The sequence below is a fragment of the Oncorhynchus mykiss genome, chromosome 8, assembly GCF_013265735.2.
Source record: "Oncorhynchus mykiss isolate Arlee chromosome 8, USDA_OmykA_1.1, whole genome shotgun sequence".
Taxonomy (NCBI): domain Eukaryota; kingdom Metazoa; phylum Chordata; class Actinopteri; order Salmoniformes; family Salmonidae; genus Oncorhynchus; species Oncorhynchus mykiss.
In genome coordinates, this window is record NC_048572.1 from 61634688 (window position 1) to 61706776 (window position 72089).

At 42.3% G+C, this 72089-nt stretch overlaps 3 gene segments (V, D, J or C); all 3 read left to right on the plus strand.

The window, feature by feature from the left end:
- Nucleotides 1–9165: 9165 nt before the first annotated feature.
- On the plus strand, nt 9166–38250 carry LOC118965629. The segment is given in 5 exon segments: nt 9166–9301; nt 9506–9948; nt 33164–33183; nt 33595–33622; nt 38107–38250. Coding segments are annotated over 5 exon segments (675 nt in total).
- A 669-nt stretch (nt 38251–38919) lies between these two features.
- Nucleotides 38920–39781, plus strand: LOC110530290. The segment is given in 2 exon segments: nt 38920–39000; nt 39128–39781. Coding segments are annotated over 2 exon segments (423 nt in total).
- A 20747-nt stretch (nt 39782–60528) lies between these two features.
- Nucleotides 60529–62307, plus strand: LOC110530291. The segment is given in 2 exon segments: nt 60529–61553; nt 61660–62307. Coding segments are annotated over 2 exon segments (411 nt in total).
- The last annotated feature ends 9782 nt before the right edge of the window (nt 62308–72089 follow it).

Sequence of the window (72089 nt, forward strand, 5' to 3'; positions counted from 1 at the left end):
GTATTTAGAGCTGAACCTGAAGACCCTCGACTGTCTGTTAATCTGAATAAAGAGAGACCCATGTGGACCTGGATATCTCCTCTGCTGAAGTGACAGACGCCCTGCAGCCCAGAGTGACAGGAATCTGAGAAACACTGTATACAAACCTTTGATATGTGATTCATACAACATGCAAGAGATGCAGTATCACAAAAGAGAGGACAAATGAGAGGAGAGGAGAGATTGAGAAGCTTCATTGCAACTGTACTTTGGGGCGGAGCTTGTAAGTAAACTAAGCAGAAATGATCAACTGAAAACCTTGCAGATGAAGTCAAATGAAGACATGTTGTGCTATCAGTCAGTTTGACTTCCAACCCCAGCCATGTTGTTTATCTGGTCACTTATTATGTTCTCAGTAATAGGTAAGTTATGGCTTTCAAAGCAGTGTCATGTAATAAACAATTTTTATTTCAATAATAAATTACTCAATGTTCATCACATTTGCAGATGACACTTATGAGCAGACTATAGAGCCAAACCAACATGAAGGGTATGCAGAAGTGGGTAGTAATGTTCTTCTTTCCTGCAACTACTCCTCAGCAGACACTCTACTATGGTATAAACAGTCTCCAGGATCAGCTCCCCGATACATTCTGCTCATCCTGGACTCCACTGGGACTGAAAATAGAGCTGATTCTCTTGACTCTCGCTTCTCTGGTAAACTGAACAAAGAGAGGACCCGTGTGGATCTGGAGAACTCCTCTGCTGAAGTGACAGACTCTGCTCTGTACTACTGTGCTCTGAGGCCAACAGTGACAGGAAACCCAGAAACACTTTACAACAACCTAAAATCATCTGAGAGTGTATTTCTACTCTGTAGCCCCTAGTTTCATTTGACAACAGTTCCATCAAGTGGAGTCAACATGCACCCATTCTATTGTGTCAAGAGGAGGAGCTTAGTGTTACATATAACATGTAATGAGTGGAACTGATTCACCCAGAGAGTGAGTGTTCCAGGAGAAGATCATTAGAGAAGTCTCTGTTTAACTTCTTTGGGACTGGGGGGCAGTATTGAGTATATTGGATAAAAAGGTGCCCAGAGTAAACTGCCTCCTACTCTGTCCCAGATGCTGATATATGCATATTATTATGAGTATTGGATAGAAAACACTCGGAAGCTTCTAAAACTGTTTGAATGATGTCTGTGAGTATAACAGAACTCATATGTCAGACAAAAACCTGAGGAGAGATCGATTTTCAAAACAGTGCCTATTCAAATTCCTGATAGTTATGGATGTGCTTGCACTTCCTATGGCTTCCACTAGATGTCACAGTCATTAGATCCTAGTTTTAGGATTCTACTATAAAGGAGGGGCTCCTGAGACCTCTTTTAGTGAGTGGTCTGGCAGAGAGCCTTGGTCTCATGACTCGCGGTCACGAGAGCCTACGCTCTCGTTCCAATGCTTTTCTTCCTACAATGAAATTCCCCTGTTGGAACCTTATTGATGATTTAAGTTTAAAACATCCTTTAAGACTGCTTGCATTCATCATTTGACTTGTTTCTACGACCTGTACCGGAACTTTTTGAGTTTTTGTCTGGAGGAAGTGCTCGCTCTTCATGAAGATGGCTTACTGGGCTGAACAAGCTAACAACAAGTGGCAAAATTATGGGCTTTATGGAACTTTATGGAACAAATCAGTCCTTTATTGTCGAACTGGGATTCCTGGGAGTGCCTTCTGATGAAGAACATCAAAGGTAAGTGAATATTTATATTGTTTTTTCTAACTAATGTTAACCTGTTGCGACGACCAAACCCGGATCCGGGATTCTATTTCTAGACCTAAGCTCATTACCATAACGCAACGTTAACTATTCATGAAAATCGCAAATGAAATGAAATAAATATGCTATCTCTCAAGCTTAGCATTTTGTTAACAACACTGTCATCTCAGATTTTCAAAATATGCTTTTCAACCATAGGAAAACAATCATTTGTGTAACAGTAGCTAGCTAGCGTAGCATTTAGCGTTAGCATTAGCGTTAGCATTTAGCAGGCAACTATCACAAAAACAAGTAAAGCCTTCAAATAAAATAACTTACCTTTGAAGAACTTCTGATGTTTTCAATGAGGAGACTCTCAGTTAGATAGCAGATGCTCAGTTTTTCCAAAAAGATTCTTTGTGTATTAGAAATAGCTCCGTTTTGTACATCACATTTGGCTACCAAAAAAAAAAAAAGAAAAAAAGAAAATTCAGCCCTCAAAACGCGAACTTTTTTCCAAATTAACTCCATAATATCGGCTGAAACATGGCAAAGGATCAATCCTCAAGGTGTTTTTCCACATATCTCTTCGATGATATATCCTTCGTGGAAGCCTGGTTTCTCCTTGCTCTCAAATGGAAAAATAATTGCACCTGGCTTTGCGCTCCAATTTTGATGCAGGGACACCAGGCGGACACTTGGAAAATGTAGTCTCTTATGGTCAATCTTCCAATGATATGCCTACAAATACGTCACAATGCTGCAAACACCTTGGGGAAACGACAGAAAGTGTAGGCTCATTCCTTGCGCAATCACAGCCATATAAGGAGACAATGGAAAACAGAGCTTCAGAGATTCTGCTCATTTCCTGGTTGACGTATCATCTTGGTTTCGCCTGTAGAATGAGTTCTGGGGCACTTACAGACAATATCTTTGCAGATTCTGAAACTTCAGAGTGTTTTCATTCCAAAATGGTCAATAATATACATAGTCGAGCATCTTTTCGTGTCAAAATATTGCGCTTAAAACGGGAACGTTTTTTATCCAAAAATTAAATAGCGCCCCTAGAGATCCAAGAGGTTAACTCCAAGATAGCGGATATTCCTCTGGCTGTTTAGGGTTCTGAGCGAAGTTCTCAGATTATGCTTTTACGTAAAGTTTTTTTTTTAATCTGACACAGCGGTTGCATAGAGGATAAGTCTATCTTTCTGTGAATAACACTTGCATCTTTTATCAATGTTTATTATGAGTATTTCTGGGAAAATCAACAGATGTTTTGGGATCAAAACAATCCTGCACGTAACGCGCCAATGTAAACTGAGGTTTTTGGAAATAACATTAACATTATCGAACAAAACATACTTGTATTGTGTAACATGATGTCCTATGAGTGTCATCTGATGAAGATCATCAAAGGTTAGTGATTCATTTGATCTATATTTCTGCTTTTTGTGACTGCTATCTTTGGCTGGAAAAATGGCTGTGTTTTTTTGACTTGGCAATGAGCTAACATAATCATATGTTGTGCTTTCGCTGTAAATCATTTTTGAAATCGGACACCATGGGTAGATTAACAAGATGTTTATATTTCATTTGCTGTATTGGACTTGTTAATGTCCTGCCTTTTCAGCGGAATGTTGTCGTGGGGTTCCGCTAGCGGGACATCTTTTCCTTTCACCGCGCAACTTAGAGGTACCCAGAGTCATGGCTTCATTGCTCCAGACCACCACAAGGGGGAGTTAGAGCACTCATTATGCATTTGGGTCCCAAGGTTTTTATATGACCAATCATATCGAGTGGTTCCAATGACAAATTTTGACGCGAGCCACCCGTGTTCTGGTGACGCTCTTTCACAAAGATGGCTCACAAAACATTACGGCGGAACCAAATGTAAGCTGTTATCACGTCATAAAGAGTCAAGCAAAACATCTACAATTGAGAGGAATACGTTAGACCCTCTGTGGGATCGTGTCCCGCTAGGGTGCCACTATGACAACATCCGGTGAAATTGCAGAGCACAAAATTCAGAATACAAAAATTGTAACATTAAACATTCATGAAAATACAAGTGATTTACATAGTTTAAAAGCGTAACTTCTTGATAATTCAAACGCGTTGTCAAATTTCAAAAAGGCTTCACGGCAAAAGCATACCATGCAATTATCTGAGGACATCGCATCACATCAAAATACTTTTTCAAACAAGCACAGGTGTCACAAAATCCCAAATAGCAATAAAATAAATCACTTGCCTTTGAAGATCTTCCTCTGTTTGCAATCCCAAGGGGCCCTGCTACACAATGAATGGTTGTTTTTTTCGATAAAGTCCTTCTTTTATATCCCAAAAAAGTCAGTTTAATTGGCGCACTTGATTCAGTAATCCACCCGTTTCCCTCGTTCAAAATGCATACAAAAGAATCCCAAAAGTTACCAATAAACTCCGTCCAAACAAGTCAAACAACGTTTCTAATCAATCCTCAGGTACTCTAATATCTAAATAAACTATACAATTGAAGACGGAGAATAGTATGTTCAATAAGGAAGATAAATAACGAAGAGCGCGTACCTCAGTCACGCATGCAACAAGACTACTTTTCTGATGAGGGACACCTTGGAAAAACTACTACTTGTTAATTTTTCAAAAAACAAGCCTGAAACCCTTTCTAAACACTAGTGGAAACCATAGGAACTGCAATCTGGGTCCTATCTATTTGTTTTTCCCATAGGCTTGCATTGAAATGGCCTGTAACCCCCCCCCCCCCCCCCCCCCAAAAAAAAAAAAAAATCTCTATGGATTTTCCTTTGGTTTTCGCCTGCCATATCAGTTCTGTTATACTCACAGACATTATTTTTACAGTTTTAGAAACGTCAGTGTGTGTTTTCTATCCAATGCTCCCAATTATATGCATATCCTAGCTTCTTGGCCTGAGTAACAGGCAGTTTACTTTGGGCACGTCATTCATCCGAACTACCGAACACAGCCCCCGAGCTTTTTAATAAGAACCACATAGCATATCATTACAGCAGTATGTACCTATTTGTTAGCTAGTTACCTAACGTTAGTAGTTATGCATCAAACTCGCCAGCATTTTAACTATAGCCTATGTAACTAACCAACGTCTATTGACTTGATTATTCTCGTCATTCTTAGCTCAGCTAAATGGTATTGTTGTTGTGCTTTCACAATGGACATTCAGGTGCTTTTGTAAATTCGCTATGGCTATTTTTAGGCTGGACAATAGAATGAATCAAAATTCACTCAAGGCTGAACACTCAAGGCTGAAAAACAGCTTAAGAACTTTGACTAAACTAGAACAATAGCGTGAGCCCATATCAAATTTATGGAATCAAACGTTTGCAGAGCCTGTTTGACTGGAGTGATTCCATTAAAATGTATCCCTTTTCATTTTACCACTACAATCTGTTCGTCGGACAAAACTGGAAAAAAACAACTTGTGTAGAAAGTAAATATCCGCACTTCGATGGTGTCAACTGTGTTTATGTCACCGTACTAAAAAAGTAGGGAAAAAATAAAGACTTTTTCTGGTCTAGCGATCGATGACAAACGAGCTCACTGCCCAGACTTACAAAATTACAAAGAGGAGATTATCCTGATTAAAATGGTGCCTATGTAACAGTTTTGCTTCCATCCCTCTCTTCGCCCCTACCTGGGCTCGAGCCAGGGACCCTCTGCACACATAGACAACAGCCACACTCGAAGCATCTTCACCCATTGCTCCACAAAATCCACGGCCCTTGCAGAGAAAGGGAACAACTACTTCAAGGTCTCAGAGCGAGTGACGTCACCGATTGAAATGCTATTAGTGCACACCCCGCTAACTAGCTAGCCATTTTACGGTTACACCCGAATTGAAAAAAACTAAATATACACAGTGAGATATTTGGCGAAATAGACCCGCATGCCTCTCCATATGAAAACAATGGGGGGAGCTCAGCGTTCCAAGGGCAATTTTTTGGGGGGGGCTAGCATTTGATGACAACTGAGCTAGCTGCAGAGGCTTACATAATTAGAAAGAGAAGATTCTCATGAAAAAAAAATCACATTGCAAGATATTTGGCGAAATAGACATACATGCCGACATTTCCCCTATAGGAAACAATGGGAAGAATACAGAGTTCCAATATTATTTGTGTTGTTTACATGTTAACTATGAAACAACGTGAGCAGGTCTCATTGCCAACAATAGCGAAGCAGGCATTGTGACGTTGACCAATAAGCTGGTATTAGAACGTTTGGAAGGCAGGTTGGTGCCACGGTGCTCAATAGAATTAATAGAAGCTGGCAGAGTGAAAATGCACTAAAATAAGGCTGTTTTTTCACGATTACTTCAAAACGATGGCAAGCAGCTGGGAAATATGGTCATATTATGAAACTGGGCTCCACAGCGGATGCAATTAACTCATTTTTATCAGAAAAGAACATTGTTAAAAATGTCATTTTTTCCAGCATACTATCTACGCAGATTTCAGAACACTCTTGTCTGAGTGTACCAGAGGGCAGAATAATTACTTTATGAGCGCTCCACACCCATTTAATATGGCCGGTGTCAATTAAAATGCACTGCGACTGGATTATCCCTGTCGTTTCTCCCAATGGAACTTTTATGTTCACTGATCCTCTGTTTGAGAGAACGAGAGGTTTTATCTACATAGCACAGCCCACATGGACATTTAATAATGTAGATAACATGGGTGGTGGAGCACGTAATACGTTCATTTATTTGGAAATGTTTTCCTGAATGTGGGTGGCAGAAATATTCAAACATATTTGGAAGCTACCATTTGGATGAGGGCATAAAATAGCCTGGCTGATTTTCAATTGCGGCTCGCAATTGGCATGGACCAATGTATTGCGTCGATTGCGACCTCTCCTATATACAATAAGTGGTGGATTCCTAAATTCAGCAGGCAAAGCTGGGTCAGATGACAAAACATGCCAGTGTTTCTTGATGTAGTTGTGAACATTACTGAGTGTTCTTTAGCTTTAGCGGGTCTTTTTTGTAGCGGTTCATCTTGTGTTTTCCTCAAAGCAAAATTAAGAGCTTCATCCGCACGTTGTGGAAAATAGACTCCAATTAGAAACCTATTGCGCATACCCGCTGATTTTTTTCCAGACAGTACTCTGGAGCAGGTCTCCAATACCTTTATATATTAACATCAAACAATAATCCATATAAAGTGAGAGGTGATCCACAAGACTTTAGACTGTCTGTTAATCTGAATGAAGAGAGAACCTGTGTGGATCTGGAGATCTCCTCTACTGAAGTGACAGACTCTGCTCTGTACTACATTCTCTCCACCACCCAGGGGAGGGAATGAGAGATGCAGTATCACTGAAAAGAGGACAAATGAGAGGAGAGGGGAGGGAAGGAGAGGCCAGGAGAGGTGAGGAGAGGAGAGATTGAGAATCTTTATAGCAACTGTACTTTGGGGTGGAGTTTGTAGGTGAACTAAACAGAAATGATCAACTGAAAACCTTGCAGATGAAGTTAGTTTGGAGTATTCAGCTTCTGTTGTACTATTAGTCAGTTTGACTTCCAACCCCAGCCATGTTGTTCATCTGTTCAATTATTATGTTCTCAGTAATAGGTAAGTTATGGCTTTCAAAGTAGTGTCATGTTTTCTGCTTAGAAAAATTACAACAATAAATGTTTATTTAAATAAAACAATTACTCAATCTTAATTTCTTCCCATTTACAGGTGGCAGTTATGAGCAGACTATAGAGCCAAACCAACATGAAGTGTATGCAGAAGTGGGTATTAATGTTCTTCTTTCCTGCAACTACTCCTCAGCAGACAGTCTACTATGGTATAAACAGTCTCCAGGAGCAGCTCCCCAATACCTTCTGCTCATCCAGCACTACACTGGGACTGAACATAGAGCTGATTCTCTTGACTCTCGCGTCTCTGGTAAACTGAACAAAGAGAGGACCCGTGTGGATCTGGAGATCTCCTCTGCTGAAGAGACAGACTCTGCTCTGTACTACTGTGCTCTGAGGTCCACAGTGACAGGAAACCCTGAAACACTGTACAAAAACCTAACATCGTCTGAGAGAGCATTTCTGCTCTGGAGTTAAAGGTTTTATTTGACAATACTGACATCAAGTGGAGTCAAGACATGCATTGTGTCAAGAGGAGGAGCTTAGTGTTGCACATAACATGTAATGAGGGAAACTTATTTTTTATTTAACTAGGTAAGTCAGTTAAGAACAAATTCTTATTTTCAATGACGGCCTAGGAACAGTGGGTTAACTGCCTGTTCAGGGGCAGAATGACAGATTTGTACCTTGTCAGGTCAGGGATTTGAACTTGCAACCTTCCGATTACTAGTCCAACCATTAGGCTACCCTGCCGCAACCAGAGAGTGAATGTTCCAAGAGAAGATCATTAGAGAAGTCTCTGTCTAACGCCCAGTTATGATGCTGCTCTATTCAGTCTTGTTTTTGTGTACTTATAGGTAAGAATTCCTTCTCCAGTAACTGAATATGTACTAACAGAATGTTCAATATCAATATCAATATCATACTTTGAAACACCAAATGTGGATATGCTGTACACTGTCCACATTGACTCAGTAATACATGTTGTTATTTTTTAAAGGTACAAGTGTTGAAGACGTAATTGCACTAGACAGAGATGTAGTGGATGTTACGGAGGTTAGTAGTGTTAAACTCTCCTGTAGATACATCAGCTCATTAACCAACAGTCTGTTATGGTACCTCCAGCACCCTGGATCCTCTCCACAGTTCCTCATACTGGACTACTCTGGGGTCATGACCGACACTGATAGTACAAAATGGACCCTCATACATGAAGAAGAGGACAACCGTGTGGATCTGGAGATCTCATCTACTGAAGTGACAGTCTCTGCTCTGTACTACTAAGTAGCAATTCTGAAGATGACAATTCCAGTAGGCCTGTGGTGGGTGGTGTGGAGGGTGATACCATCACATCATCCTGCAGCTACACTGGCTCTATAAACAATTTACATTGGTATCATCAGTATCCCAGGTCTAAACTAGAGTTCCTGATTCTTGACTTCCAGCTCAGGTTCATATAGAACGCATGGATCTGGAGATCTCCTCTATTGAAGTGACAGACTCTGCTCTGTACTACTGTCCCATAGAGCCCACAGTGACAGGAAACACTTCCTCACACAAAATGCTGCCAGTCTGACACAAATTTGCAGATGGTGTATGTAGTATAGCGTGGTTTAGTATTGTTGATCTATTGAAAGAACAAAGACTACAGCAAAAACTAGACATTTTCAAATATAAATTAAGTCTAAAATAATCTGAGGAGGAGGCCAATAGGAACTGAAAACCCTTAATCACAAACCACAGAAGAAGAGTTACATATCCAGTTATCAGAGGAGGGGCCTCATAGTCAAACACTGATATAGGCTGGTTATACCTGCAACCATGAGGATGTCTCTGTAGAGGATTTACTCAGCTCTCTCACTGTCTTATCTCTCAGTTAGTTAATCTAGTCTGTGTCAGGATGTCACTCATATTACTATTGCTCCTCTCAGCGTTTGTAGGTGAGTGCTGAATTCTCAAACCAAATAACATTTTGAATACAGTGACATTGCTTTTTTCAGTGAATGATTGCATTTAAAACTAAGTGGTATTTTACTGGAAAGTTTCAATTCTTTCTCTTGTCATACTTTATGGGCACCTAATCCATGTATTTTTTATCTTTAGGAATAAACATTAACACAATGACAATACTTATGTTGTTGCAGCTGATAGTATGGAGCAGGAAACAATAACTCCAGTGAAGCCTGAAGTCAATGCTCTCCAAGGAACAGACATCACTCTCTCCTGCAACTACAAGGGCGACGTTAATAATCTACAATGGTACCGTCAATACCCCGGATCCAGACCAGAGTGTCTTCTTTTGATCCTACCAACCAACAAGTATGTACAGAATACATCCATTACGACTCCACGGCACACTGGTAGACTGAATGAAGAGAAGACCCGTGTTGACTTGATGATCTCCTCTGTTGAATTGGAAGACTCTGCTCTGTACCACTGTGCCTTGCAGCCCACAGTGACAGGAAACCCAGACACACTGTACAAAAACCTGTCAAGACCCTTGGGGGTGAACAGTGCATTGTATTCTGATCAATCAGATATAAAGGAGAGTACATTAATACATATATTTTTTTCCTGCATCTCCACAATAAAACACATTTAATATAAATATGATTCAGGAACTACTAAATAATATTGTCTGCATCTTCCTGTTCTGATATAACATGATCAAAGATACCAGTCTGAATAAATACAGAATGAAGAACATTTGAGGTGTTGTTTCGCTTCCTTTTAGCAAAGGTTCCCAAACTTTTTCACCCCATTCCAGCATTGTGGAACATCCTGCCATGTTTATTCAAGTCATATTTGAGTGATACATTTTTTTACAATATCAATCGAGGGCAGTCATGATCTGAAATGTTTCTATTCAGAACTACAGCAAAATCATGAAGATGACATTTAGCAGCAATCCAACCCAGAAATACTGTTGAACTCAAATACCAGACTACCTTGAGTGTTGAGAGGTAGAGCAACAAAGTCAATGAGTGATTTGACATTACAGTATATAGTCTACAAGATGTTTGAAGAGAGGATAGTGACAGCACAAAAAGTCAGTCATTCAGACCCCATGAAGATGTTTTAGTGCAATTCTGCTTTTTTCAATGTTCTTAGGTAAGTGCATAGGTTTTGCACTGCAGTTTTGGATTGCATACAAATGTCTATATAGCATTTATGGTGCATGAATCACGATATGATTAATTACTCCAATCTCCACTGTGGAGCTTTGCAGCTCCTTCAGTGGTATCTTTGGTCTCTTTGTTGCCTCTCTGATTAATGCCCTCCTTGCCTGGTCCTTGAGTTTTGGTGGGTGGCCCTCTCTTGGCAGGTTTGTTGTGGTGCCATATTCTTTCCATTTTTTAATAATGGATTTAAATTGTGCTCTGTGGGATTTTCAAAGTTTCGGATATTTTTTTATAACCCAACCCTGATCTGTACAACTCCTCAACTTTGTCCATAACTTGTTTGGAGAGCTCCTTCGTCTTCATGGTGGCGCTTGCTTGGTGGTGCCCCTTGCTTAGTGATGTTGCAGACTCTGGGGCCTTTCAGAACAGGTGTATATATACTGAGATCATGTGACACTTAGATTACATACAGGTGGATTTTATTTAACTAATTGTGTGACTTCTGAAGGTAATTGGTTGCTTCCAGATAATATTTAGGGGCTTCATAGCAAAGGGGGTAAGCATGCACATATGCACGCACCACTTTTCTGTTTTACATTTTTTAGAATTTATTGAAACAAATTATTTTTTTCACTTCACCAATTTGGATTATTTTGTGTATGTCCATTACATTAAATCCAAATAAAAATTCATTTAAATTACAGGTTGTAATGAAACAAAATAGGAAAAACTTTTGCAAGACACTATAGGTTCGGTATAGGTATAAGGTTTAGGTATAGGGTTTAGGGTTAGGTTTAAGTTTAGGAGTTTTTTTTATTTTATTTTTTATTTTACCTTTATTTAACCAGGTAGGCAAGTTGAGAACAAGTTCTCATTTACAATTGCGACCTGGCCAAGATAAAGCAAAGCAGTTCGACAGATACAACAACACAGAGTTACACATGGAGTAAAACAAACATACAGTCAATAATAAAGTATAAACAAGTCTATATACAATGTGAGCAAATGAGGTGAGAAGGGAGGTAAAGGCAAAAAAGGGCTTGGTGGCAAGGTAAATACAATATAGCAAGTAAAACACTGGAATGGTAGTTTTGCAATGGAAGAATGTGCAAAGTAGAAATAAAAATAATGGGGTGCAAAGGAGCAAAATAAATAAATAAATTAAATACAGTTGGGAAAGAGGTAGTTGATAGGGCTAAATTATAGGTGGGCTATGTACAGGTGCAGTAATCTGTGAGCTGCTCTGACAGTTGGTGCTTAAAGCTAGTGAGGGAGATAAGTGTTTCCAGTTTCAGAGATTTTTGTAGTTCGTTCCAGTCATTGGCAGCAGAGAACTGGAAAGAGAGGCGGCCAAAGAAAGAATTGGTTTTGGGGGTGACTAGAGAGATATACCTGCTGGAGCGTGTGCTACAGGTGGGAGATGCTATGGTGACCAGCGAGCTGAGATAAGGGGGGACTTTACCTAGCAGGGTCTTGTAGATGACATGGAGCCAGTGGGTTTGGCGACGAGTATGAAGCGAGGGCCAGCCAACGAGAGCGTACAGGTCGCAATGGTGGGTAGTATATGGGGCTTTGGTGACAAAACGGATTGCACTGTGATAGACTGCATCCAATTTGTTGAGTAGGGTATTGGAGGCTATTTTGTAAATTACATCGCCAAAGTCGAGGATTGGTAGGATGGTCAGTTTTACAAGGGTATGTTTGGCAGCATGAGTGAAGGATGCTTTGTTGCGAAATAGGAAGCCAATTCTAGATTTAACTTTGGATTGGAGATGTTTGATATGGGTCTGGAAGGAGAGTTTACAGTCTAACCAGACACCTAAGTATTTGTAGTTGTCCACGTATTCTAAGTCAGAGCCGTCCAGAGTAGTGATGTTGGACAGGCGGGTAGGTGCAGGTAGCGATCGGTTGAAGAGCATGCATTTAGTTTTACTTGTATTTAAGAGCAATTGGAGGCCACGGAAGGAGAGTTGTATGGCATTGAAGCTTGCCTGGAGGGTTGTTAACACAGTGTCCAAAGAAGGGCCGGAAGTATACAGAATGGTGTCGTCTGCGTAGAGGTGGATCAGAGACTCACCAGCAGCAAGAGCGACCTCATTGATGTATACAGAGAAGAGAGTCGGTCCAAGAATTGAACCCTGTGGCACCCCCATAGAGACTGCCAGAGGTCCGGACAACAGACCCTCCGATTTGACACACTGAACTCTATCAGAGAAGTAGTTGGTGAACCAGGCGAGGCAATCATTTGAGAAACCAAGGCTGTTGAGTCTGCCGATGAGGATGTGGTGATTGACAGAGTCGAAAGCCTTGGCCAGATCAATGAATACGGCTGCACAGTAATGTTTCTTATCGATGGCGGTTAAGATATCGTTTAGGACCTTGAGCGTGGCTGAGGTGCACCCATGACCAGCTCTGAAACCAGATTGCATAGCAGAGAAGGTATGGTGAGATTCAAAATGGTCGGTAATCTGTTTGTTGACTTGGCTTTCGAAGACCTTAGAAAGGCATGGTAGGATAGATATAGGTCTGTAGCAGTTTGGGTCAAGAGTGTCCCCCCCTTTGAAGAGGGGGATGACCGCAGCTGCTTTCCAATCTTTGGGAATCTCAGATGACACGAAAGAGAGGTTGAACAGGCTAGTAATAGGGGTGGCAACAATTTCGGCAGATAATTTTAGAAAGAAAGGGTCCAGATTGTCTAGCCCAGCTGATTTGTAGGGGTCCAGATTTTGCAGCTCTTTCAGAACATCAGCTGAATGGATTTGGGAGAAGGAGAAATGGGGAAGGCTTGGGCGAGTTGCTGTTGGGGGTGCAGTGCTGTTGACAGGGGTAGGAGTAGCCAGGTGGAAAGCATGGCCAGCAGTAGAAAAATACTTATTGAAATTTTCAATTATGGTGGATTTATCAGTGGTGACAGTGTTTCCTATCTTCAGTGCAGTGGGCAGCTGGGAGGAGGTGTTCTTATTCTCCATGGACTTTACAGTGTCCCAAAACTTTTTTGAGTTAGTGTTGCAAGAAGCAAATTTCTGCTTGAAAAAGCTAGCCTTGGCTTTTCTAACTGCCTGTGTATAATGGTTTCTAGCTTCCCTGAACAGCTGCATATCACGGGGGCTGTTCGATGCTAATGCAAACGCCATAGGATGTTTTTGTGTTGGTTAAGGGCAGTCAGGTCTGGGGAGAACCAAGGGCTATATCTGTTCCTGGTTCTAAATTTCTTGAATGGGGCATGTTTATTTAAGATGGTTAGGAAGGCATTTAAAAAAAATATCCAGGCATCCTCTACTGACGGGATGAGGTCAATATCCTTCCAGGATACCCCGGCCAGGTCGATTAGAAAGGCCTGCTCGCTGAAGTGTTTCAGGGAGCGTTTTACAGTGATGAGAGGAGGTCGTTTGACCGCTGACCCATTACGGATGCAGGCAATGAGGCAGTGGTCGCTGAGATCTTGGTTGAAGACAGCAGAGGTGTATTTAGAGGGGAAGTTGGTTAGGATGATATCTATGAGGGTGCCCATGTTTAAGGCTTTGGGGAGGTACCTGGTAGGTTCATTGATAATTTGTGTGAGATTGAGGGCATCAAGTTTAGATTGTAGGATGGCTGGGGTGTTAAGCATGTTCCAGTTTAGGTCGCCTAGCAGCACGAGCTCTGAAGATAGATGGGGGGCAATCAGTTCACATATGGTGTCCAGAGCACAGCTGGGGGCAGAGGGTGGTCTATAGCAGGCGGCAACGGTGAGAGACTTGTTTTTAGAGAGGTGGATTTTTAAAAGTAGAAGTTCAAATTGTTTGGGTACAGACCTGGATAGTAGGACAGAACTCTGCAGGCTATCTTTGCAGTAGATTGCAACACCGCCCCCTTTGGCAGTTCTATCTTGTCTGAAAATGTTGTAGTTTGGAATTAAAATGTCTGAATTTTTGGTGGTCTTCCTAAGCCAGGATTCAGACACAGCTAGAACATCCGGGTTGGCAGAGTGTGCTAAAGCAGTGAATGGAACAAACTTAGGGAGGAGGCTTCTAATGTTAACATGCATGAAACCAAGGCTATTACGGTTACAGAAGTCGTCAAAAGAGAGCGCCTGGGGAATAGGAGTGGAGCTAGGCACTGCAGGGCCTGGATTCACCTCTACATCGCCAGAGGAACATAGGAGAAGTAGAATAAGGGTGCGACTAAAAGCAATAAGAATTGGTCGTCTAGAACGTCTGGAACAGAGAGTAAAAGGAGGTTTCTGGGGGCGATAAAATAGCATCAAGGTATAATGTACAGACAAAGAAAGGTAAGGTAGGATGTGAATACAGTGGAGGTAAACCTAGGTATTGAGTGATGAAGAGAGAGATATTGTCTCTAGAAACATCATTGAAACCAGGAGGTGTCATTGCATGTGTGGGTGGTGGAACTAATAGGTTGGATAAGGTATAGTGAGCAGGACTAGAGGCTCTACAGTGAAATAAGCCAATAAACACTAACCAGAACAGCAATGGACAAGACATATTGACATTAAGGAGAGGCATGCTTAGTCGAGTGATCAAAAGGGTCCAGTGAGTGGAGAGGTTGGTTGAAGGTCACGGCGATTTAGACAGCTAGCCAAGCCAACCGGTAGCAAGCTAGCATAGGATGGAGTCTGTTGTTAGCCACCTCTTGCGTTCGGTCAGTAGATTAGTGGGGCTCCGTGAGGTAGAGGGGATTAATCCAAATCACACAACAACAACAAAAATAAGAACAATAGATATAGTTATAGAGGCCCGAGAAGAAAACATAATAATAATAAAAATAAATAAATTGTCCGATTGTCTATTCAGATAGCAGCCGGTAAGACAGCTAACGGTTAGCGGGCCGCAGATGGGCGTTCAGGTAACGTCGCGACAGAGGAGCCAGCCGGATCTCCTTGAGGTAGATAACGTCGGCAGTCCAGTTGTGAAGGCCCGGTGGGGCTCCGCGTAGGCAGTGAAACGGGTCCGGATAGGTGACTGCAGCCCAAGAGTGAATGATGGAACTCAGGAGTGATTGACGGAGCTGGCTAGCACTGGAACAATCGATGTTTGCTCCGGAATCGACGAAAGCCGACTGTCACACGGATAGCAGCTAGCTAGCTGTGAGATCCGGGTATGAATGTCCAGAGAGCAGTTGAAATCCAGGGACATGGAGAGAAAAATTGGTCCGGTATGTTCCGTTCCGAGCCGCGCTGCGCTGCGCCGTACAAAACTGGCGATAGATTTTCGAGCTAAAGGATAGCTGATGACCACAAACCGTGGTTAGCTGAATACTAACGATTTGCCAGTAAAGAAGCTAACTAGCTTCTGATTAGCTTCTGGATTAGCTTCTGGGCTAGCTCCTGGCTAGCTTCTGGCTAGTTTCTGGCTAGCTTCTTGGAGTTTCTGGCTAGCTTCTTGGAGGATTACAGATCTGAGGTAAATAAGAATTTTTTATAAATATAAATTGGTGAGGCTGGTTGCAGGAGAGTGTTTAGAAGATGAGTTGATGGAAAATAAAAATAAAATGTATGTGAAAAAAGTTGTAAATATATATATATACAGGACACGACAAGACGAGGACAAAAGACGTCTGAACTGCTATGCGATCTTGGAGAAAGTTTACTTTGAGGTCTTAACACATGTTAATAGGTTAATAGAGTTAGTTTATAGGGTTAAGGTAAGTGTTAGGGGAAGGGTTAGCTAACATGCGAAGTCATTGCAAAGTACCTCAAAAGTAGTAAGTAGTTGAACAGACTCATCTCTCTATTACTGTGCTCTCAGAGATTGTTATAACCAGTATTGTTATACCAAGTGATATATATATAAGACCCTGTACAAAAACCTGAAGAACAAAATGCTTTGTTGCTGTGTGGATCATCATTAAACATCAAACCACAATTTGATATCATAATAGCAGAGTTGAGATCAGAGAATTGTGGTCACACCTGTGCTATTAAGAATTTGTTCTTAATTAGGGATCCCTCCGTGCGACAATCCCTTTAGCTGGATCGATTTGACAACACCAAGTGAAATTGCAGCTCGCCAAATTCAAAAATAGAAATACTCATAATAAGAATTCATAAAACATACTAGTGTTATACATCGGTTTAAAGGTTCATTTCTTGCTAATCCAGCCGCAGTGTCAGATTTCAATAAGCCTTTACGGCGAAAGCAGAACATGCGTTTATCTGAGGACAGCACCCAGCATACCAACACATGAAAATCAGATTTCAACCAGACAGGTGATACACAAAGGTCAGAAATAACGATATAATTCATGCCTTACCTTTGAAGATCTTCATCTGTTGGCACTCCAAAATGTCCCATAAACATCACAAATGGTCCTTTTGTTCGATAAGTTGCTTCTATATATCCCCAAAATGTCAATTTATTTGGCGCGTTTGATTCAGAAAAACACTGGTTCCAACTCGCCCAACATGCCTACAAAGTATCTAATACGTTACTGTTAAGGGATTTTTTTTATCAATAATGATTAATTATGTATACATTTCAATCAGGACTGACTAATCAGAATACTATTATGTTACTGTATAGATGTATGAATTTTCTTTTAATCCTTGTACTGAATATAATGTGTGTAATTATAATCAAGAGTTAGAAAAAAGACTGTCTGTTCCTTGGTAGAAACGAATGAATTTATCGCCAGACTGGCTAGAATGCTTATCTACACAGAGAGGCCTTGGCCTAGTCATAAATAATCTAAACTGGTGTGGGAAGATGTAGGAAGGCTTGAGAACTATACTGCCAATGTACCGGAGTGGAGGAGGGACGGGACAGTTTGAAACCTAATGACGTCATTTTCAGTTTATAACCTGTTGTAAATTGTATCATGTTCTGTACTCTTGAGAATATACACTATTGCTTGATTTTGAGACTGGTCTCCGCCCATTTTATGCAAATAAGTTTCTTATAAATCCTTAGAAATGGGCTGAGTGTATTAATTGAATTGGGTAATAAAGATATAGGAATTTAATTCCTATAACAGTTACCTGTAACTTTATCCAAACATTTCAAACAACTTTCCTAATCCAACTTGACGCATCACCGGGGGCAAACGCATCACCGGGGCAAACTACCTGCCCTCCAGGACACCTACACCACCCGATGTCACAGGAAGGCCATAAAGATCATCAAGGACATCAACCACCCGAGCCACTGCCTGTTCACCCCGCTATCATCCAGAAGGCGAGGTCAGTACAGGTGCATCAAAGCTGGGACCGAGAGACTGAAAAACAGCTTCTATCTCAAGGCCATCAGACTGTTAAACAGCCGCCACTAACACTGAGTGGCTGCTGCCAACACACTGACACTGACTCAACTCCAGCCACTTTAATAATGGGAATTGATGGGAAATGATGTAAATATATCACTAGCCACTTTAAACAATGCTACCTTATATAATGTTACTTACCCTACATTATTCATCTCATATGCATACGTATATACTGTACTCTATATCATCGACTGTATCCTTATGTAATACATGTATCACTAGCCACTTTAAACCATGCCACTTTGTTTACATACTCATCTCATTTGTACATACTGTACTCGATACCATCTACTGTATCTTGCCTATGCTGCTCTGTACCATCACTCATTCATATATCCTTATGTACATATTCTTTATCCCCTTACACTGTGTACAAGACAGTAGTTTTGGAATTGTTAGTTAGATTACTTGTTATTACTGCATTGTCGGAACTAGAAGCACAAGCATTTCGCATTTATACTGTGTTCAATAGCAGATAAAATGAAAGTGGAGAGAGTTCCAGGTCGCGCACACCAAACAAAAAAGTACACTTGGCTTGACACTCAGAAAGGAAAGGGCTACTTCTTCATTTCTCAAAGGAAAAACATCAACCAATTTCTAAAGACTGTTGACATCTAGTGGACGCCATAGGAACTGCAATCATATTTATATTAAAAAGGGATTGCCATAGAAACCTAATGGAAAACAGATTGAGCTCAAAAATAAATTTCCCTGGATGGATTGTGCTCGGGGTTTCGACTGCCAAATAATTTCTGTTATACTCACAGACATTATTCAAACAGTTTTAGAAACTTCAGTGTTTTCTATCCAAATCTAGTAATAATATGCATATCCTAGCTTCTGGGCCTGAGTAGCAGGTAGTTTACTTTGGGCACGCTTTTCATCCGGGCGTGAAAATACTGCCCCCTAGCCCAAAGAGGTTGTTAACTGACTTGCCTAGTTAAATAAAGGTTAAATAAAAAATATATATTCAATGCACTGTGAGAAAGATGTGCTCTTAACTCTTCAATTAGTAGTCTTCAATTTCACTTACCGTACGCAGTTTTTTGATATTGGCTGGATAGTCACTTGGGAAAATGACAAAGTGCAACAAAATTATTGTTTGTACTGTAGTTACTCCTCCTTACAATTTACACTGCTTGGTGGTGTAATGTGAAAGTCAACCTGAACTGGGCAACCTAACAAAGCACACACACCCCTGAATCAGAGGATGCCATTCACCCCATGATCTACTATTGCATGTAATACAGGACAACATGAAGCATCAACAGTAGGACAGAGGGTGTCAAATTTCTGTGATAGAGAGATCAGCAATGTTCTGCTCCTTGCCTTTTCTACTTCAAACTGACTGACTAGTCATGAGAAATTGTCTGATCCTTCATGTTCTGGCTGCATGCTGCTTTGGTACAACATCACTCTGTTCATCTGTCTCTTTCAGTGCATTTGTTCATTCTAATGATATAAATTATTATTATACGTTGTGAAGATATATGTATCCTTCTTTTCAGGTTGCTGAGCAACCAACAGTATATGTAATGGTCGTAGAAGTACAACCAGTAATACATATCTTGCCGTGCTGTGTGTTATCATTTTAACTTCCAGTTTTAGCCACAATGTCAATCGCCAAAAATGTTTACCTTTCAGTACTCACATGAAAGTAATCTACTTAATTGTTTTATGTTGAATCAAAACTACGTTTGGACGCATTGAAAATAGATTGACAACAAGTAATAATAGGAGAATACCATATTTTGCATTTCTTTGCAGACCATTGAGCCAATCAGAGAGGAGGTGTATGCTCTAGCAGGTAGCAATATTACACTTTCATGCACCTACTCATCTGCAGTCTCTCTTCAATGGTATCTCATGCACCGAAATGCTTACTTACAAGCCCTTAAAGTAGATTGCAGTTTGAGTTTGAGTTTATTTACATTTTTTTACAGGGAAAATGTGCACATTAATCACAGTTGTGTGTGTCTGATGGCAGGCTTTTCCAGACATGCAAAGCTATCACAGAGAAAGCAGGTTGACTAAAGGTGATTTTCCTTTAACCTTTCTAAGATATTGGTTCCCATTTGGGACTCTACCCTCCCACGTTCAGATGGAACGGTGGCGCATGGAACGCAAAAATATTATTCGAAATATTTAACCTTCACACATTAACAAGTCCAATAGCTCAAATGAAAGATAAACACCTTGTTCATCTAGCCAGCAAGTCAGATTTCTAAAATGTTTTACGGCGAAAACATAGCACATATATATGTAAAACCACCACCAGACACAGCTCATTTGAATAGCCAAAACATGCAATCAACAAACGCAGGATTAAAAAATAAATCATTCACTAACCTTTTGAAAATCTTAATCAGATGACAGTAATAGGACATGTTACACAGTACATTTTTTTTTTCAATAATATGCCATTTATATCCATAAATGTCCATTTACAGTGAGTTCATGTTCAGAAATTACTCAAAAATGTCCGCAGGAAATCTAGGTAGCGCGGCAAGATAACGTAAATAGACATCATAAACTTTGACTAAATACACATGTTCTACATATAGTTAGAAAGATACACTGCTTCTTTATGCAATCGCTTTGTTACAATTCTTTATAACGTTACAGAAATCGCACACTATTCAATATTCTGAGACGGCGCTCAGATACAAGCTACATTTCTCCGTAATGTTGGAGTCAACAGAAACACAGATTTCAGCATAAATATTCCCTTACCTTCGATGGTCTTCGTTCAGAATGTTCTGGAAGGCTTCATACTTACCCAATACATCGTTTGGTTTCAAGTCTTGCGTCTTTGTATTAGCTACTGCTAATAACATCAGCTGAAATGCACCCAAAATGTCCTCTGGTCCGGAAAAGTTGCGCATCAAAACTTCAAAATTACATATTATATGTCGACTAAACAGGTCAAACTAAGTGCAGAAGCAAGCTTTATGATGTTTTAAACACACAAAACAAATTTCAATTCAATCGGTCATCGTCTGTCCTTCTCTTGAGTGCTGGAACAAAGGAATGGCTGGGACCAATTCGCGCCACAACGCACAACATATTTTCTCATGGCACGCACTAATTTCACTCCCATAGGGTCAATTCTCGCGGGATTTGAACGATTAAAAGCTCTACTGAATGAGGACATCTAGTGGAAGACATAGAAAGTCTCCCCAGAATCATAACTGGTTGGGAAGGGTGGGGGCGATGACGTCAAAGTTGCTCCAACTTTCATGACCACAAAAACTAGTTTGGAAGAATGCCTGCCCTGTGAGTTCTGCTATACTTACAGACATAATTCCAACGGTTTTAGAAGCTTTAGAGTGTTTTCTATCCAATAATAATTATATAATATATGCGTATATTAGCAATTTTTGACAGATTTTTTTTTCAGTTTACTAGGGGTACCCAATTCCTCCAAAGGGGGCATAAGTCTGCCATATCCTTCACCTCTCATGGCACACTTTGTGGATCTGCTGCCATATGTTTGGGTTTTCTGTTTAACAACAGTACTGAGTGGAGGGGGTGCCAGACCATTTAGGATCTTGAATACAAGACATGCATCAGTGTATTGCACATGATTTTTCCAACTCAGGAGCTCATGCTTTCTGAGAATGTAACAGTGGTGATGGCTATTGGGCTTCCTATCAATCACTTTGAGAGCCTGTTTGCAGACAGACTGAATGGGTTTTAAAGTTGTACCGCAAGCTTGGGCCCAATTAGTCAAGCATTGTGTTAAGTGGGGGAGTATCATAGATTTGAAGTACAGTTTTGCTACCTCTGTATTCAAACAATTTTGTATGTATTGGAAATGAGCTAGGTTGAATTTGGTAATTTGAGTTACCTTTTTCATTTGCTTTTTAAAAGAGAGGTTGGAATCAAGAATTACGCCATGGTACTTAAAATCGGATACCCCCTGGAGATTTTCCCCTGAGACAGAGACATCTGGCTCAGTGGCATCAGTTTTCCTCTTTTACATTGAGATGCATCATGAGTCCCTGAGCCACTTTGTAACCTGGACCATTACAGTAGTGAGTTCTTATGTTGCTTATTGTTTGCTCATTTTATGCACATATATCACTGTATCATCAGCATACATTTGAACTTCAGACCCAGTACAGACAGAAGGCAGATCATTAATGTACAGGATGAACAGTATTTACCTTTGGGGCACGCCCACATCGTCGCTAAGAGTGGCAACAGTTAGTTTTGACTATTACGCTGATGAGATAGCACCAACTTTTTAAAGGTTCTAGATTTGTTAACTTCTTGGTGACGGGGCAGTATTTTCACATCCGGATGGAATGCATGCCCAAATTCAACTGTGTGCTACTCATCCCCAGAAGATATGCATATTATTGGTAGATTTGGATAGAAAACACTCTGGAGTTTCTAAAACTGTTTGAATCATGTCTGTGAGTATAACAGAACTTATGTAGCAGGCGAAACCCAGAGGACAAACCATTCAGATTTATTTTTTTGAGGTCACTCTCTTTTCAATGAGGTTTCATTGGGAATCCAGATTTCTAAGGGACCTTCTTGCAGTTCCTATCGCTTCCACTGGATGTCAACAGTCTTTAGAAATTGGTTGAGGTTATTCCTTTGTGTAATGAAGAAGTACGGCCATCTTGAACGAGGGTCACTTGAAGTGTACTGTTAGATAGAGGCACGTGACCAGAAAGCATGCTTCAGTTTGTTTTCTTCCTGTATTGAACACAGATCATCCCGTCTTCAATTTTATTGATTATTTACATTAAAAAAACTAAAGTTGTATTACAAAAGGCATGAATTATATTTTTATTTCTGTGTTTTGTGTCGCGCCTGCAGGGTTAAAATATGGTTTCTCTCTTTGTTTCAGTGGTGCTATCCTCAGATAATAGCATCGTTTGCTTTTGCCGAAAAGTATTTCTGAAATCTGACATGTTGGCTGGATTCACAACAAGTGTAGCTTTAATTTGCTATCTTGCATGAGTGATTTAATGAAAGTTTGATTTATATAGTAATTTATTTGAATTTGGCGCTCTGCGTTTTCCCTGGCTTTTGGTCAGGTGGGACGCGTCCCACATATCCCAGGGAGGTTAACCTTTCTAGCTCAGGGCTTCCGCTATAGCAGAACACCTCGTCCACATTCCGCTGAAAAGGCAGTGAGCGAAATTCAAGAATTCCAAAATATTTTTTAGAAATATGTAACTTTCAAACATTAACAAGTCCAATACAATCATAATCTGAGAACGGCGCTTAGAACCCAAAACAGCCAGAGGAATAGCCGCCATTTTGGAATCAACGAAGTTAGAAACAACACCATAAATATTCACTTACCTTTGATGATCTTCATCAGAAGGCACTCCCAGGAATCCCAGTTCGACAATAAATGACTGATTTGTTCCATAAAGTTCCATCATTTATGTCCAAATAGCCACTTGTTGTCAGCATGTTCAGCCCAGTAATCCATCTTCGTGAGGCGCAAGCATTTCATCCAGACAAAAACTTGAAAAGTTACGTTACATGTCAAACGATGTATGGAATCAATTGTTAGGTTGTTTTTAACATAAAACATCAATAATGTTCCGACAGGAGAATTCCTTTGTCTTCAGAAAAGGCACTGGAACGAGAGGTAACTCTGTCGGGAGCGCGCGTCATGAGACCGAGGCACTATGCCAGACCACTGACTCAAATAGGTCTCATGAGCCCCTCCTTTATAGTAGAATCCTCATTCAAGTCTCAAAAGACAGTTCACATCTAGTGGAAGCATCTAAGCATCTAACATCTAAGGAATTGCTACCTCATTCATATCTTAATGTGTACTCGGTAGGCAAAGCTTTGAAAAACTACAAACCTCAGATGTCCCACTTCCTGGTTAGATTTTTCTCAGGTTTTCGCCTGCCATATGAGTTCTGTTATACTCACAGACATAATTCAAACAGTTTTAGAATCTTCAGTGTGTTTTGTATCCAATACTAATATTAATATGCATGTATTAGCATCTGGGACAGAGTAGGAGGCAGTTCACTCTGGGAATGCTATTCATCCAAAAGTGAAAATGCTGCCCCCTATCCCAAAAAGGTTGTACAACAGGTTTACGGGTTACGGGTTTGTTAATTGTTTATTTGAGGTGTTGGTTTCACTTAATATACAGAATGTGAATTGATTTATACTTTTACGTTTGATACTTAAGTATATTTAAGAATTTTACTCAAGTAGGATTTTACTGGGTGACTTTCACTTTTACTTGGTCATTTTTTATTAAGGTATCTTTACTTTTACTCTTGTACTGTATGACAATGGGGTACTTTCTCCACCACTGGTACTGAATAGAGGGAACCCCTGTTACCCTGTCATCCAACTATTCAAGAACAGTTAATGCTGGAGATGAATGCAATTGTTATCAACAAGACACAGCACATCTTAGGTACTGGGTTTATAAACAGGCAGATCCTCTGAACACTTGAATATCTACAAAACTGAATGAAGAGAAAAAATGTGTAGATCTGGAGATCTCCTCTGATGTAGTGACATACTCTGTTGTCAGGTGCGTGAATGAGGACCCAAAAGCGAATTAACAAACAGAGTTTCTTTAATGATGAACACACGTGGGCTCAGATGGACAGGTAGATTCCGACAGGACAGGACAAGGTTGCAGCAAACACGATGATAGTCTGGTTCAGGCATGAGACACACAAACAAGAATCCGACAAAGACAGGAGCAGAAACAGAGAGAGATATAGGGACCTAATCAGAGGGAAAAAGGGAACAGGTGGGAAAAGGGGTGAATGAGGTAGTCAGAGAAGACAAGGAACAGCTGGGGGAAAGAGGGACAGAAACGGTAACCTAGTACGACCAGCAGAGGGAGACAGGGTGAAAGGAAAGGACAGAAAGACACAACATGACAATACATGACAGTACCCCCCCACTCACCGAGCGCCTCCTGGCGCACTCGAGGAGGAAACCTGGCGGCAACGGAGGAAATCCTCGATCAGCGCACGGTCCAGCACGTCCCGAGAGGGAACCCAACTCCTCTCCTCAGGACCGTACCCCTCCCAATCTACGAGGTACTGGTGACCACGGCCCCGAGGACGCATGTCCAAAATCCTACGGACCCTGTAGATGGGTGCGCCCTCGACAAGGATGGGGGGGGGGGGGGAAGACGAGCGGGGGCGCGAAGAACGGGCTTGATACAGGAGACATGGAAGACCGGGTGGACGCGACGAAGGTATCGCGGAAGAAGAAGTCGAACTGCGACAGGATTAATGACCCGAGAAATACGGAACGGACCAATGAACCGCGGGGTCAACTTGCGAGAAGCCGTCTTAAGGGGAAGGTTCTGAGTGGAGAGCCAAACTCTCTGACCGCGACAATATCTAGGACTCTTAGTTCTACGCTTATTAGCAGCCCTCACAGTCTGCGTCCTATAACGGCAAAGTGCAGACCTGACCCTCTTCCAGGTGCGCTCGCAACGTTGGACAAAAGCCTGAGCGGAGGGGACGCTGGACTCGGCGAACTGAGATGAGAACAGCGGAGGCTGGTACCCGAGGCTACTCTGAAAAGGAGATAGCCCGGTCGCAGACGAAGGAAGCGAGTTGTGGGCGTATTCTGCCCAGGGGAGCTGTTCTGACCAAGACGCAGGGTTGCGAAAAGAAAGACTGCGTAAGATGCGACCAATAGTCTGATTGGCCCGTTCTGCTTGACCGTTAGACTGGGGGTGAAAGCCGGAAGAGAGACTGACGGAAGCCCCAATCAAACGGCAAAACTCCCTCCAAAATTGAGACGTGAATTGCGGACCTCTGTCCGAAACGACGTCTGACGGAAGGCCATGAATTCTGAAAACATTCTCGATGATGATTTGTGCCGTCTCTTTAGCAGAAGGAAGCTTAGCAAGGGGAAGGAAATGAGCCGCCTTAGAGAACCTATCGACAACCGTAAGAATAACAGTCTTCCCCGCTGACGAAGGCAGTCCGGTGACAAAATCTAAGGCGATGTGAGACCACGGTCGAGAGGGAATGGGAAGCGGCCTGAGACGGCCGGCAGGAGGGGAGTTACCGGACTTAGTCTGCGCGCAGACCGAACAAGCAGCCACGAAACGACGCGTGTCATGCTCCCGGGTGGGCCACCAAAAACGCTGGCGAATGGAAGCAAGCGTACCCCGAACGCCAGGGTGGCCGGCTAACTTGGCAGAGTGAGCCCACTGAAGAACGGCCAGACGAGTAGGAACGGGAACGAAAAGAAGGTTCCTAGGACAAGCGCGCGGCGACGGAGTGTGAGTGAGCGCTTGCTTTACCTGCCTCTCAATTCCCCAGACAGTCAACCCGACAACACGCCCCTCAGGGAGAATCCCCTCGGGGTCAGTGGAGGCTACTGAAGAACTGAAGAGACGAGATAAAGCATCAGGCTTGGTGTTCTTAGAGCCCGGACGATAAGAAATCACGAACTCGAAACGAGCGAAAAACAGCGCCCAACGCGCCTGACGCGCATTAAGTCGTTTGGCAGAACGGATGTACTCAAGGTTCCTATGGTCAGTCCAAACGACAAAAGGAACGGTCGCCCCCTCCAACCACTGTCGCCATTCGCCTAGGGCTAACCGGATGGCGAGCAGTTCGCGGTTTCCCACATCATAGTTACGTTCCGACGGCGACAGGCGATGAGAAAAATACGCGCATGGGTGGACCTTGTCGTCAGAGGGGGAGCGCTGAGAAAGAATGGCTCCCACGCCCACCTCTGACGCGTCAACCTCGACAACGAACTGTCTAGAGACGTCAGGTGTAACAAGGATAGGAGCGGATGTAAAACGATTCTTGAGGAGATCAAAAGCTCCCTGGGCGGAAACGGACCACTTAAAGCACGTCTTGACAGAAGTAAGGGCTGTGAGAGGAGCTGCCACCTGACCGAAATTACGGATGAAACGACGATAGAAGTTCGCGAAGCCGAGAAAGCGCTGCAGCTCGACGCGTGACTTAGGGACGGGCCAATCAATGACAGCTTGGACCTTAGCGGGATCCATCTTAATGCCTTCAGCGGAAATAACAGAACCGAGAAATGTGACGGAGGAGGCATGAAAAGTGCACTTCTCAGCCTTCACAAAAAGACAATTCTCTAAAAGGCGCTGGAGGACACGTCGAACGTGCTGAACATGAATCTGGAGTGACGGTGAAAAAATCAGGATATCGTCAAGGTAAACGAAAACAAAGATGTTCAGCATGTCTCTCAGGACATCATTGACTAATGCCTGAAAGACAGCTGGAGCGTTAGCGAGGCCGAAAGGAAGAACCCGGTATTCAAAGTGCCCTAACGGAGTGTTAAACGCCGTCTTCCACTCGTCCCCCTCCCTGATGCGCACGAGATGGTAAGCGTTACGAAGGTCCAACTTAGTGAAAAACCTGGCTCCCTGCAGGATCTCGAAGGCTGAAGACATAAGAGGAAGCGGATAACGATTCTTCACTGTTATGTCATTCAGCCCTCGATAATCTATGCAGGGGCGCAGAGACCCGTCCTTCTTCTTGACAAAAAAAAAACCCCGCTCCGGCGGGAGAGGAGGAGGGGACTATGGTACCGGCGTCAAGAGCTACAGACAAATAATCCTCGAGAGCCTTACGTTCGGGAGCCGACAGAGAGTATAGTCTACCCCGGGGGGGAGTGGTTCCCGGAAGGAGATCAATACTCCAATCATACGACCGGTGTGGAGGAAGAGAGGTGGCCCTGGACCGACTGAACACCGTGCGCAGATCGTGATATTCCTCCGGCACCCCTGTCAAATCACCAGGCTCCTCCTGTGAAGAAGAGACAGAGGAAACAGGAGGGATAGCAGACATTAAACATTTCACATGACAAGAGACGTTCCAGGAGAGGATAGAATTACTAGACCAATTAATGGAAGGATTATGACAAACTAGCCAGGGATGGCCCAAAACAACAGGTGTAAAAGGTGAACGAAAAATTAAAAAAGAAATGGTTTCGCTATGATTACCAGAAACAGTGAGGGTTAAAGGTAGCGTCTCACGCTGAATCCTGGGGAGAGGACTACCATCCAGGGCGAACAAGGCCGTGGACTCCCTTAACTGTCTGAGAGGAATGTCATGTTCCCGAGCCCAGGTCTCGTCCATAAAACAGCCCTCCGCCCCAGAGTCTATTAAGGCACTGCAGGAAGCTGACGAACCGGTCCAGCGTAGATGGACCGACAAGGTAGTGCAGGATCTTGAAGGAGAGACAGGAGTAGTAGCGCTCACCAGTAGCCCTCCGCTTACTGATGAGCTCTGGCTTTTACTGGACATGAAGTGACAAAATGACCAGCAGAACCGCAATAGAGACAGAGGCGGTTGGTGATTCTCCGTTCCCTCTCCTTAGTCGAGATGCGGATACCTCCCAGCTGCATAGGCTCAGCTCCCGAGCCGGCAGAGGAAGATGGTAGTGATGCGGAGAGGGGGGCAACGGAGAACGCGAGCTCCTTTCCACGAGCTCGGTGACGAAGATCAACCCGTCGCTCAATGCGAATAGCGAGTTCAATCAAGGAATCCACGCTGGAAGGAACCTCCCGGGAGAGAATCTCATCCTTTACCTCTGCGCGGAGACCCTCCAGTTCCAGCCACTGGAGGCAGCAAGAGTGCGAAACTCAATAGAGTAGTCTGTTATGGATCGATTGCCTTGACATAGGGAAGACAGGGCCCTGGAAGCCTCCTCCCCAAAAACAGATCGATCAAAAACCCGTATCATCTCCTCCTTAAAGTCCTGATACTGGTTAGTACACTCAGCCCTTGCCTCCCAGATTGCCGTGCCCCACTCACGAGCCCGTCCAGTAAGGAGAGATATGACGTAGGCGACACGAGCAGTGCTCCTGGCGTAAGTGTTGGGCTGGAGAGAAAACACAATATCACACTGGGTGAGGAACGAGCGGCATTCAGTGGGCTCCCCAGAGTAACACGGCGGGTTATTGATTCTGGGCTCCGGAGATTCGAAAGCCCTGGAAGTGGCCGGTGGATCGAGGCGGAGATGGTGAACCTGTTCTGTGAGGTTGGAGACTTGGGTGGCCAGGGTCTCAACGGCATGTCGAGCAGCAGACAATTCCTGCTCGTGTCTGCCTAGCATCGCTCCCTGGATCTCGACGGCTGAGTGGAGAGGATCCGAAGTCGCTGGGTCCATTCTTGGTCGGATTCTTCTGTCAGGTGCGTGAATGAGGACCCAAAAGCGAATTAACAAACAGAGTTTCTTTAATGATGAACACACGTGGGCTCAGATGGACAGGTAGATTCCGACAGGACAGGACAAGGTTGCAGCAAACACGATGATAGTCTGGTTCAGGCATGAGACACACAAACAAGAATCCGACAAAGACAGGAGCAGAAACAGAGAGAGATATAGGGACCTAATCAGAGGGAAAAAGGGAACAGGTGGGAAAAGGGGTGAATGAGGTAGTCAGAGAAGACAAGGAACAGCTGGGGGAAAGAGGGACAGAAACGGTAACCTAGTACGACCAGCAGAGGGAGACAGGGTGAAAGGAAAGGACAGAAAGACACAACATGACAATACATGACACTCTGTAGTGTACTACTGTGCTGTGACCCCCACAATGACAGGAAACTCACACCCACTGCACAAAAACCTCAGCAGGGACAACATCAACAGTAATTTATCCAGTTTATTTATGAACTTGTGTCTAACCCTTACTTTTTCGAAAAACACTAATGAATGATGTTAATGTCTCCTGTAAATAAAGCTTATGACTTGAACGTTTCACCTGTCCTTAATTTGATTGGAGCATTGACAGATTCTGTCAATTTGATGCATATTCCTATTCTGCTACAATCAGGTCTATTAACCACATCAAATACATACAGTATGCTTAGATTATATGACATCATTGCTCTCAACATGGACCTGCTCAGTGGTTTGGTCCTCTGGTGGTAAATCCATGTACTGCACTCTTAAGAAGAGCATAGCTGAAGCCAACTGACTAGTAATTGGTCCGAAAAACATAAAAAGGATATCATGTATTTTGTTTGACCACATCTCTATCTAGCAGGGCATTTACTGCATAAATATTTGGTAAAATGCTATTAAATGAACATATAGAAATATTTGTTTCAACATAGTCAGTAGGAGGAGCTAGAGTATAAAACTAGAAGATAAAACATGATTCTACCATGAAGATCATAGCCAGTTGATGCTGTGCTTTTCATCATCAGTTGGTGCTTATTCTACACATCCTGCCATCTACAATGTTGTTCTGTTCACTATTACTCTTCTTTGACTTGAAAGGTAAGAGATTACATTTTTATTGAACCTGAGTGTTATGTTGAGGTGTATTTATTTTTCTAAACAAACAGTATAAACACAGTGCACAGCATGAGGATGCATATTTTTTTTTACATTTGAAAACATTTCCATTTTAAACTGCATTTGGAATTAATTTAATCTTCCAAGTGGGTTTAAAGTAATATATTATAATATTATGTTTTACAGGTGTCAGTTCTGAACAGGTTTTAACACCCTACACTGATGTAGAAGTGGCTTCAGAAAGGGAAAGAGTTCAACTCTCTTGTAACTACACCTCTGGTGTCACTGTTCAATGGTATCAACAACATCCCAAATCAGCACCAAAATTACTGGTAATGGAACATATGACTGCAAAAACACCAGGGTTCTCACTAAATCATGACAAAAAAGCCAAACGTGTGGATCTGGAGATCTCCTCTGCTGAAGTGACAGACTCTGCTCTGTACTACTGCGCCTTGCAGTCCACAGTGACAGGAAACCCAGAAACACTGTACAAAAACCTGACAGCTCATGATAAACGCCTCGTATGCATATTTTAGGGCAGGGGTGGGGCTTACTTAAGATAACATATTCTCCTTTAAAAAAAACTGTGTTGGAATTCACCCTAGCATTTCACCTCAGATACAGTGTGTCATTTATCCACACAAGTAGTTACTTTCTGCACACACACCTTACTGTAAAACTGTAAAGAGAAAACTATAGGGTAGATCTGGAAATCACCTTTGCTGAAGGGAAAGTCTCTGCTCTGTACTACTGCTGTGGTGTGATGTCCACAGTGACACTAAACTCACTGACTCAGCACTCAGCAGAATACAGATCCGTCACTTTGTGGTTTTTCAAACATCTGCTATCTTTTGTTTGAGCACAGCGCCATCAAATGGAATTTCATGCATAAACCATTTGTAAACTGATATCAAATGTACATAAAACATATTTGTTCCTAAATTGTCAGTAGGAGAAGCTAGAATATAAAACTCAGGATTAGATCATAAAGGTAAAGGACAACAACGTACCATCGTCAAGGAGATCCACAGCCTGAGGGATTTAATAGATTGTTGTTGAACGCGCTTGGAACACTGGATCCAAAGAGAAAGGGCAAGGGAGTTAGCATATCAGACATCTTGTACATTCGTACAACTGCACTCAGAACAAAGCAATCTGGATATTCTCAGTACTTTCTTATGTTTGGTCATGAAGCAAGGTTACCTGTAGATCTATTTTTAAGAGTCTCAAATGTACTTCACTTTACTATTTATATTTTGACAACTTTTCCTTTTAAGCCACTACATTCCGAAAGAGAATAATGTACTTTTTACAAAATACATTTTCCCTGATACCCAAACAATACATTTAGAATGCTAAGCAGGACAGTCAAATTGTAAAATTCACACACTTATCAAGGAAAATCCCCTGGTCATCCCTATTGTTGTCACACCCTGACCATAGTTTGCTTTGTATGTTTCTATGTTTTGGTTGTTCAGGGTGTGAGCTGGGTGGGCATTCTATGTTACATGTCTAGTTTGTCTAGTTCTATGTTTGGCCTGATATGGTTCTCAATCAGAGGCAGGTGTTCGTCATTGTCTCTGATTGGGAACCATATTTAGGTAGCCTGTTTGGTGTTGGGTTATGTGGGTCCTTAGGTCCTTTTTCTGTCGTGTGTATGTGCACCAGTATTAGGCTGTGTCGGGTTTTGTTATGTTTATTGTTTTGTAGTTTTTGTATTGGTTTCATGTTGCTTCAGTTTCATTAAACATGGATCGCAATAGCCACGCCGCATTTTGGTCCGACTCTCTTTCCCATACAGAAAATCGTGACAGAATCACCCACCACAACAGGACCAAGCGGCGTGGTAAAGGGCAACAGAGGCAGCAGCAGCAGCAGTGGGAGAGGCTGCACTATTTGGAGGAATTGGAAGGAAGAGGACCCTAGGCTCAGCCAGGAGAATATCGCCGCCCCAAAGAAGAACTGGAGGTGGCAAAAGCGGAGAGGCGCTGGTATGAGGAGGCAGCGCGGCGTCGTGGATGGAAGCCAAAGAGTCAGCCCCCAAAATGTATTGGGGGGGGCTCATGAAGTATGGCGAAGCCAGGTAGGCGACCTGCGTCAACTTCCTATGGTTACCGAGGGGCTAGAGAGACCAGGCAGGCACCGTGTTATGCTGTGGAGCGCACAGTGTCCCCAGTGCGGGTGCACAGCCCGGTGCGGTACATTCCAGCTCCGCGTATCGGCCGGGCTAGAGTGGGCATCAAGCCAAGTGCCATGAAGCCGGCTCTACGCATCTGGTCTCCAGTGCGTCATCTTGGGCCGGCTTACATGGCACCAGCCTTGCGCACGGTGTCCCCGGTTCGCCTGCATAGCCCAGTGCGGGCTATTCCACCTCGCCGCACTGGCAGGGCGACCGGGACCATTCAAAGGGGTAAGGTTGGGCAGGCTCAGTGCTCAAGAGCTCCAGTGCGCCTGCACGGCCCGGTCTATCCGTCACCACCTCCACGCACCAGCCCTCCGGTGGCAGCCCCCCGCACCAGGCTGTCTCTCCGGCCCATCCTTACGGGGGCTCCCTCTCCGGCGCTGCCGGAGCCTTCCTCCTCTCCAGCGCAGCCGGAGTCTCCCGCCTATTCGGCGCTGCCAGTGCCACCCATCTGCCCAGCGCAGCCTGTGCCACCCATCTGCCCAGTGCCGCCCGTCTGCCCAGCGCCGCCAGTGCCGCCCGTCTGCCCGGGGCCGCCAGTCAGCCAGGGGCCGCCAGTCAGCCAGGGGCCGCCAGTGCCGCCAGTCAGCCAGACTCTTCCAGATCTGCCAGTCAACCAGACTCTTCCAGATCTGCCAGTCAGCCAGGGGCCGTCAGTCAGCCAGGGGCCGCCAGTCAGCCAGGGGCCGCCACCCCTCTGTCCCGAGCTGCCGCCCCTCTGTCCCGAGCTGCCGCCCCTCTGTCCATTGAGAAGAGTTGCCATGGTGAGGAGGCCACGGAAGCGGACTAGGTGGGGGACTAGGACTACGATGAAGTGGGGGCCACGTCCAGCACCAGAGCCGCCACCGCGGACAAATGCCCACCCAGACCCTCCCCTATAGGTTCAGGTTTTGCGGCCGGAGTCCGCACCTTGGGGGGGGGGGAGGGGGACTGTCACACCCTGACCATAGTTTGCTTTGTATGTTTCTATGTTTTGGTTGGTCAGGGTGTGAGCTGGGTGGGCATTCTATGTTACATGTCTAGTTTGTCTAGTTCTATGTTTGGCCTGATATGGTTCTCAATCAGAGGCAGGTGTTCGTCATTGTCTCTGATTGGGAACCATATTTAGGTAGCCTGTTTGGTGTTGGGTTTTGTGGGTGATTGTCCTTAGGTCCTTTTTCTGTCGTGTGTATGTGCACCAGTATTAGGCTGTTTCGGTTTTTGTTACGTTTATTGTTTTGTAGTTTTTGTGTTGGTTTCATGTTGCTTCAGTTTTATTAAACATGGATCGCAATAGCCACGCCGCATTTTGGTCCGACTCTTTCCCATACAGAAAATCGTGACAATTGTCTTTGATCTGGCGAACTCACTAAACACAAATGCTTTGTAACTTATATCTGAGTGTCTTAGTGTGCCACAGGCTATCTGTAAAAACAATTATAATAAATGTGCCGTCTGGTTTGCTTAATATAAGGATTGTGAAATTATTTATACTTTTAGTTTTGATACCTAAGTATATTGAAACCAAACATGTTTAGACTCAAAATTCTAGTATTTTACTGGGTGACTTTCACTTTTACTTGAGTCATTTTTCTATTAAGTTATCATTAATCTGTAATTCATGAAGTCATTAGAACAGAGGGAGAATCTGTGACTCTGAGCAGCAAATATGATAATATTTGGCTTTACTGGTACTGCATTATTATAACCAAGTACCCATAAGTTCCCAGACAATGTATTAAATTCTTCACTCTTTAATCAGTAGTTTTCTATTCCACATGTTTATATCAGTTGGAAAAGCATTTGGGAAAATAATGTGCAACAATGTTATTGTTTGTAGTTGGTCCTATTCACAATTCACACCTTTCTGTGGTGTAGTATGAAAGTCAACCTGAAGGGGAAAACCTAACAAAGCACACACATCCCTGAATGAAAGGATACCATACAGACAGACACCTCCCCATGGTCTACTACTGCATGTAATACAGAACCACATGAAGCATCTACAGTAGGACAGAGGGTGTCAAAGCTCTGTGATAGATCAGCATTGTTCTGCTCCTTACCTTTTCCACTTCAAACTGATTGACTAGTCATGAGAAATTGGCTGATCCTGCATGTTCTGGCTGCATGCTGCTTTGGTATAACATCACTCAGTTTCTCTTTCTGTGTCTTTGTTTATTTTATTTATGTACACTGTTATTACAGGATGTAGCTCCTATCATTTGTTAAATTAGTTTGACTCTTTATTTTTCCTCACAGAACTGATAGCTGGGGATCACATTACTTCTTTAAGCCATGAAGTCATCAAGTCAGAGGGAGAATCTGTGACTCTGAGCAGTTCATATGATACAAGCCAAAATGGACCTTGGCTTTGCTAGTACAGGCATTATCTTAACCAAGCTCCTCCGTTTCTACTCTATAAAGGTGCCAGATTAAGTACAAGTGAACGTATCCCTGATAAGAGATATACATCCAAAGAGTCCCAGAAATCAACTGAATTGATTATAACAGGCTTAACCCTGGCAGATACAACTGTGATACAAAATGTATAAGACACTGTACCAAAACTTGCAGACGACAATGTTTTGTTGTGCGGAGCATAATTATACATCATCCACAATTTGATATATGGCAGAGGTTTAGATCAGAGCAGTGTGGTCACACCTATGCTGTGTGCAAATACCAATACTTATTCTTCACTCTAGTTAGTAGAGATTGGTGTGAGGGTTTTGACATGTATGGTAGTCAGGGAGGCCAACCCCCAGTCGTGGACCGCTAGATAGCTGGACTACCAGCAGGATAAGCACCCTGTCGTTGACCGGGGTTCAGTTGGCATCCAGGCAGGATCAGTGCCCATTCGCAGAGCGAAGTTGATAGCTGGCGTCCCAGCAGGATCAGCCCTCAGACCTGGACCGGAGTTCAGCTGGCCCTTAATGTTGTGTTTGATATTGGAGCGCCAAGGAATTCGCTGAAGTTGCTAAGCACTGTACTTCATTATCATTTTATCAGAAGGACATTATCTTTTATGTCCAAAGCTTTGTTTCATCGAACAACCACCTAATTGTTTTGGAATTGATTTCAGTAGAATACAAAAAGGTTACTCTGCACACGTGTAAATTTGGATGTTCTAAATTATTTTTGACCAGCAGATGCCACTAATGTACACTTTTCAACAAGGCCTCGCGTAATGAACATATTTGACACAATTGGCTTGACCGTCTCAACACTTCAGGAACGTAAAAAAAAAACACAGCTACCAGAAGTGCAAAGGAGTGAAGAAGAATGCTGTTTAAATACAATAATGGTGGTTGATGAAGCAATTGAATTCAAGTGAGTGAGGCAGGCTAGCTAATGAATATTGGATGCCAGTGCGCAAGTTGGCATGTTCACAACTCTGTGTAAATATATGGAGTTCCTGGCCATTCAGCTACATTCCAATATGGGTGTCAAAGCCCTTGTAGGGAGTTTCTGCTCCAGGGCCGTATTCCAAAATAAATGTTGGTGCTCATATATGGAGTTCCTGCTCCGGCCGCATTCCAATATGGAAGTCTGAGTCCATGTATGGAGTTCCTGCTCTAAGGCTTCATTCCAATAAAGAAGAAGATGGAAGTTGTTCCTGTTGTGGATTAGGTGTGTCGAATGAAGCTGAAAGTATTCCCAAAACTGCATTGTAAACTACACTTGGTTCAAAAACTAATTGGGAATATGATAGTGTAACAATATTATTGTTTGTAGTTGGCCCTCCTCACAATTCACACTGGCTTGGTGGTATAGTATGAAAGTCAACCTGAAGGGGGCAACACAACAAAGCACACACACCCCTGATTCAGAGGATGCCATACAGACAGACATCTCCCCATGGTCTACTACTGCATGTAATACAGAACAACATGAAGCATCAACAGTAGGACAGAGGGTGTCAAAGCTCTGTGATAGATAGATCAACATTGTTCTGCTCCTTACCTTTTCCACTTCAAACTGACTGACTAGTCATGAGAAATTGGCTGATCCTTCATGTTCTGGCTGCATGCTGCTTTGGTATAACATCACTCTGTTCATCTGTCTCTTTCTGTGCACTTGTTCATTTGATTTATATACATTATTAATATATGTTGAAGATATATTTATCTTTTTTTTCAGGGTCCAGAGCAGAAGAGAATGTAAGACAGTCAACAGAAGATGTAATGGTCGTAGAAGGACAACCAACAACACTCACTTGTCAATTTGATACAGCTGATCTGTCACCAAATCTCTTCTGGTACAAACAACAAACAAATAGCAACCCCATCTTTATGCTGAGAAGGGATATTTTTTCACCTGGGGAAACTACTACTGAGTTCAAGGAGCGATTTGATGCCCGTCTGAATTTCACAGCAAAGTCAGTCCCCTTGATGATCCAGAGGGTGCAGCTGTCTGACTCTGCTGAGTACTACTGTGCTCTGAAGCCCACTGTGACAACAGGATATACAGCCCCCTTACAAAAACTACAGGTTTTACGTGTCCATTGAAACATACAGTACCCCTGAAAAGCACAAAATGTATTTCAATATACTTTATGTACAGTAGTAGATCTGAATTAGATACTCTGTAGGCTACATGAGTGTTTGTAGATTAATTAAAATATAATATCTGTAGTTTTTAACAACAATAAAATGTATGTTTATTATCCTCACTACAAGGAACATTCATTTAATTGACAATTGCTTTACACTACTTTTCATTTCATTTGTTGCTACCTGTAAGCTTTTCATTTTGACTAATGTACTGCAAAGAGAGCTAATAACTAATATCGACGAGGTAATATTTACCCATAAATTTCCATAGAGTCTTTCCACTCTTTGAACAGGCCCCTCCTTCATGTCTGTCAGTTGATGGTGATATACAGGCTGAGATGGACATGGACGAGCGAGAGAGGATCTCTACCTCTTACTTTAACTCACAGTCACTCTCAGTGTGTTCTGTATAACCATGGTACTCTGTCTGATCATCTGGCTGGTTCTTGCTGTATTCTGCTTTGGTATGATGGAACCTTTTCTCTCATTGGTTCTATGTAATTGTTAATTAAAAAATGTATAATCACTGACTTTATGTTTTGTTTTTTATCTTCCAGAGTGTATAGGTGACAATGTCCAACAGCAACCAGGAAGTGTGATTGCTACAGAAGGAGGATTGGTAACACTGAGTTGTCAATACAACACCAGTGCTACTAATTTTGCCTATCTCTATTGGTACAAACAAGAAGCAAATGACTTCCCTAAACAAATGCTGAGCCGTTTTTCTACTGGATCTGGAGACAATGCTGCAGGGTTCAAGGAGAGATTCAATGCAAGTCTAAATGCCAAGACACAATCAGTCCCCTTGACGATCCAGAGGTTGCAGCTGTCTGACTCTGCTGTGTACTACTGTGCTCTGAGGCCCACTGTGACAACAGGATATACAGCCCCCTTACAAAAACACTGTGTGTACAGTACTTTGTGTTGTGTGCCATTTTTTAAGGGAACGTGTTACATAATTGAGGCAGAGGAAAGGAAATGCCTTTTATAGGTGACAATGAGAAACCAGGGGAGTCATTCTGTCATAACTCTACTTGTATTCACTCTTTTTACTATGTCAAATAACACTTACCAGCATACATTTAAGTATATGCACTAGTGGGTGAGATTGATGCTATTCTTCATATCCAATAACATAGCCAATGTAATTACTGGAGACTTGAGAAATATTACTGTGAAGGATATTTTGTCCATTTTTAATAAACTGAATAATGATTTTAATTGTATGATAATTTTCTGATAATAATTCCTGTTTTCATAAATGTTTTTGATGTGGCAGTCATGGGAATGACATTACTCCAACATCAGATAAGGTGTTTGGGTTGGAGGGTGATGTCATAAATCTGTCCTGTAACTACTCCTCTGTGAGTACTCTCCAGTGGTATCAACAGTACCCTGGATCGCCTCCCATCTTCCTCCTCCTCACTGGAGTGTCCTCAAACCCCTCTGTAGTGAAAGATAAACCTGCAGATCCTCGACTGTCTGTTAAACTGAACAATGAGAGAACCTGCATAGATCTGTAGATCTCCTCTGCTGAACTGTTAGACTCTACTCTGTACTACTGTGCCCTGGAGCCCACAATGAAACAAAACCCAGACAGACTGTACAAAAATGTGAACTAAAAACACCGACATCCCCTAAGAGAAACATGTCAATTATTAGGTTACCTTCAATAGACAAAAAATATACATGTAGGTTGGAAATGAACAGTGAATTATTTGTTGAAACAAATGAACAAATGAAAAAGTGACAGAAACTCATTCAGTTATACGAATATGTTGCAGGTTTAAACTGTAAATAAAGCTATAAAGATGAAAACAAAAATTCCTGTCTATTAATTCCTGTCTACATATCTTACAGATATGCCCTTCAAGCAATGTTTCCCGTATGACATCACAGTAGACAGGACAGGTCCTTCTGCCAACTCTGTTGACCTAAAATGAAGAAAAGAAATATAGATAAATAACAGTTTTATCCAATAACAGAAAGAGGGAGACTAAGGTAATAATATTTCAGTGCTGCCCTGCATTTTGAGGATGTGACAGTGGAATCAAGTAGCAACAAGAAGTCTGTTGTTTCTTCAGCTCATCTGACAACTCTCTGTATTTTGGGGTGGGGCTTCAAAGGTTTGAGAAGAGATGGTATATTCAAAACTAGACAGAGGAGGATGTTTTTTTTAGTATACACAAATATTGCTGTGCTGTGTGTTATCAAACTTCCAGTTTCAGCCACAATGTCAATCCCAACATTTATTTTGCTTTTAGTAGTTGCATGTAAGTGATCTATAATCTGTCATTTTCTATTGGTGTTATGTTGAATCTAAACTATGTGTTGATGTGTTGAAAATAGATCTATAACAGAGTAATAATAGAAGAATAACATGTTTTGCATCTCTTGCAGGTGACAGTAATGGTCAGACCATTGAACCAATCAGAGAGGAGGTGTATGCACCAGCAGGTAGTAATATTACACTTTCATGCACCTACTCATCTGCAGTCTCTCTTCAATGGTATCTCCAGAACCCTGGATCAGCTCCTCAGTATATCCTGCTTATCCTGCATGGTGTCGGGTCTCCATCACGGGCTCCAGGTCTGGATCCTCGACTGTCAGTCAAACTAAATAATGAGAAGAACCGTGTGGATCTAGAGATCTCCTCTGCTAAAGAGGAAGACTCTGCTATGTACTACTGTGCACTGAAGCCCACAGTGAAAGGAAACCTACAAGCGCTGTACAAAAACCTAACCCGACACATTCTATACGTACATGACATGACCTACAGGTAATGATGCATCTCAAGGTTTTTCTTTTTGACAGGAAACCTGGTGGGTGTGTTTAAAAACCTACAACATGTGAAGAGGAGGAGCAACATTGTAAATGCCTACTTATTATTTCAGAGTCATAGCAGTGTTTTGGCTTTGCTGTTTTCTAAAATATACATTAATGTCTGATCTGTAACATAGATAAGATATCAGACAGAGTAGGAGATATTAATAATAATCTGAGTAAAAGATAATGTTTTGGGATTTTCACCCTCCAGACATTATTTCCTAAACTACTTAATGATGAAATGCCTATGTATGTTATGTTGTGAATTTGAACATGAAATATGTGTCTCTTGTAGATTATTCAGACGTTTATCGTATGATGTACCCTATGACTAATGAAAACTTGCTATGTCCTCATTGAGATTTTACAGATTTTAATACGCCTTATTTATACACTTTTGTAATAATTATGAAATGCATATTGTTATATTTGGAAGCATTTATTTATTTTTCCTTTGCCTCCAACCCCCTTCGATGTGTAGAACGGATGTGGGTGGGGCCAGGTCCACATAATGGTGCAACTTTCAAAAAATCCCAAAAGCTCTGCCGAAGGCCGTGTGGCCGATACGTAAGCTTATTAAAGATAGGTGATACTATCAAGAGCAGTCCGCTGTTTCCTTTTTCCTTCATCTTGTTCAATTGCTGCCATGCACCTGCAAATTAGATTGCTCAGATGTGCGAGTGCCTTTTGAATTTTGATCTGTAACATAGACCATGATGCTACTCTGTTATATTCTACTGATTTCAGCCCTTGTAGGTGATACTTTAGAGGATGATATTACTCCAACCAGTCCTGAGGAGTATTATTTAGAGGGTAGCAGAGTTAAGATCCCCTGTAACTATAAAGTAATAGCAGATATTCTGCTGTGCTATGGACATTATTCTGGATCAGGTCTCCAATTCCTTTACCTCGTAACAACTCTCAATAATCCATATGAATTGAGAGTTGATCCACAAGACATTCTACTGTCTGTTATACTGAACAGGGAGAGAACCTCTGTGTATCTGGAGATCTCCTCTGCTGAAGTGGCTGACTCTGCTTTGTAGTACTGTGTACTGAGGCTCACAGTGACAGGAAACCCAGACCCACTTCACAAAAACCTGACAGCTCATGATGAACTCCGGGTATGCATCTTTTAGAGCATGGGGGCATCCTACTGTAGGTTCATGAAAATAAGTTATTAATGTGATCTCAGCATGATTCCTTGGGCCGTATTGAATCAGGTCGCCGGCCACAAACGGCCCCCGGGCCGTCTATTGCCCAGGCCTGACGTAGATCATAGCCAGTTGATGCTGTGCTTTTCATCTGCGCTGGTGCTTATTCTACACATCCTGTCATCTACAATGTTGTTCTGTTCACTATTACTCTTCTTTGACTTGATAGGTAAGTAATTATATTTTAGTTTAAGACACATAATGAATCGACCCACCCTCGCCTGTCTGTTAAACTGAATTTAGATAAGACCCATGTGGATCTGGAGATCACGTCTGCTGAAGTGATAGACTCTGCTCTGTACTAATGTGTACTGAAGCCCACAGTGACAGGAAACCCATAAACACAGTGCAAAAACCTGACAACATATACTGTAGAAATAATTCCATAACAGAAAACATTTCATGTTGGTGTCAAGAGGAGGGGCTGTATAATCAAAGATCCACATGTAGCTTATGGGATGTTATTGTTCAGGAAGTAGCTAGTTAGTCAGGTCTCTCAGTGCTGTCTATCGGTTTCTCAAAGGTCTACAAGATGTTTCCCTTCTCATTTGTTCTCTTTTCAGCTTTTTTAGGTGAGTTATTATATGAATTGAAATCTTTAAATTTAATCTTTCAGTGAACGAACTGCACAAAAACATGGTAATTCCACATTCATAATTTGTAAATGCCAGTTACAACTGCACAGTTGTACAGTTACAGATGTTATTTGACCAAAGATTTTTGAGGAAAACAGTTTTGGGGATTCAATAAACCCTTAGACTCCAGAAGAGCTTGTTCAGGAGGGAAGGAATGTCCATCTCTCCTGCAAATATGATGGCATTGTCTACAATCTACAGTGGTACCGCCAATATCCCAGATCCCAACCAGATTTCCTCTTGTACATCACACCAAAGTGGTCTCGTCTGACAGTTTCCATTGACAAAGTGGACAAATGTGCGGATCTCTTCTGATGATGTGACAGACTCTGCTCTGTACTACTGTGCCATGAAAACCACAGTGACAGGAAACAGTGACACTGTACAAAAACCTGTCAAGAACCATGGGAGGAAACAGACATCCTGTATGACATACTTAAGTATGGTGGAAGGTGGCCGAGCTACAGCGGTGTTTGTCAGACCATGAGACGTCCTGAAAATCGATCTTCTCACAAATATGTCTGTAGCGTCAGTCGATGTGCCTACTTCTTTTTGTGGCGTGCCACTAATGTGACCCCACTGTGGAAAGGGTAGATTCTAACGAAAACAATGGAGAATTTAAGAGATGTGGGGGGGAAAAACGTATATATATATTTTCTGAGCTTTCTTATATTTCATAGCAAAACCATTGTCTAACACTTGTATGTGTCATGAATTTTTATAGTTAATATTTCTTTTTTTGAATTTGGCGCTCTAGAATTTCACTGGATGTTGGCCAGGCTAGCGTCCCACACCCCCTAGTGAGGTTAAAGGACTGACACTTCATTTTTTGCCATTTATGAATGTGTTATTAAATCCGTGTCTATGGGATTTTGGTAGTATAGGGCAAATTCTATATTTTATCAAATCATCTTGTTATATACTTTATACCTAAAGGTGTTCTAAAATTCCAAATCAAGTAGCTGAATGATCCATTCAGTATGTCCTGAGAAGAGATAGTTATGAAGAAGGGAGAAATATTGATGAGCTTAAGAAGAGTTTTGATTCCAGGCTGAATTTCACTTCTAGCTCTGTCCCCTTGACTATCCAGAGGTTGCAGTTTTCTGACTCTGCTGTGTACAACTCTGCTCTGAGGCCCACTGTGACAACAGGATATACAGCCCCCCTACAGAAACGAGTGTATCCTTGGCACCAGTGTAGAAAAAAATGCAAGCCTTACATCTGTGGTGGCAGGGCTGTACACCTCACACAGTGACACACAGAAGGACATTTCAGAGGAGAGTGAATGCATGCAAACATCAGTCTGAAGATGGAGAAATCAATCAGTATAGTGATCATTCTGATTATGACTATAGGTAAACAATACCTAAACATTTTAACTCCTTGCATGCTTATAATCAGATTATTACATTATGGTATTGTTAGTAAAACATATTTTGTTGGAGTAAAGTCATTTAAATGTCAATAACTTAGTTGATTTCTAAAAAGTCTTAAAAATAAGCATGTGTTTCAATCACTTTAATTATTTTATTTCCTCTGCAGGAATGGTATATGCAGATAGTGTGACTCCTGACAAGAAGGAGTACACCCCCACTGAGAGATCATCAGTATCTCTGAGCTGTACATATGAAACAAGCAGTGAATTCATTTACCTTTACTGGTACAGGCATTATCCTAACCAGGCTCCTCAGTTTCTACTGTATAAAGGTGCCAGATCATGGAGCTCTGATGAACACATCCCTGATAAGAGATATACATCCACAACATCCCGGACATCAACTGAACTGGTGATAACAAACCTAACCCTGGCAGACACAGCTCTCTATTACTGTGCTCTCAGGGAATATACACAGTGATACAAAGTGTATAATACAAAATACAAAAACCTGCAGACCAAAATGCTTTGTTGAAGTGGAACCACATTTGATGTCATGATGGCAGAAGTTAAGATCAGAGAACTGTGGTCACACCTGTGCTGTGTGAAATCACCAGGTGATCTAGTAGGTATGTACTCACTTAGTGGTGTACTCACTTGTTGCCAGCGGTTTAGACATTAATGGCTGTATGTTGAGTTATTTTGAGAGGACAGAAAATGTACGCTGTTATACAAGTTGTACACTCACTACTTTACATTGTAGCAAAGTGTCATTTCTTCAGTGTTGTCACATGAAAAGATATACTCAAATATTTACAAAAATGTGAGGGTGTACACACTTTTGTGATATACTGTACATAAGTAACATACCAACTGTTTTTTCAATTTTCGCCTAAAATAGCACACCCAAATCTAACTGCCTGTAGGTCAGGACCTGAAGGAAGGATATGCATATTAGTGATACCATTTGAAAGGAAACACTTCGAAATAGTGGAAATGCAAAATTAATGTAGGACAACATAACAAATTAGATCTGGTAAAAGCTAATACAAACTGAAAAACTTTATTTTTTGTTCCATCACCTTTGAAATTAAAGAGAAAGAAACTCAGCAAAAAAAGAAATGTCCACTCACTGTCAGCTGAGTTTATTTTCAGCAAAATTAACATGTGTAAATATTTGTATGAACATAACAAGATTCATTAACTGAGACATAAACTAAACAAGTTCCACAGACATGTGACTAACAAAAATGTAATATTGTGTCCCTGAACAAGGGTGTGGGTGGTCAAAATCAAAAGTAATAGTCAGTATCTGGTGTGGCCACCAGCTGCATAAAGTACTGCAGTGCATCTCCTCCTCATGGACTGCACCAGATTTGCCAGTTCTTGCTGTGAGATGTTACCCCACTCTTCCACCAATGCACCTGCAAGTTCCGGGTCATTTCTGGGGGGAATGGCCGTAGCCCTCACCCTACGATCCAACAGGTCCCAGACGTGCTCAATGGGATTGATATCTGGGCTCTTCGCTGGCCATTGCAGAACACTGACATTCCTGTCTTGCATGAAATCACGCACAGAACGAGCAGTATGGCGGAGGATGGATGTCTTCCCTGTAAAGCACAGCGTTGAGATTGTTAGCAATGACAACAAGCTCAGTCCGATGATGCTGTGACACACCACCCCAGACCATGACCAACCCTCCACCTCGATCCCGCTCCAGAGTACAGGCCTCAGTGTAACGTTCATTCCTTCGACGATAAATTTGAATCCGACCGAAACCCCTGATGAGACAAAATCGCAACTCGTCAGTGAAGATCACTTTTTGCCAGTCCTGTCTGATCCAGCGATGTTGGGTTTGGCCCATAGGCAACGTTGTTGTCGGTGAGGTCTGGCCTTACAATAGGCCTACAAGCCCTCAGTCCAGCCTCTCTCAGCCTATTGCAGATAGTCTGAGCACTGATGCAGGGATTGTGCGTTCCTGGTGTAACTCGGGCAGTTGATGTTGCCACCCTGTACCTGTACCGCCGGTGTGATGTTCGGATGTACCGATCAAGTGCAGGTGTTGTTACACGTGGTCTGCCACTGTGAGGACGATCAGCTGTCCATCCTGTCTCCCTGTAGCGCTGACTTAGGCATCTCACAGTTACGGAAAATGTATTGCCCTGGCCACATCTGCAGTCCTCATGCCTCCTTGCAGCATGCCTAAGGCACGTTTACGCAGATGAGCAGGGACCCTGGGCATCTTTCTTTTGGTGTTTTTCAGATTCAGTAGAAAGTTGTCATAACTGTGATCTTAATTGCCTACCATCTGTAAGCTGTTAGTATCTTAACGACTGTTCCACAGGTGCATGTTCATTCATTGTTTATGGTTAATTGAACATGCATGGGAAACAGTGTTCAAACCCTTTACAATGAAGATCTGTGAAGTTATTTGGATTTTTACGAATTATCTTTGAAAGACAGTGCCCTGAAAAGGGACGTTTCTTTTTTGCTGAGTTTAGAATATACAGTAGGTGTCCAGGTACAATTTTGATTTTGGCCACTAGATGGCAGAAGTGAGTATAAATAGTTTCAGATTGATCCAGTGAAGCATTGCAATTCTGCACAATATTTTAAAAAGAAAAAGTATAAGTCTGCCCAAATGTGCTGAATTGGTCAATTGATACATTTTCAAGTACATAACTATAGACAACATACAAAGATGATATGGTAATACAAAATGTAAGTTTATTACACTCCCAGGAATGTCATACATGATGGATTATTAGCTTTTTCACTAACTTTCACACATTTAGCCGGGCGGGGTGGGCGTGGAGTCAGAGACAGCAGGGGTTCAAACTGTTCCTACATTTAATGTAAACATCGATTTACCAAGACACAGAACAAAGGCCAGGTTTCCTCCTGTACATCTCAGGTACAGTGTTTATAAAGAAAACAGATCCTCTGAACACTCAAATATCTGTCAAACTCAATGAAGAGAAAAAACATTTGGATCTGGAGATCTCCTCTGATGAAGTGACAGACTCTGCTCTGTACTACTGCACTGTGAGGCCCACATTGAAACCTACAAACACTGTACAAAAACCTCAGTAGAGACCAAGTCAGCAGGGATTTATCAAGTTTCTGCTTGAAATGGTGTCTAACCTTTTAGACATCAAAACACTAATAAATGGTCTCCTGTATGTTAATTTCTCCTGTAAATTAAGCTTATGACTCAAATCCTTCACCTGTCTTTAAAATGATCTGAGCATTTACAGATTGTGTTAATTTGATGTGTATTCCTATTCTGCTCGTCAAACCTTTTAATCCCCTCATATACATCAGTGGAGGCTGTTGAGGGGAGGACGGCTCATAATAATGGCTGGAATGGAGTGAATAGAATGACATCAAACATGGATTCCATGTGGTTGATACCTTTTCATTGTCTCCATTCCAGCCATTACTATGAGCCGTCCTCCCCTCATCAGCCTCCACTGATATACATACAATATGCATTGTTTATGTGACATCATCATGTGACATCATTGCTCTCAGCATGCTCCGTGGTTTGGACCTCTGGTTGTAAATCCATGTGCTGCACTCTTTAGAGGAGCATACCTGAAGCCAACTGACTGATAACGGACAAGACAAACATAAAAGGATCTTACACTGTTTTGGTCTGGGTCACGAGATACGAAAAATAATTCAATTTCACATATCGTCATGTTGTAATATTTCATTGTTCATGTGATGGATTAGTGTCCTTTAAATTGAAATGTGCACAGCATACAATACAAAAAAATAGACAATATAATGATTATAGACCTTGTCATTCTCCGAACTTCCTCAACATTTAAATATGGTAAGCAAGTGTAAGTAGCAAGTTTAAAATAATAATAAATTACCAACAAACAGCCGTTTCTGCAGCTCCTGGCTGATCTTCAGGTGAGGTACCTTCTTATCCTACATGTGCCTCCCATTACACCTTCTCAAGGACAGATTCATCTGGCCCAAGTGAGCTAGGTAGCTCGTCCACTGAGATGTTCTCTCTGCCTCCTGATCAGTTATATGACACATGTTCTTTGTCTGTGCTCCTCCTGTAGACTGCCCTCCACAGTTATGAAGTCCAGTGACAAGGATTTGATACACTGCCGATTTTGCAGGTTTTCCTACTTACAAAGCATGTAGAGGTCTGTATTTTTTTTAAATCATAGGTACACTTCAACTGTGAGAGACAGAATCTAAAAACAAAAATCCAGAAAATCACATTGTATGATTTTTAAGTAATTAATTAGCATTTTATTGCATGACATAAGTATTTGATCAACTACCAACCAGTAAGAATTCCGGCTCTCACAGACCTGTTAGTTTTTCTTTAAGAAGCCCTCCTTGTTCTCCACTCATTACCTGTATTAGCTGCATTTGTTTGAACTCGATACCTGTATAAAAGACACCTGTCCACACACCCAATCAAACAGACTCCAACAACTCCACAATGGCCAAGACTAGGGAGATGTGTAAGGACATCAGAGATAAAATTGTAGTCCTGCACAAGGCTGGGATGGGCTACAGGACAATAGGCAAGCAGCTTGGTGAGAAGGCAACAACTGTTGGCGCAATTATTAGAAAATGGAAGAAGTTCAAGATGACGGTCAATCAGCCTCGGTCTGGGGCTCCATGCAAGTTTTCACCTCATGGGGCATCAATGATCATGAGGAAGGTGAGGGATCAGCCCAGAAATACAATACAGGACCTGGTCAATGACCTGAAGAGAGTTGGGACCACAGTCTCAAAGAAAACCATTAGTAACACACTACGCCGTCATGGATTAAAATCCTGCAGCGCACACAAGATCCCCCCTGCTCAAGCCAGCGCATGTCCAGGCCCGTCTGAAGTTTGCCAATGACCATCTGGATGATCCAGAGGAGGAATGGGAGAAGGTCATGTGGTCTGATGAGACAAAAATAGAGCTTTTTGGTCTAAACTCCACTCGCCGTGTTTGGAGGAAGAAGAAGGATGAGTGCAACCCCAAGAACACGATCCCAACGATGAAGCATGGAGGTGGAAACATCATTCTTTGGGGATGCTTTTCTGCAAAGGGGACAGGACGACTGCACCGTATTGAGGGGATGATGGATGGGGCCATGTTTCACGAGATCTTGGCCAACAACCCCATTCCCTCAGTAAGAGCATTGAAGATTGGTCGTGGCTGGGTCTTCCAGCATGACAACGACCTGAAACACACAGCCAGGGCAACTAAGGAGTGGCTCTGTAAGAAGCATCTCAAGGTCCTAGAGTGGCCTAGCCAGTCTCCAGACCTGAACCCAATAGAAAATCTTTGGAGGGAGCTGAAAGTCCATATTGCCTAGCGACAGCCCCGAAACCTGAAGGATCTGGAGAAGGTCTGTATGGAGGAGTGGGCCAAAATCCTTGCTGCAGTGTGTGCAAACCTGGTCAAGAACTACAGGAAATGTATGATCTCTGTAATTGCAAACAAAGGTTTCTGTACCAAATATTAGGTTCTGCTTTTCTGATGTATCAAATACTTATGTCATGCAAAAAAATGCTAATTAATTACTTAAAAATCATACAACGTGATTTCTGGATTTTTGTTTTAGATTCCGTCTCTTACAGTTGAAGTGTACCTATGATAGAAATTACAGACCTCTACATGCTTTGTAAGTTGGAAAACCTGCAAAATCGGCAGTGTATCAAATGCTTGCTCCTCCCACTATGTCATGCAATAAAATGTATATTAATTACTTAAAAATCATACAATGTGATTTTCTGGATTTTTATTTTAAATTCCGTCTCTCACAGTTGAAGTGTACCTATGATAAAACAAATTACAGACCAATACATGCTTTGTAAGTAGGAAAACCTGCAAAATCGGCAGTGTATCAAATACTTGTTCTCCCAACTGTATATATTTCCTGAGCTTTCTTATTTCTCATAGATACAGGACAGACACATCCTTTTTTTGCCATTGATGAATATATTATTCGTTGTGTTTGGTAGTAAAGTCCAAATTCTATATTTTATCAAGTCATCTTGTATTTGTTTTATACCTATATTCCAAAGTCGATCCACTGTATGACCCCCCCAACCTTTTAGACTAGAAATTCAAATGAAGACCCAGCTATTGTTATTTACTGCTGCTCTTTAAATACTTGTTTTTCTTATCTAACACTTATCTATTTTCTTATATCTTACTTTTTGGGGGGTATTTTCTTAAAACTGCATTGTTGCATTTTTGGTTAACTTCTTGACGCACCCATCCCGTTAGCGGGATCATTTTGGTATCGCATATCACATATCACTCAATATCACATATCACAGTACAGTGGTTCCTCCTTTAAAAGTTATGTCATACGGCGGCACACCTTGCCTGATGCCGCAGCATTCTGTGGCATGTCATTTAATTCCATTTTTTTATGTTACTGCAAGTTATTGCTAGTTGGGCCACCAGAGGGCATCTTTGAGAAGTATTTGATCGTATTCCGTCCGTATTGGCATTACCAGAGAATTTTAAATCCTTTTTTGTAATCACTTAGTATATGAGATTGATTTTAAGAAACTTGTCTTAATTCATTTGATTAATATTATGGGGTTTCTATTCAGAGAAAAACAAAAAACGAAACCCTAAGGGTTTCCATTAGGATGGAATGGAAAATATGGCGATGTACAACATGATGGTCGGGAGTAGGCTACAGGATTGAAGGATTCTAAATTGGTTGCCTTCATCAGACAACTTTGTTCTAATATTTCTGTAAATCAGTGATAATTATTCCCATAGTAATTCATTACGATCCTTAACTAAAACAACATCTACATTTTGAAAGAGTATTTTTTATCATTATTCTATTAACAAAATTTTTTTATTTGTTTATTAGGCTACTGTGCAGTCTACAATGCATACTAGAGGTCAACCGATTAATTAGGGCAGATTTCAAGTTTTCATAACAATCGGAAATCGGTATTTTTGGACACCGATTTGGCCGATTTAAATTATTTATTTATTAATTATTCTTTATTTATCTTTATTTAACTAGGCAAGTCAGTTAACCTCTCTGATCTCCCCATCCCGGATCCGGTATCAGGAATACGGACAAATGGAATGAAATAAATATGCCATCTCTCAAGCTTAGCCTTTTGTAAACAACACTGTCATCTCAGATTTTCAAAATATGCTTCTCAACCATAGGAAAACAATAATTTGTGTAAAAGTAGCTAGCTAGCGTAGCATTTAGCGTTAGCATTAGCGTTAGCATCCAGCATGCAACATTTCAACAAAAACATAAAAGCCTTCAAATAAAATCATTTACCTTTGAAGAACTTCTGATGTTTTCAATGAGGATACTCTCAGTTAGATAGCAGATGCTCAGTTTTTCCAAAAATATTATTTGTGTATTAGAAATAGCTCCGTTTTATACATCACATTTGGCTACCAAAAAAACCCGAAAATTCAGTCCTCAAAACGCAAACTTTTTTCCAAATTAACTCCATAATATTGACTGAAAACATGGCAAACGTTGTTTAGAATCAATCCTCAAGGTGTTTTTCACATATCTCTTCATTGATATATCGTTCTTGGACGCATGGTTTCTCCCCTCAATCAAATGGAAAAGTACAAGCAGCTGGCAATTGCGCACCGAATTCCACGCAGGACACCAGGCGGACACTTGGAAAATGTAGTCTCTTATGGTCAATCTTCCAATGATATGCCTACAAATACGTCACAATGCTGCTAAGACCTTGGGGGAACGACAGAAAGTGTAGGCTCATTCCTTACGCAATCACAGCCTTATAAGGAGACAATGGAAATGGAGCTTCAGAAATCTGCTAATTTCCTGGTTGACGCATCATCTTGGTTTCGCCTGTAGAATGAGTTCTGGGGCACTTACAGACAATATCTTTGCAGATTCTGAAACTTCAGAGTGTTTTCTTTCAAAAACTGTCAAGAATATGCATAGTCGAGCATCTTTTCGTGACAAAATATCGCGCTTAAAACGGGAACGTTTTTTATCAAAAAATGAAATAGCGCCCCTAGAGATCCAACAGGTTAAGAACACATTCTTATTTTCAATGATGGCCTAGGAACGGTGGGTTAACTGCTTCGTTCAGGGGCAGAACGACAGATTTTCACCTTGTCAGCTCGGGGATCCAATCTTGCAACCTTACAGTTAACTAGTCCAATGCTCTAACCACCACCTCTCGTTGCACTCCACAAGGATAATTACGCGAATGCAGTAAGCCAAGGTAAGTTGCTAGCTAGCATTACATTTATCTTACAAAAAACAATCAGTCAATCATAATCACTAGTTAACCTTTGACTATTGGATGTTCTTATAGGCACTTTAGCCAGTGTAACAGTATAGCTTTCATCCCTTTCCTCACTCCTCCCTGAGCTCGAACCAGGAACACAACAGTAACAGCCACCCTCAAAGCAGCGTTACCCATGCAGAGCAAGGGGAACAACCACTCCAAGTCTCAGAGCAAGTGACGTTTGAAATGCTATTAGCACGCACCCCATTTCACATCTGTTACACCAGCCTCATCTCGGGAGTTGATAGACTTGAAGTCATAAACAGTGCAATGCTTGACACACAACGAAGAGCTGCTGGCAAAACGCATGGAAGTGCTGTTTGAATGAATGCTTACTGTAATGGTTTTTCTCCTCTTCGTCTGAAGAGGAGGTGTAGTATGGATCGGACCAAGATGCGGCGTGGTAAGTGTTCATGATGTTTATTTTAAAGACAAACTGAACAATAAAATACAAAAACAATAAACGTAACGTGAATAACCGAAACCGAAAACAAACACAGACACGGAAACAACCACCCACAAATCCCAACACAAAACAAGCTACCTAAATATGGTTCCCAATCAGAGACCAGAGACAATGACTAACACCTGCCTCTGATTGAGAACCATATCAGGCCATGCATAGAAACGGACAAATTAGACACACAACATAGAATGCCCACCCAGCTCACGTCCTGACCAACACTAAAACAAGGAAAAACACAAAAGAACTATGGTCAGAACGTGACAGTAGCCCCCCCCCCAAAGGTGCGGACTCTGACCGCACAACCTAAACCTATAGGGGAGGGTCTGGGTGGGCATCTGTCCGTGTTGGCGGATCTGGCGCTGGACGTGGACCCCACTCCATCATTGTCTTTGTCCACCTCCTCAGCGTCCTTTGAGTGGCGACCCTCGCCGCCGACCTTGGCCTAGGAACCCTAACAAAATGCCCCACTGGACTGAGGGGCAGCTCCGGACTGAGGGGCAGCTCGGGACTGAGGTAGCTCAGGACTGAGGGGTAGCTCAGGACTGAGGGGTAGCTCAGGACTAAGGGGTAGCTCAGGACTGAGGGTTAGCTCAGGACTGAGAGATAGCTCAGGCTGGTTGACGGCTCTGGCAGCTCCTGGCTGACTGGCGGCTCTGGCAGATCCTGGCTGAATGGCGGCTGTGGCAGATCCTGGCTGAATTGCGGCTCTGGCAGATCCTGGCTGAATGGCGGCTCTGGCAGATCCTGCCTGAATGGCGGCTCTGGCGGATCCTGCCTGAATGGTGGCTCTGGCGGATCCTGGCTGACTGGCGGCTCTGGAGGATCCTGGCTGACTGGCGGCTCTGGCGGCTCCTTGCAGACTGGCGGCTCTGGCAGCTCTGGACAGACGGGGGACTCTAGCAGCTCTGGACAGGCGGGAGACTCTAGCAGCTCTGGACAGATGGGAGACTCTAGCAGCTCTGGACAGACGGGAGGCTCTGGCAGTGCTGGAGAGGAGGAAGGCTCTGGCAGCGCTGGACAGGCGGGAGAACCTGTAGGGCAGAAACGGAGAGACAGCCTGGTGCGGGGGGCTGCCACCGGAGGGCTGGTGCGTAGAGTTGGTACTGGATAGACCGGACCGTGCAGGCGCACTGGAGCTCTTGAGCACCGAGACTGCCCAACCTTACCTGGTTGAATGCTCCCGGTCGCCCTGCCAGTGCGGCGAGGTGGAATAGCCCGCACTGGGCTGTGCTGGCGAACCGGGGACACCATGCTGGTGCCATGTACGCCGGCCCAAGGAGACGCACTGGAGACCAGATGCGTAGAGCCGGATTCATGGCACCTGGTTCGATGCCCACTCTAGCCCGGCCGATACGAGGAGCTGGTATGTACCACGCCGGGCTATGCACCCGCACTGGGGACACGGTGCGCTCCACAGCATAACACGGTGCCTGCCCAGTCTCTCTCGCCCTCCGGTAAGCACAGGAAGTTGGCGCAGGGCTCCTACCTGGCTTCGCCACACTTCCTGTGTGCCACCCCCAATACATTTTTGGGGCTGACTCTCGGGCTTCCATCCGCGCTGCCGTGCTGCCTCCTCATACCAGCGCCTCTCCGCCTTCGCTGCCTCCAGCTCTTCTTTGGGGCGACGATATTCTCCTGGCTGTGCCCAGGGTCCGTACAACTTGTCCTCCCATGTCCATTCCTCCTTGCGCTGCTCCTGCTGCCGCTGCCTGTCACCACGCCGCTTGGTCCTGTTGTGGTGGGTGGTTCTGTAATGTTTTTTCTCCTCTTCGTCTGAAGAGGAGGTGTAGTATGGATCGGACCAAGATGCGGCGTGGTAATGATGTTTATTTTAAAGACAAACTGAACACTAAAATACAAAAACAATAAACGTAACGTGAATAACCGAAACCGAAAACAGTACTGTGTGGTGAACAAACATAAACACAGACACGGAAACAACCACCCACAAACCCCAACACAAAACAAGCTACCTAAATATGGTTCCCAATCAGAGACAATGACTAACACCTGCCTCTGATTGAGAACCATATCAGGCCATACATAGAAACGGACAAACTAGACACACAACATAGAATGCCCACCCAGCTCACGTCCTGACCAACACTAAAACAAGAAAAACACAAAAGAACTATGGTCAGAACGTGACACTTACAAGCCTGCTGCTGCCTACCACCGCTCAGTCACATACTTGTATGCTTGTATGCTCAGTCAGATTATATGCAACGCAGGCTAAATAAACTAGTAATATCATCAACCATGTGTAGTTAACCTTTAGAGTGTAGGGGGCAGTATTTTCGTTTTTGGCTAAAAAACGTACCCATTTGAAACTGCCTATTTCTCAGCCCCAGAAACTAGAATATGCATATAATTGTTAGATTAGGATAGAAAACACTCTAAAGTTTCCAAAACTGTAAAAATATTGTCTGTGAGTAAAACAGAACTATTTTGAAACCTCTCTGTTCCTATGCATGCCTATCCTCCATTTCTAGGGATATCAACCAGATTCCTTTATCTATGGCTTCCCTAAGGTGTCAACAGTCTTTAGACATAGTTTCAGGCTTTTATTTTTAAAAATGAGAGTGAAAGATCACATTGCGTAAGTGGATGGGTGGGGGCTCTCAGAGTGAGTTTTGCGCTACAGAGTAAAGCGGCCATTGTTCCTCCCGGTCCTTTTGAAAAACCTACATACCCGGTTGATATATTATCGAACAGATATTTTAAAAATAACCTGAGGGTTGATTATAAAAAACGTTTGACATGTTTCTGTGGACATTATGGATATTATTTGGAACTTTTGTCTGCGTTGTCATGAACGCTCTTTCCTGTGGATTTCGGAGGTATTTTGGGTATAAAAATAATCTTTATGGAACAAAAGGAACATTTGTTGTGTAACTGCGAGTCTCGTGGGTGAAAACATCCAAAGATAATCAAAAGTAAACGATTATTTGATTGCTTTTCTAATTTTCGTGACCAAGCTTCCTGATGCTCAGTGTACATGATGTTATGGTATGCTATCGATACATTTACACAAACGCTTGGATTGCTTTCGCTGTAAAGCATAAGAGACGACAGGTGGATTAACAAAAGGCTAAACTGTGTTTTGCAATATTGCACTTGTGATTTCATGAATATGAATATTTTTTAGTAATATTATTTGACTGTTGCGCTATGCTATTCAGCGGTTGCTGACAAAAATGATCCCGCTAACGGGATGGTAGTGCCAAGAAGTTAATCATCGAATACATTGCAAATTGAGGGATTTTCACAACAGTAGCTGGGCTATAAAAAGTCTAATGTCCTGCCAATAAAAATAATTTGCATGTTGGACTACATATATTATTGTAACCACAATGTCACAAATCATTTGTATCTACCTTTACAATTACTTTTAGAGTTTGGGAATTAAAATGTGTGCTTTCTTTTTAGTTACATTATTTTAGTTTGAACGTTTTTAGCTAGCACCCATATGTAGACCTAGACACACCCACATCCGATTCACACATCAAAAGGAGTTGGAGGCGAAGGAAAAACAAATAAGTGCTACCAAATATAACAACATGCATTTCATAAATATTAAAATAAAGGGTGTACATAAAACGTATTAACTCCTTACAGCTGGGGGCGCTATTTTCACGTTCAGATGAAAAGCGTGCCCAGAGTAAACTGCCTGCTTCTCAGGCCCAGAAGCTAAGATATGCATAGTATATTAGTAGATTTGGATGGACAACACTCTGAAGTTTCTAAAACTGTTTGAATGATGTCTGTGAGTATAACAGAACTGGGCAAAAACATGAGAAGAAATCCAACCAGGAAATCTGAGGTTTGTAGATTTTCAAGTATATTTATGTATCTTTATTTAACTAGGCAAGTCACTTAAGAACAAATTCTTATTTTCAATGACAGCCTAGGAAGAGTGGGTTTAACTGCCTGTTCAGGGGCAGAACAACAGATTTGTACTTTGTCAGCTCAGGGATTTGAACTTGCAACCTTCCGGTTACTAGTCCAACGCTCTAACCACTAGGCTACCCTGCTGCCCTTATATCCTATTGGATAGAAAACACTAACGGTTCTAAAACTGTTTGAATGATGTCTGTGAGTAATGCAGAACTCATATGGCAATCAAAATCCTGATGAGAAATCAAAACAGGAAGTGAGAAATCTGAGCTTTGTATGTATTCACCAGAGTCCCCAATGAAATCCCCTTGATGCTTATTCCCCATGGTAACCACTTGCGTTCCATTGCTCATGAAGACAAGAAGGAATACTCCGGTTGGAACTTTATTGAAGCTAATGATTGATTCTGTACTTAGTTTGAAATGTTTCTTCAACCTGTAACTTTTTGAAGTTTTTGTCCGATGTAACGCTGCCCAGAATGAGCGTTTGGATATGTATACCAATGCACTAACAAAAGAAGGTATTTGCACATAAATAACGGACATTATCGAACAAAACAAACATTTATTGTGGACCTGGGATTCCTGGAGTGCTTTCTGATGTAGATCATCAAAGGTAAGGGAATATTTATCATGTAGTTTCTTGTTTATGTTGACGTCAATATGGCAGCTAATTCTGACAAATTTTTCTGAGCGCCGTCTCAGATTATTGCAAATAATGAAATCAGATAATTGCAAATACTGAAATCAGACACAGCAGTTGCATTAAGGAGAGGTATATCTATAATTTCTTCTGTTTAACTTGTTTTATCATCTACATTTATGATGAGTATTTCTGTTGAATGATGTGGCTATGTAAAATCACTGGATGTTTTTGGAACTTGTGAATGTAACTCGCCAATGTAAACTCATATTTTGATAAATAAGAACCTTATCAAACAAAACATACATGTATTGTGTAACATGAAGTCATTCTAGTGTCATCTGATGAAGATCATCAAAGGTTAGTGATTCATTTTATCTCTATTTCTCTTTTTTTTCTGGTTCACTGGCTGTTGTCATATCGCTCCCGTTACCGGGATTGCAGGCATAAGAGGTTAAGGAGAAGTATATTTTTAATTCCATGCATAACACTTTCTCTGTGGCTCCCTGCAAAATCACTGTTTGTTTTGGAAGCAAAACATTACAGAACATAACGCGCCAATGTAAACTGAGATTTTGGGATGTAAATATTAACGTTTTTGAACAAAACAGATCCAGATCCATATCTTATTTGGATGTGAATAGGCGATGAGATGAAAATCAACCAGCCGCAGAATTTCCACTTCCTGTTTGGAAGTTTGCCTGCCCTATGAGTTCTGTTTTCCTCAAGCATAATTCAAACAGTTTTAGAAACTTCAGAGTGTTTTCTATCCAATAGAAATAATAATATGCATATATTAGCATCTAGGACAGAGTAGGAGGTAGTTCACTATGGGCACGCAATTCAGTGAAAATGCTGCCCCCTATTCATAAAAGGTTAAGAGCTTCATCCACACGTTGTGGAGAATAGTCTCTAATTAGAAACCTGTTGTGCATCTCCGCTGCTTATTCCAGATAGTCCTGAAAATGATTTGTTGCAAGGTTGGGAGGAGGAGGAGGGGGTTCACACCTAGCTCAAGTTGGGGAGGGGAGGGTGTATTCACACCTAGCTCAGCTATTAGACAATTATTTAGAAAAGGTTGAAAAGTCTATTGTTCAGAAAATAGCCCATCCAGCTACGCTTGTGAAAAACTAGTAATTGTACTTTTTCACCTTTCCAAATGTTAAAGATTCCAATGTATAAAGTGCTTTTAGCCACAATTGGCCCCAACCCCAATTAATACATTTTGGTACAGTCCATAGCGTGCTGGACTTCAGGCTAGAATGTTGAGGGTTCAAAAACCTGCTCTCTGCTTTCTATAATGAATGATTTTGATTCACCTGGTATTGGATATGGCATAAAAAAAAATTGCTAAATAGCGATTTTTGTCAATTAACTTTATGACAAAAAATATGCACAATCGTTTGTCTCTACATTAACTAACATATTCTTCTAAATTCTAACGTTTTGCTTGATTCGTTATGACATTATAACTACATACATTTTCTTCACAGTAATGTTTTGTCAGCTATCTTTGCTGAAGAAAGTCACTAGGGACGGGGGCCCCGCGTCAAATTCATCATTGGAACCACTTGATATGATTGGTCAAATAAAGACCTTGGGACCCAAATGCATAATGAGTGCTCTAACTCTCCATTGTGGTGGTCTGAAGCAATGAAGCCGTGATGCTGGGTACCTCTAAGTCCCGCGGTGCAAGCTCACAACTTTTAAAGGAGGAACCCCTGTACACTGCATATCACATATCACAATACACTGCATATCAGACAGTTGAGTTAACCCTGGTGCTGTAGCTGCATTTTCTGTCTCACAATCTTACTGTTTTCAGTCCTGGTTGGTAAGTAAGGTTTTATGTAACGTCATTTCCACACTGTCTGGCATTGTTTCATTGGTACTTATTGGGCTGCTTTACATGTTAAGAGGTTTTCATGTTAAGTATATAAACAAATCAAATCACATGATTATTTTCTTCTCCTTCACAGGTGATACCTTAGAGGATGATATTACTCCAACCAGTCCTGAGGAGTATTATTTAGAGGGTAGCAGAGTTAAGATCTCCTGTAACTATACAGTAAGATCAGATAGTCTGCTGTGGTACAGACAGTACCCTGGATTAGGTGTCCAGTTCCTTTATATAGTATATAATCCATATAAGGTGAGAGGTGATCCACAAGACATTCGACTGTCTGTAAATCTGAATTAAGAGCGAAACCGTCTGGATCCCCTCTGCTGAAGTGACAGACTCTGTTCTGTACTACTGTGCACTGACGGCCGCAGCGACAGGAAACCCAGAAACACGGTACAAAAACCTTTAAAATGTATCTCACACAATTAAATGGAGAGAATCTACCTCCAACACCACCCAGTGGAGGGAATGAGAGATGCAGTATCACTGAAAAGAGGACAAATGAGAGGAGAGGAGAGGGAAGGAGAGGCCAGGAGAGGTGAGGAGAGGAGAGATTGAGAATCTTTATAGCAACTGTACTTTGGCGTGGAGTTTGTAGGTGAACTAAACAGAAATTATCAACTGAAAACCTTGCAGATTAAGTTAGTTTGGAGTATTCAGCTTCTGTTGTACTATTAGTCAGTTTGACTTCCAACCCCAGCCATGTTGTTCATCTGGTCATTTATTATGTTCTCAGTAATAGGTAAGTTATGGCTTTCAAAGTAGTGTCATGTTTTCTGTTTAGAAAATTACAACAATACATGTTTATTTCAATAAACAAATGACTCAATCTTAATTCCTTCAAAAATGCAGGTGACACCTATGAGCAGAATATCGAGCCAAACCAACATGGATCTGGAGATCTCCTCTGCTGAAGTGACAGACTCTGCTCTGTACTACTCTGCCCTGTACTACTGTGCCCTGAGTCCCACAGCAACAGGAAACCCAGACACACTGTACAAAATTCTAAACTGAAAACACTGACATCCCCTAAGATAAATATTTTCATTATTGGGTTTCCTTCAGAAGACAAAGAATATACATGTAGGCTGGAAATGTACAGTGAAATATTTTCAATAAACAATAATAAAATGTTGTAACAAATTAAAAAGTGACAGAAACTCATTCGGTATTCTGAATATGTTGCAGATGTATACTGTAGATTCTAGATATATAGATGAAAACAAAAAGACCTGTGAATGAATGAATTGCCTCATGTTGAATAGATTAATTATCTTACAGATATGCCCTTCTAGCAATGTTTTCCCCAATGACATCACAGTAGACAAGTCAGGTCCTTCTGCCAACTCTGGTGCCCTAAAATCAAGAAAATAAATGGAGATAAATAACACAGTTTTATCTAATAACCAGTAGAGGGAGACTAAGGTAGTCATATTTCAGTGCAGCTCTGCATTTTGAGGATGTAACAGTGGAATCAAGCAGCAACAAGAAGTCTGCTGTTACTTCTGCTCATCTGACAACTCTCTGTATTTTGGGGTGGGGCTTCAAAGGTTTGAGAAGATACTTTTTTTTGTATACACAAATATTAGTGTGCTGTGTGTTATAATTTTAACTTCCAGTTTCAGCTGCAATGTCAATCCCCACATTTATTTTGCTTTTAGTAGTTGCATGTAAGTAATCTACTATTATTGGTGTTATGTTGAATCTTAACTAAATGTTGATGTGTTGAAAATAGATCTATAACAGAGTAGTAATAGAAGAATAACATATTTTGCATCTCTTGCAGGTGACAGTAATGGTCAGACCATTGAGCCAGGAAACCTGGTGGGTGGGTTTAAGAACCTATGTAAAGAGGAGGAGCAACATTGTATATGCCTACTTATCATTTCAAAGTCATAGCAGTGTTTTGGCTTTGCTGTGTTCGAAATAACTGTCACACGGAATGACGCTGGAGGGACCAAGCAGGTACGGGGAGTGAACATTTAATAAACAACTGACATAGACGAGACAGGAACAGTGTCAGAAACAGATACAAAGACAAAAAAACAATCAATGCAGCAGCAGGGAACAGAGCTGGGAACAGACAAATATAGGGGAAGAAATGAACATGTGATAAATGAATCCAGGTGAGTCCAATAACGTTGATGCGAATGACGAGGGAAGGCAGGTGTGCGTGATGGATGGCAGGAGTGCGTGATGCAGGGTAATCTGGCGCCCTCAAGCGCCAGGGGAAGGGAAGAGTGGGAGCAAAAGTGACAGTACCCCTCCCTCTTGGGACGCCACCTGGCATCTCACCTGGGCGAAACTGCCGAGACATGGGCGCTGGGCAAGCCCGACGATCCGGCTGAGGATGGGGAAGGGAAGCTCGAAGATCCAGTGGAGAGTGACGTGGGATGGGCAACCTCCGATCCAACCGAGGCAACGAAACCTCTCAAGCCAGCCAGGGTGTGGAAGCCCGACGAGCTGTCTAGGCATCCCCGGCTCCATCGGTGGCGACCCAGAGCCGATGCCAACTTTCCAACTGGAACGCCAGTGCTCCCCGATGCTTCGTATGTATGGCTGCTGCATTCATGCTAAGATGAGAGGTAGAGAGATGATTCTCCTCTAACTGACTGGAACAGTGGGACGTCTTCAGATCTGCCTCCTGATAACACACTGTTACACCCATCACCATGTTTCTCTACCCAGTGTTTCTCCTCTCTGCACTTGTTGCTGAGTATTAGTCTGACATTACATACTTTTAACTGTCAAGTGTCATTTGAAAATAGCACTTCCTAGAAGAAATGTAAATGACTGATTCTGACTTTTCACTTTTTCACACAGAATATGTAATCATTTCCCATGAAGAGATAATGTTTATCTAAACATAACTTCATTACAGGTGGCAGTTATGAGAATGACATAAAACCAACTTCAGAGACAGAACATGGCATGGAGCGAAGCAGTGTTAATCTGTCTCTCAACTACTCTGGCTCAGTAGACTATCTTCAATGGTATCGTCAATATCCCAGATCAGCACCCTAATTCCTGCACAAATATTGCTGTGCTGTGTGTTATCATTTTAACAGCACCCTAATTCCTACACAAATATTGCTGTGCTGTGTGTTATCATTTTAACTTCCAGTTGAAGCTACTACACTAAACTACAGTCTCCTCAAAGCCCTCTGTATTTAGAGCTAAACCTGAAGACCATCGACTGTCTGTTAATCTGAATAAAGAGGGGACCCATGTGGACCTGGAGATCTCCTCTGCTGAAGTGACAGACGCCCTACAGCCCAGAGTGACAGGAATCTGAGAAACACTGTATACAAACCTTTCATATGTGATTCATACAACATGCAAGAGATGCAGTATCACAAAAGAGAGGACAAATGAGAGGAGAGGAGAGATTGAGAAGCTTTATTGCAACTGTACATTGGGGCGGAGCTTGTATGTAAACTAAGCAGAAATGATCAACTGACAACCTTGCAGATGAAGTCCGGGTTATGTTGTGCTATTAGTCAGTTTGACTTCCAACCCCAGCCATGTTGTTCATCTGGTCACTTATTATGTTCTCAGTAATAGGTAAGTTATGGCTTTCAAAGTAGTGTCGTGTTTTCTGTTTAGAAAATTACAACAATAGGTGTTTATTTTTTTTAATGACTCAATGTTCATCTCTTCACATTTGCAGATGACACCTATGAGCAGACTATCGAGCCAAACCAACATGAAGTGTATGCAGAAGTGGGTAGTAATGTTCTTGTTTCCTGCAACTACTCCTCAGCAAACATTCTACTATGGTATAAACAGTCTCCAGGATCAGCTCCCCAATACCTTCTGCTCATCCCACACTACAGTGGGATTGGACAGGGAGCTGATTCTCTTGACTCTCGCTTCTCTGGTAAACTGAACGAAGAGAAGACCCGTGTGGATCTGGAGATCTCTTCTGCTGAAGTGACAGACTCTGCTCTGTACTACTGTGCTCTGAGGCCCACAGTGACAGGAAACCTCAGAAACACAATACAAAAACTCATCCTCACGATACAAACACAGACAACCTGAATCTGAGAACCCTAGAACCTGAGTCTGAATAGGTCTTAATAACTTCCATCCATTATATTCCCTTCTTTTAATAGGAAAGTAATTTGCACGTTCAACTGCCAGTGACCAGACTTTACATTCAGAAATTAATTGAATATGTAATGAAAATCAGAATATTTTCAAATGACTAAACATTCTAAAATTCTCTCATATAAATACCATTTATTCCATCTTTATAGTGATTTATTAAACCAAACCTTCCTCACCATTAAGAGCCATCATTGAATGGGTTTTATGTCATAGAGAGGAGACACAAATGATCCTGTTCAAACTGTACATATAGTGGCTATTTTAGTATGTAAATCTAGGTAGGGAAAACTCCCCAATTGCTTTGTAGATGCATGCCAGCAAAGCTACTACACAACACAACACTAAAGAATACTTTAATTGCACCATAACTGTGATAAGCAGTGCCCACAAACTGTTCGGGCCTACATAAGCTTGATGTATTCTGCTTAGGTATGATGGAACCTTCTCTCTCATTAGTTCTATCTAATTAATATATATTTTTATTATCACTCACTTTATACTTTTTTATCTTCCAGAGTGCACAGCAGTCCATGTCCAACAGCAACCAGGAAGTATGATTGCTACAGAAGGAGGATTGGTGACACGGAGTTGTCAATATACCACCACTGGAGCTAATAATATTCAATATCTCTATTGGTACAAACAAGAAGCAAATGATTTCCCTAAATATATGCAGAGAAGTTATTCTATTGGATCTGGAGGCAATGTTGTAGGGTTCAAGGAGAGATTCATTGCAAGTCTAAACGCAAAGACACAATCAGTCCCTTTGACGATCCAGAGGTTGCATCTGTCCGACTCTGATCTGTACTACTGTGCCCTGGAGCCCAAAGTGACAGGAAATCTGCCAACACTGTTCAAAAACTGCTATATATTCAAGAGGAGGAGCTAAACAAAGCAGACCACATGGGGATATAATTTAGTCTGTCACATGGGAGTGGTACGTCAGTGTTACTGAGAGAGCTGCTGAACTTCAACCATCATGTTCCTCTATCCACTTTTATTCATTTCTGCACTTGTTGGTGAGTTTTCTCAATGTTCATTATAGCCACTGTTTAATTAAACAAGGTTCAAAATTAAATAGTAACACTGATAGTGAGCTGCAGTTCGAAACGTTAGAAAATAATGATGGTGGAGATTGATTTGTTCATATACCTTAATTAAAAATGAACAGAGTCAAGTACTGAGATTCAATCTCTTTTTCAGGTGTCAGTTACCACGACGAAATTCAACCTACAGCAAAGATAATGTATGGTGACAAAGGAGGTTTTGTTACACTGTCTTGCAACTACTCTGGTTCACCATACAACCTCCAATGGTATCGTCAGTATCCCAGATCAGCTCCCAAATTCCTTCTCCTCACTACAGTCTCCTCAAACCCCTCTGTAGTGAACGCTACTCCTCCATACCCACATCTGTCTGTTAAACTGAATAAGGAGAGAACCCACCTGGATCTGGAGATCTCCTCTGCTGTTGTAACAGACTCTGCTCTGTACTATTGCGCCTTGCAGCCCACAGTGACAGGAAATTGAGAAACACTGTACAAAAACCTGACAGCTCAAGATAAACTCCTCTTATTCATATTTTAGGGCAGGGGTGTGGCTAACTACAGTAGGTTAAAAAAAAATCTCCAGCAACACAATTATTTTCCTTTGTGTACCGACATATTAGTAAATTACTGTATTCTTGTAATTCAATTAACTACTTTTTTTAGGCTAATGTATAGTTTATCTCTATTATTGGATTTTAGAGTAAATACCTAGATCTTTCCTCATTTTAAATACATCTACCTTGTGATTTTTCCAACACCTCTTCACATGATGTAAGTGTCAGTGTTCCACAGACCATCAGCCAAACCAACATGAAGTGTATTGAGAAGAGGCTAGTAATGTTCAACTTTCCTGCAACTACCCCTCAGCATACAGTGTACTGTGGTAAAAACAGTATCCAGGATCAATTCCCCAATTCCTCCTCTTCATCCTTCATGCCTCTAGGACTGTATTGAGAGTTACACCTCCATACTCTCACCTCACTGTTAAACTGAACAAAGAAAATATCTGTGTTGATCTGGAGATCTCCTCTGTCGAAATTGCTCTGTACTACTGTGTTGTGACATCCACAGTGACAAATTATTTATTGACCTAGCAGTGAGCGGAAATGTATGGAATTACAAGCATCTGCTGTCTCCTGTAACACCACAGTGTTATCTAGTGGAGTCTCTAGTGAATAAATCAAATGTACTTATAAAACGTCTTTGTTTCTACATTGTCAGCAGGAGGAGCTAGAGTATACAACTCAGGATTAGATTATGAATCCTCAAGATAAAACATGATCATAGCCAGTTGATGCTGTGCTTTTCATCAGCAGCTGGTGTTTAATCTACACATCCTGCCATCTACAGTGTTGTTCTGTTAACTTTTTGACTTTTTGACTCTTTGACTTGACAGGTAAGTAATAACTTTTTCATCGAAACTGAGTGTGATTATGTTAAATAACATTTTCCAGCATGTTACTAGAATAAATGTCAATATTTACACTTGTGCATGATTTTCATACTATTCTTCATATCCAATCACATATCCAATGTAGTTACTTGAGCCTGGAGGATCTTTTGTGCATTTTTAATACACAAAAAAATAGTAGAATTTTATGATAATGTCCTGCTAATAATTCCTGTTTTCATAAATGTTTTACAGGTGGCAGGCAGTCATGGGAATGACATTACTCCAACATCAGATAAGGTGTTCATTTTTGTTCATAGTTTTCACCTGTGTTATTTTCTGACCTGGTCTCATCAGCTCCTTATTTAGTTCTGTTCATTCTGTTTGTGCCTTTGTGGGGTATTGTTCAATTTGACTCTACTAAGCCTTTTCCTAGCTCGTTTGTGAGAACCTGTTAATACCTTCAGTCCTAGTTTTGATTCACCTGCCTGTTTGCCTACCTGTGTATGACCATTTGCCTGCTTGTGACCATGATTCCTGCCTTTTGCGAAGGGGAAATAAATACCTGCCGCACTCTGCGCGTGAATCTACACCTTTTTCTCCCTGAGTATTCATTACAACTTGTTTTCACTCTTTTCACTGTGTCAAATAACACTAACCAGCATGTTACCAGGATACATATGAATATTTGCACTCGTGGGTGAATTTGATACTATTCTTCATATCCAATGTAATTACTGGCGACTTGAGTAATATTTCTGTGAATAATCTTTTATCAATTTTTAATACACTTCACTCAATAAAGATTTGAATTGTATGATCATTTCCTGATAATAATTCCTGTTTTCAGGTGGAAGTCATGGGAATGATATTACTCCAACATCAGATAAGGTGTTTGGTTTGGAGGGTGACGTCATAAAGCTGTCCTGTAACTACTCCTCTGCTAGTAGTTAAAATGTTCAGCCTACCACTGTTTTCAATGGCTGTCACTTTTATTATAAGGCGATATCCTCCCAGATTGCAGTTCCTAGGGCTTCCACTAGATGTCAACTAGATGGTTTTTGGAAAAATGAGCCAGAAATTGTAGTTTTTCAAGGTGGCTCCCATTTTGGCTGTAGTGTTTTCAAGCGCGTGGAAGAGAGCGCGTTCTTTGGTATTTTTCTCCGGCATAGACAATAACGATTCTCCGTCTTAAAATGTTTTGTTTATTTACATATTAGGGTACCTAAGGTTTGATAATAAATGTTGTTTGACTTGTTTGGAAAAGTTTATTAGTAACGTTTGGGATTAATTTTGTATGCATTTTGATGGGTGGATTATTGACTGAAACGTGCTAGCTAAACTGAGTTTTTATAGATATAAAGAAGGACATTATCGAACAAAATGACCATTTGTGATGTATCTGGGACCTTTTGGAGTGCCAACAGAAGATCATTGTCAGGACTTCTATCGATGTCGGCTCCTCTCCTTGTTCGGGCGGCAGTCAACGTCACCGGCTTTCTAGCCATCGCCGCTCCAATATTTCATTGATCCATTTGTGGCGAAATCTGCACGGAGCCTTCACCGTGCACTGCCACTTTAAGAGCGCATGAGCAGTAAGGAAGGAGAATATAAAGAGAGCTCGTTCAGCTCTTTGGGGAGGGGCTCTTTGGTGGCGCGACAGTTTGATTGTGTGTGCTGTGCTGCAGAAGTTTTGTTTGTTTTCAGCGTGTGTAGTTTATAGAGTATTTAACTCAATCATCGGTGTAATCGCTCTAGGTCGTGGTTGTTTTTGTTTGGGACCACGCCCGTTATGGATCGCATGGATTAGTAGCAACATTGTTGCGAAGCTTTAACATACAAACCCATGACCCATAACATACAAACCCATCTGGTAAACAGGCTACACTCTAGGCAGTCTCTTCTGCTGATGTGTGTGGGTCTGGTAGTGGTTCTCTCTATTCTACTCTTTTCCTTTCGGCATGGTTAATACCTGCCTGGCGCCCGAACAAAAGCTTTCTTTACCCCTCTCTAATAAATACCGCTACAGAATTGGCGCCCGAACAGGGACTTGAAGAGAAACACCCATGACACCATCCACACAAGGTTGAATCATGTCTTTTGTTGGAACCCCATACTGTGTCAATGTGGACACACCTGATGGTAATCATGTTCGGGATTCTTTCATTGTGGAAGGACTTAATGAACTAATGGAGTTGGATAGCACTGACCCTAATCCCCAGGTTTCTGGCTCACCTATAACATCTCCACCATTACCCTCCCCTCAAACCCTTCCGGTTACCCTGTCCAAAGAGACTGGGAGAGGTGTCTCTGTGATCACTGGACAACTGGAACATCAATGGACACACACCAATCATAGTTTGACAATGCAGGAGAATGCCATTCGCAAACTCAGTGAATGTGTGGAGGCTCATCAGACAGATGTGCAGAGGAGGTTGGATTACCTTCCCTGTCAAATGGAGGAAAACCAACAACAAATTGTTCAGAGACAGAAATATTTACAAGATTCTCTGAAGCAGGATATTCAAGGAAAACTGCACCGGTTTAAAACACAAATGGAAACTAACCATCATCAAGTCATAATCTTTCTTGAGGACGAACAAAAACAGAGAGCAGAGGAGTCAGCCTCTGTTGTGAAGGGAGTGTGTTCTTATCTGAAGGAAGTTATGGAGGACATGAAGAACTCTCTCACAAGGGAACTACGATTTTTGATTGAACAGACTCAAAAGGACACTGTTAATGAGATGGAAAAAGCACAGAAGGCCACAGACCTTCAACTGGAAGGGCTGCACCAGGAGGTAATGCAGTGCTTTTCCCTTCTGGACAAATCTTCTGCACCTCCCTCAGGTTTTACCTCTGCCACTGGCTTGGCCAGTAAGGGAATAGGAACAGGTAGCACTACAAAAACCCCTCTGAAGATACTGTTAAACAGAACTCCCGCTGCCACTGTCATGCCTCCTCTAGAGAGCTCCCTCCCTATTAAACTACTTTTCCCCACTTTTGGCAGCCCAGAAGATGATGTTGATCCACTGTTTTTCTTATCTAAGTGTAATGATTTTCTTTCTATCCGGCCCCTTACTGACTTGGAGGTTCTTGCCACCCTCTGCAGTGTTCTCCATGGTACAGCAAGAGACTGGTGGGAGATAGCCCGTGAACATGTGTCAACCTGGGAGGAGTTTCAAAAAATATTCCTCTTAGCCTTCCTCTCAGAGGACTATGGGGATGAACTGGCGGAACGTGTTCGTAACAGAGTCCAGGGTGAAGCAGAGCCAATACGGGACTTTGCCTTCTCCTATCGAGTTCTATGTAGGAGATGGAAGGCTGACATTACTGAGCAGGAGATGGTCAAACTCCTTCTTAAGAACATGGTTCCCCGCCTTGCTAGTCAACTTCGAGAACGTGTGCAAAATGTGGATGATCTGGTTCGTCTTGGGACTCAGTTTGAGAAGGACTGGAAGCGCCACCTCCAAACTAAAAACCCGGTTCCCTCATCCCAGTATACCAATAACTCTCCTGGGGCTAAATCGTCTCAGATATTTGTACCCAAGATCCAGGACAAAAGTCCAGTTATGTGTTGGAGGTGTAAAGTCCAACATCCTCCAGATTCTTGCCCGCTCTATGTCCAGCGTCAGGATTCAGGAAAAGGTCGGAAAGGACCGAAGACTGAAAGTCTAGACAGGCGTGGTGGCTTGCATACAATTGGGTCAGCCTTAATGCCCACCATGAAGCTTTTAGACAGCACAGCTAGCGGTCTTATTCCTATTCCGCAACAACTATTGGTTCCTCTGACTGTTAGGAACTGGAGAGGGAAGGCCATAATCGACACAGGGGCATCTTACACCCTGATGCAAGAGGCCCTGTGGCAGAACATGGCATTACCTCATGAGGAGCTACGAACATGGGAGGAGGGACCATTGTACTTGGCCAATGGAGAACCTACCACTCCCTTGGGCTGGATTAGTATAATAATACAACTGCATGGTGAGACTATTAACCTTCCTGTGGCAATTCTTGCAGATTCAAGCCTTGCATTTGCTGTAGTCCTTGGCCTAGACTTCCTGTTCTTCAGTGGACTGACCATCTCGATGTCCGAACCCTCCTATCGGCTGCACTCTGACTATTCTCAGCCTCATCCATTTCAACCTGGTAATGCACTGATTTCAGGTTGGAGCCTGCTACATTATGCAGAGTCCGGACAAGGTCAAGTCAGAGACAGAGAAAATATAAAGAGACAAAGACAAAAACATGTTCCACCAGTGAAGTCTGAGAACCCAACTATCACCCTGATTACCGCAGTACCCCTCCTTCTATCCGAGAGCAAAAGCGAACCTGATGCTGATTTCTACATCAAACAAGCGGTGGAACAGGCATGTGTGTCGGATGATGAAAGGTGGCAGCTATCCCAGATGTTGGACGGGAACAGTGAGGTCTGTACTCTTACACTCGGCCGTACAACCGTCTTCAAACATAAAATCTATACCCGGCATGAGGTCCCCATTAAGCAGCGTCCCTACAGGCTGTCACCCGCCAAACTGGCCATTCTCAATGAACAGCTCAAAAGCATGTTGGAGAATGGAATTGTGGAACCTTCTTTTTCCGGATGGGCTTCTCCGGTTGTCCTGATTCCTAAGAAAGATGGTGGATATCGATTCTGTGTGGACTACAGGAAGCCAAATGCCATAACAGAAAGCGATGCCTACCCTCTACCAAACATAAATGACATACTGGAATCTCTGGAAGGAGCATCCATCTTTAGTAATCTGGATCTGAACAGTGGCTATTGGCAGGTGTCAATGGATCCCGCTAGTCAGGACAAGACTGCCTTTGTCACCCCTGCTGGTTTGTACTCCTTCAAAGTCATGCCTTTTGGTTTGAAGAATGCTCCAGCAACCTTCCAAAGGTTGATGGAGACTGTCCTGGGAGATCTGAGGGGTAGAAATTGTCTTGTGTATCTGGATGACATCATAATCTACTCCTCCTCTGTCGCGGAACATCTGCAAGACATTCAGTCCGTCTTCGACAGACTAAAGGCTGCAGGTTTGACCTTGAACTTGAAGAAGTGTCGTTTCTGTCTGCCAGAACTCAAGTTCCTTGGTCATGTGGTTAATGCTGAAGGTATCCATGCAGATCCAGACAAAGTTGCAGCCGTGCAGGAATTCCCAATTCCCACATCCCTCAAGGCTGTTCAGCGGTTTCTGGGTATGGCTGGATGGTACCACAGGTTTGTGCCTGACTTTTCAAAGGTAGCCGAACCCCTCAATCACCTTAAGAAGAAAGGTGTGAAATTCCAATGGACCCCTGCATGCCAAGGTGCATTTGAAGCACTCAAAAACAGTCTAATTACTCCTCCAGTGCTTGGACATCCTAACCTGAATGCTCATTTCATTGTGTACACGGATGCAAGTCAAACAGGACTTGGAGCAGTCTTGGCTCAACAAACAGGACTTGGAACAGAAGAAGTTCTTGCCTATGCAAGTCGCACCCTTAATTCAGCCGAGAGGAATTATTCAACGACTGAAAGGGAATGCCTCGCTGTGGTCTGGGCTTTGGAGAAATGGAGCTACTACTTGGAGGCAAAGATCTTCACCGTTGTCACAGACCATGCTGCTCTGCAGTGAGTTCTGGCATCAGGCAAGACCAACAGCCGTCTTATTCGCTGGTCTATCAGACTGCAGAAGTTTGACTTCATCATTGAGTATCGCAAAGGAAAACTGAACGTTGTACCAGATGCCCTTTCTCGGATTACAGAGACTGCCAATGTTTGTCCTCCCTTGTGCAGTACCTATACTACCGCTAAATGTCTGGATGATTCCTTTCCTCTGGATGATGAGAGTGTATGGAGAGCACAGCAGAAGGATGCTGCCATCATGGCGATCCACAAGAGTCTGTCTGAAGAAGACTCCAAGAGTCGCTTCAATGATAAGTATAGCATAATTCAGGATAAAGTGTATCGAAAAACTCCAAGAGGAGATGGAATACACAGCACCCATTATCGCGTCTTCATTCCCTCTACATTGTGTGACCAGATAATCCAAGCTTATCATGCCAATCCCATGAGTGGCCATCTTGGAGTTTTTAAAACTTATCGAAGACTACAAGAGGTGGTTTACTGGCCAGGCATGTGGGTTGATACCCGGAAGTTTGTACAGCAGTGTGAAGTCTGCCAGAAATACAAACCCGACATTGGCAGACTTGCTGGGAAAATGCAGCAGACCGTGGTGAACTATCCAAATGAAATGTTGGGAATTGACCTCATGGGACCTTTTCCTCCCAGCCGGGGGACACGGAATGAATTTTTATTGGTGGTAGTGGACTACTACACACACTGGGTGGAGTTGTTTCCCCTCCGCAAAGCCACTGCATCAGCCATTGCTCTAATTCTGCGAAGGGAGGTTTTTACCAGATTCGGAATTCCGGACCAAATCCTCTCTGACCGAGGTCCGCAGTTCATATCAGGAATATACAAAGAGCTCTGTACCTACTGGGGTGTAATTGCCAAGTTGACCACAGCCTACCATCCTCAGACCAACCTGACCGAGAGGGTAAACCGAACCCTGAAGGGGATGATTGCTTCATTCGTGGGGGATCAGCACACAAGGTGGGATCAGCATCTTCCAGAATTTCGCTTTGCACTGAACTCTGCCGTGCAGGAGACTTCTGGGGTCACTCCCGCCGAACTCCACCTGGGAAGACCACTAAAAGGACCGATGGACAGGGTCTTGCAAAGTTCGAATGTTTCACCTGACTGCCCAGCGTTTGATGCCGTACAACACCACCACACCTTGCTAGCCAGAGTGGAGGCTAGCAAAACCAAAGCCAAACAACGACAGCTGAGAAACTATGACAAACATAGACGAGACGTGTGTTTTCCACCCCAGTCTCGTGTCTGGGTACGTTCACATCATCTGTCAAAGGCATCTAAGAAGTTCACTGCCAAGCTAGCTTCGAGATGGAAAGGTCCATACCATGTAGTGCAGCAGTTGGGACCAGTGAACTACTTGGTCTGTTTGGAGGACACTGGGGAAGATGTCAGGACAGTGCATGTTGTTGACCTAAAGCCCTGCTACCCTACGGCAGAAGAGCTGGATCGCAGGCAAAAGCAACACCTGCAGGACCTCTTCGTGGAGGACTCTGATGAGGAGGACTTCCCTGGTTTTGTGTAGCAGGAACATGAACCTGTCAAAGCCTGCATCCTCTCTGTTTCTACAGGCATTGTTTTTTCATGGGGGGAGGAGTGTGGCGAAATCTGCACGGAGCCTTCACCGTGCACTGCCACTTTAAGAGCGCATGAGCAGTAAGGAAGGAGAATATAAAGAGAGCTCGTTCAGCTCTTTGGGGAGGGGCTCTTTGGTGGCGCGACAGTTTGATTGTGTGTGCTGTGCTGCAGAAGTTTTGTTTGTTTTCAGCGTGTGTAGTTTATAGAGTATTTAACTCAATCATCGGTGTAATCGCTCTAGGTCGTGGTTGTTTTTGTTTGGGACCACGCCCGTTATGGATCGCATGGATTAGTAGCAACATTGTTGCGAAGCTTTAACATACAAACCATCGGACA